This window comes from Myzus persicae, unplaced genomic scaffold, assembly GCF_001856785.1.
Source record: "Myzus persicae strain clone G006 unplaced genomic scaffold, MPER_G0061.0, whole genome shotgun sequence".
Taxonomy (NCBI): Eukaryota; Metazoa; Arthropoda; class Insecta; order Hemiptera; family Aphididae; genus Myzus; species Myzus persicae.
The window spans coordinates 1-68,763 of NW_019104352.1; the positions used below are offsets into that span (position 1 = coordinate 1).

The 68,763-nt window shown below is 29.3% G+C and overlaps 4 protein-coding genes and 2 pseudogenes across 6 annotated transcripts; 2 read left to right on the forward strand and 4 right to left on the reverse strand.

The window, feature by feature from the left end:
- Positions 1-6,636: 6,636 nt before the first annotated feature.
- On the reverse strand, positions 6,637-6,990 carry LOC111041423 (small ubiquitin-related modifier-like). Its single transcript, XM_022325687.1, has one exon. The coding sequence runs from the start codon at positions 6,988-6,990 to the stop codon at positions 6,637-6,639; it is 354 nt and encodes a 117-aa protein (XP_022181379.1).
- A 956-nt stretch (positions 6,991-7,946) lies between these two features.
- Positions 7,947-8,300, reverse strand: LOC111041424 (small ubiquitin-related modifier-like). Its single transcript, XM_022325688.1, has one exon. It carries the CDS (start codon positions 8,298-8,300, stop codon positions 7,947-7,949), a length of 354 nt encoding a protein of 117 aa, XP_022181380.1.
- Positions 8,301-12,946: 4,646 nt separating this feature from the next.
- On the forward strand, positions 12,947-13,599 carry LOC111041421 (annotated as a pseudogene).
- A 2,347-nt stretch (positions 13,600-15,946) lies between these two features.
- LOC111041425 lies at positions 15,947-30,743 on the reverse strand (annotated as a pseudogene).
- A 1,308-nt stretch (positions 30,744-32,051) lies between these two features.
- LOC111041427 lies at positions 32,052-33,719 on the forward strand. Its single transcript, XM_022325693.1, has 3 exons — positions 32,052-32,880; positions 32,937-33,094; positions 33,159-33,719. Exons 1-3 carry the CDS (start codon positions 32,604-32,606, stop codon positions 33,630-33,632), a joined length of 909 nt encoding a protein of 302 aa, XP_022181385.1. The 5' UTR covers positions 32,052-32,603; the 3' UTR covers positions 33,633-33,719.
- An 8,784-nt stretch (positions 33,720-42,503) lies between these two features.
- Positions 42,504-57,278, reverse strand: LOC111041426 (G2/M phase-specific E3 ubiquitin-protein ligase-like). 3 transcript variants are annotated; one of them, XM_022325692.1, is made up of 7 exons: positions 57,180-57,278; positions 50,066-50,254; positions 46,825-46,940; positions 46,284-46,437; positions 44,078-44,193; positions 43,442-43,595; positions 42,504-42,899 (listed from the first exon to the last, which is right to left on the reverse strand). In XM_022325692.1, the coding sequence occupies exons 2-7, from the start codon at positions 50,176-50,178 to the stop codon at positions 42,779-42,781; spliced, it is 774 nt and encodes a 257-aa protein (XP_022181384.1). In that variant the 5' UTR covers positions 50,179-50,254; positions 57,180-57,278; the 3' UTR covers positions 42,504-42,778. The 3 variants fall into 3 exon arrangements, with proteins under 3 accessions (XP_022181384.1, XP_022181383.1, XP_022181382.1); XM_022325691.1 differs by lacking the exon at positions 57,180-57,278 and adding an exon at positions 50,348-50,538; XM_022325690.1 differs by lacking the exon at positions 57,180-57,278 and having other exon boundaries at positions 50,066-50,333.
- Positions 57,279-68,763: the final 11,485 nt, after the last annotated feature.

Below are 68,763 nucleotides of genomic sequence, written 5' to 3' on the forward strand. Positions count from 1 at the left end.
AAATGTTGCATACAATTATTTTAAATTATTATAGATTTGTAAAGCTAAGGTTTAAAAATGTAATACTAAGTCTTTCATACAAGTAGCTCATACAATATACCTACTTTTGGAAAAACAAATTCAACCTACCTAGGTATATGTTAAGTATTAGTTATTGGTTATGTTATTGGCTACATTTCAGTAAGATGTACATGACTTTATGTCTTCACTTACTAGTTGTAACTTGATATAAACAATTTTTTTAAGTTATAATAATACGGACATGTGGGCGTTGGGAATTTAGCCCAAAAGCCTCCCTCCTGAGTTCACTGCTGGTTTTTAACTCATATTAATATTTTGCTTTAATTACCTGACAAAAAATCATAGCTAGTCCAATAGTCACTGCTCCACAAATATTGATTAAAATATTGTATTTATCTTCTTTTTTGTTGCAGTTAACATAATATTGTCTAACATTATCCAACAATTCTTCTTCACTTTTTAATGTTAGGATGACAGACATAGGTGCAATAGCATTTGCAAACATCATGGCATCTTTTGAATATGTGGATGAAAAAAAAATCATTTTACATGTTTCTGGTAGTATATTAACAGAGACGATGACGTCATCCTTTCGCGACCATATTATTATTCATTTTTATCCACCCATGTCAATATTATCGTATGTTAAGATATTTCTTAAAAGTATCAAATAATGTTAATAATAGTAATTGTATAGGAACAATAGAAAACATTTTGAATTTACTTTTTTTTTACATTTCACAGTCGCAACGGAGTGATTTTCAACTGCTGCTTTTTCTTCTTGTTACGATAGGTGTATAAGTTGGGTCCTCTAGGGTCGAAACCAGGGTTTCATCACAGGGTTTCTATCAGTGATGAACTCGAATAGAACCACTCTTAAAGTTCCCCTGCCGAAATTCTCTTTGTTCACCGCTCTGACGTCGTTGAAGTCGTCGTTGACGGCGGCGTTGTCGCTGTCGTCGACAGCATCGCACCAGATGCATTTGGGCCCAAATAACACTGCCAGTCATCATCACCAGAATTTACATAGGTACTTGGATCTGGGGTAGGATCTATCCAACCCGTCATTTGATCGTCTGAAACAATATAATAGGAGAGACAAATATCATCATTGATGATTATCGTGACGACATTATAATTATATTGTAACACAAAATATGAAGTTTCATAATTGATCCTGTTTAATATTAAAAAGCCAGAGTTTTGTTTTCGTGTCAGATCCTCGGAGTTGAGACCCGATTAATATTTGCCATATTACTATCCGTCATACATTATTCATATATTATTGTTGTTCCTAGTTCGATAATGAAGACGGAAAACGGTCATAATACAGCCCTCCACCTACTTCAACTACCGTACTGCAAATAAATGTGCAGGCCCCTCATTGTATTTTAATTACTTATAAGTAAATATTGTAATGATCATTTTAGTATAAATTCCAAATTAGGACATTTTATTTTTAGAAAGGGTACATTATAAATTGGCTATAATATTGGTCACGCAACTTTATTTGCTGTTATACAGTCCTAATATTGTACGATCTATCACATTAATATTGAACTTTACGAAGCGTTACAACTCGGACCACCCGAACGCCAAATAGGCAAGAATGATTCTTTTTTTTTAGTATTTTATTTACTTGTGTCAAGTCCAGTACAACAGAACCTATCTATATACGACTCCGGCTATTTTTTTTTTTTTTGGGACAAAATCTCCGAACGACATTGTTAACATCATAAAGTTAATCCCTATCTGGAAAACATCTTTAATTCTTTTGAATAATCGCTGTCAGACTATTTTAAAATTATTGGCCTCTGCTGCGAAATTAAACGTAGCCATAGGTTAGGCGCGCTGGACGGCAGGTTTGGGTATTTTCATCGATGAAAATCAACAATATTAAATAATATAAAGCATTGGTAAAGTGTCACGAAAAAAAATGGCGCAGTACGAATGTATTGGTATCTGAGTAAGAGTAACTATGTTTAATCGCCGATAGCGCTCCTACAAATAGGCGGTTGGCGATACCGACTCGCGGTATATTTAGGAAAAGGTTGCCCTGCCGGTGAACAAATCTCGCAAACAAACAAATTCGAATTAGGTGTAAAGCGCTGAGCGCATAAATATAATAAATACGGATAATAATAATTAAATCGGGCGCCCTTAAATCTTACAGCTAAGAAACAAAATTGGCTCTAGCCATCTAAACTAATGACGGCAACTCGAAACATTGTGTCGTCATAATGCAATTTAAATATTAATTCATAAGATGTAACAAAAATAACATGCACAGCCAGGTAACTAGTACCAACAAATTTTAAAAGTGGCATTACAAATATTTAACCTGACGGTCTCCACAGCGTCGTCTAGATCCACACACGGCGCAAAATTCCCCGCTGGAACGGCGACAGTGGTCTTGGCGGACGGCAGGGCGTGAATAATCAATGCTCGGACGCTTGCGGTCTACGGCGGCCACAACAGCGAATCGCGGTTATAATGCTTGGCACATGTATAAAAAATTATGCACGCGGTTGCAGAAACAGTACAGTACGCCGACGCGAAAAAAAAAAGGTACGTAATCGTCGCGCTGACGCGTAGAGGCAGAGTCAAAAGCGACGACAACGGCCGATGAACCAAACGCCGAGCGCTCTATGTTCGGGAACGACAGGTGCGCCGCACCCGGCAGGCGGACTTACCGACAACTTGTGCACCGGTTGCGCCACCAACGGGCGCGTTGTCAACCCGCACCGGTGGTTCACCGATCCGCGTACGGACAAACTATTACATCGGAGATGGAAAGTACCTAAACGATTTGAACAGAAAAAGTATAAAATTATTTTATCTTTGAAATTCGATTATACACAAAAACAAAAACTCGTGACTATTATAGTATCAACAACAAAACTTAGTAGTTTTTTGTTGTTCCTCAACAATTTGATAAAAGTAACTCACGAGGTTTTGCCGTGTATCCGACGAAATGCTCAAAACTCAAAAATTAATAATTTAAATTTCGTAAAAAAATAATTTGCAGATGATTTCCTTAAATCTTACGAAACTGGCTTTTAAGTGAGATAATATAGATAGGCCAATTATTGAATAATTTTGCTATATAATATTAAAGCTAAAATATATGGTCGGTTCTGTAGAACAAACATTTTCCCATTGTGATACAGTTGTAAAACAGATACAACAACAATTATACATGTCATGGTGATACGATATCATCAATATAATACCATAAAAAGTCCGAAAATAATGACGCCGACAGTATTGAAAACGAAAATATTTCAGCAAATATTTGTTCAAAAAATAATTTAGTCAAAAATAATACAAAATATATTTACTAAATTCTATTGCATAACACTAACTTCTACTTCTACAAATATTTTATCCGAACTGTATAGTAGACGAAAAGTATGCTGTCTGCTAAAATAAACGAGAAAAATGTCATGAAATGCAATTTGGACACAATATTTTCGGATCTTTTACTCATTCAATAACCAAGTATTGTAATTGCCTCGATCCATGGAATCGGCGGCCCCTCTGTGCCACGTTTCTGGACCATATGACAGGCCGTAATTCTTCCTGTAACTGTTGATCACGCACTATTTGGTAGTCTTGGACTACAACTATCAACCTATAACAGTCAAAATCTGAACCAACGAGAAAAATGTCGACTGAACTGCGGTTCAGACACAATATTTTCTAATTGTTATGCTGCAAGCATTGTACTTACCACGATCCGCCGCCTCTTCGGGCCACGTTTCTCGACCTTGTCGGTAATTATGGCTGTGGTTGCAGCTGTAATGATTCATGATTATCCAGTTCAACACAACTGGACACTTCATCTTCACTATCAGAATCAGAGAAAGGACTTTGACTGTAGTCGCCGTCCTTCAATATTCCTGGCATTTTGTGAGTTGTGAACGACGAACGTATGTACTCTTCTGCAATTGCAACAATACTGGACTCAGTGTTGCCAGAATTATAAACTAGTCACACGCCAAACTTCTCTGATAAAAACGCCATTTATCGCCATAAAAAAAAAATGTTTATTAATGTCATCTATCGCCAAAATTTAGAATATGTAAATGTCAGTTAAGCTATAATGATCTTCTAAAAAATATATTACATTTATTTTATTCTCTTAAATCGTGAGTTAAACCCACCTATAAGTTACTTATTTATATTCATGGAAACTGTTTTTTTTTTAATTCCATATTATATATATGTACAAAAATTTATTTTCTATATACGAATGTCGAATAACGATGTACCTACAACGGTTGTAGTATAAGGTACAACACTACAACCAACCAAGTAATAACCAACAACATAATATTGACAAACTAGGTATTTATATAATTTTTTGTATTAATACATTATGACAAAAAAAGGTATGAAATTATTAAAATGTGTAATATTTATAGTTAATTAATTAAATTTTAATTAATAACAGTAGTCAGTTGTTACTTATTAGTAACTATTAAAAATTAAAAATTAAAAATAAAAATACGAGTAATACAAACATATAAAAATACAATAGTATAATAGTACAATTATTTAGATTAAGTAATATTGTTAGTCATAAAAATCTGGTAAACTTATTTCATTTACAATATCAACTAGTTCATCAGTCAACAATTCTTCATTTATCACATTATTTACAGTATTTACATTATTTACACATTTGTACATTATTTCAGAATTAAATTTATCATACATCAATTTAGATGGGGAAAATGTAGTGCAACATTTGTTCGTAGAAATGAATGTACATTTAATTCTTATAAAGAATCTAACATTTTAGTATTTATCCTATTTATAGCCTTAGTTTTAACAGTATTCATAATAGAAAAGATCCTTTCTACAACGGCATTACTTGATGGTAAGGAAAGGATTTTAAGAACAAATCCTGCTAATTCTCTAAACGCATAATTACCTCCAGCATCTTGATAATTGTACACTTAAGGCCAAAATTTGTGACTATCGTGTAACTCCTTTTCATTAAGGTACATTTTCCAGGTAACAGTTAACAATTTATCCAACTGCGTTCCCACCAAAATAAAATCAGTTTTATTTAGAAATATATCAATGAACGGCAAATCACTAAAGGGTGTATTTATTTGATTCAAGCATTGTGCAGGTGAAAATAATTTTAATTTTTTAAAAAATTCTAAATTATCAGGCAATCTTTTTTATTTCTTGCAACAACTCCTTAATAAAATTAAATGCCCTTGTTTCTATATATATTTTGTTTTCTGGAGACAAATTAATGTTGAGTATTGATTGATTATATCCAATCCCAAAATCGCAATTATTTGTATTTAAGTAACATACAGACGTATTAATGTTATCATATATACTTTGAAACCCTTTTGAAACTACTGCTCTTTGCATGATTTTTTTTGCCAAAAAAATAAATAAACTGCAAATATTGTCATATGATCTACCTAGATCTACAAAATTTTTTTGAAATGTTAAGTTTAAACAATTCAACTCTTGTAATATGGGCTTTATGATAATTGAGTATAGGTAATTATTATTATCTTGTAACATTTCATTAAGAGTTCTAGCGGTAGAGCATTTTTCTTTTCTTAATACTATATTAAAGTGTGTTTTGAGTTCTAACCAGTGTTCGAGAATTGTATTCACTACAAAATACCTTGCTAGCCACCGTGAACTAGATAATTGGCGAATCTGATGAAATTGTTTATTTTCAACACAATTTAAAACGTCAAATACTTTTTTATACTCGTCTCTTCTTGTAGTGCTTATGTGGAACCAATTATAGACTTCTCTACCGAGATAGTCAATTGTACATAGAAATTCTTCAGATGCTTTAGATACGGCATTATTTAAGGAGTGGCAAATACATCTAACAATCTGTAAGTTTGGGCTTTTTTGTTTTGAACGAGTAAAAAGAGAATGGAATTTTCCACTCAAATTATTTGCCCCATTAGCACATATACCAATTAAATTTGTTAAATCTAAATGTATTTCATCCATGAATTTACAAATATAATTATAAAGTGATTCAGCTGTACAACTAACAACTTCAATAATACCTAAAAACTGTAAATTTATAGATTCACTTTTCACACTAAAATATTTAATACATATGCATGGGTATTTGAAAACTGAAACATCAGTCGATTCGTCAACAATCAGAGAAAAATAACTGGTACCGATATCTTGGACGAGTTGCTCAATTAAGGATGGAGCAATGACATATTTGATTAACGATGAACATTTTGTTCTACATAGTTTTAAATTACCAAGAGTTGTACCTTTTCCAATTATTTAAAGTATTTCACACAAATGATCTATACTTTTAATTGCAGTGTGAGTAGCTATACAAACAGCTAACTTTAAATCGATTGTTTTTTGTTCATTAGTAATAACAATATTACTTAAAATAGATTGCTGATTTCTTACAGGATTTAATAACTTATAAATGGTGAAGTTGATTCCCCTACCCTACTATCTAAAGTTTTTTTTAATATTTCTACCTTTTGTTCCAGATACTCTTTCCCTCTTGCGCATTCCTTTTAGCCACTGTAGTTATTTATTAAATCGCCCTGATGTCCGTATGATGAAACTGGCCAATAAGAACCCTTAATTCCTTAGTAATTGGTATAACTCAACGACATCACCATCCATCATATGTAACGATTTTGGTGTATAATCATCAGCGATTCGTATACAATCATACACAAAACGCGACTCATCCTTATTAATAAAACCCAATTTTTTGCAGTATGTTGTTTTCATACAAACAAACGCTACATCAGGTTTCAAACGGAAATGTACTTGGTTGGTCCTGGCGCTAGTTGTGACACGTATACTAATGTATTCAGCACATGGAACTACAGATTCATTGCCAGCTGCTCCTCTCTGATCGGCTGCAACTGCAGCGCTGGTGCCACTTGTGGATGGCAAATTACTGGACTCTTCTTTAACGGTCGACATTTTTCTATAATAGAATTACAGTCAATAGAAATAATAATATGTGGAAGTGAGCATAGAAATATACTAAAATATTTAAGATGTTCTAGTATTCTACAAACGATTATGATGTTTATAAGATTTAAAATTGAATTAAGTTCGTTCATTTAGGTTTTTTTTTATTTATACAATAATTATACTTATAGTGAACAATTTAAAACAATTACCTTGCATAGTTCCAAATGAAATCGAATTCGATCGAATTTTATGGCGTTCCGCAGTACAATAATATTATGACTGAAACAGAAAAATTGCTAGACGTTTCGAAAACAACGGAAAACTCGGCAGTTATTAATTTAGAAATATTTACTAATGTTGTAATTGTTTTAAACTTTTTACGAGTGACTAGGTTATGATGGCGTTTTTTTATACGAGCAGCCATTATAAAGGCTATCAGGCTGTTATTGAAAATAAATTCATTGTAAATCCCAAGGTTTAAACTTAACTTTATCAAATGTTGCTGAAGTAGTTCCAATTGGAAATTCTTTTGATATTCTTCAAAAAATTCATACTTTTTTTAATTCACAGAAACGTCAATTATATCCTTCAACATCATCTTCAACATAATCTTGAAACATCAATTCATAATCAACTCATAAACTTAAAAGAGTTCAGTGTACATTTTTGAAATTTGTCACTATCCCATTAAGCGTAGGGTGCGCGCCTTATGAGTGTGAACCAGTGTTGCAACGTCTCCATTTGTCTACCCTATGTGATGTAAGGAAACAAGGCAATCAAAAGTTTTTTTTAAACTTATAAATGGTGAAGTTGATTTCCCTACCCTCCTATCTAAAGTTTTTTCCAATATTTCTACCTTTTGTTCCAGATACTCTTTCCTTCTTGCGCATTCCTTTTAGCCACTGTAATTATTTATTAAATCGCCCTGATGTCCGTATGATGAAACTGGCCAATAAAAACCCTTAATTCCTTAGTACTTGGTATATCTCAACAACATCACCATCCATCATATGTAACGATTTCGGTGTATAATCATCAGCGATTCGTATACAATCATACACAAAACGCGACTCATCCTTATTAATAAAACCCAATTTTTTGTAGTATGTTGTTTTCATACAAACAAACGCTACATCAGGTTTCAAACGGAAATGTACTTGGTTGGTCCTGGCGCTAGTTGTGACACGTATACTAATGTATTCAGCACATGGAACTACAGATTCATTGCCAGCTGCTCCTCTCTGATCGGCTGCAACTGCAACGCTGGTGCCACTTGTGGATGGCAAATTGTTGGACTCTTCTTTAACGGTCGACATTTTTCTATAATCTAATTACAGTCAATAGAAATAATAATATGTGGAAGTTAGCATAGAAATATGCTTAAATATTTAAGAAATTCTAGTATTCTACAAACGATTATGATGTTTATAAGATTTAAAATTGAATTACGAAGTTGATTCCCTATCTCCTATCAGTCCTATCTAAATTGCTTTTCAATGTTCCTAATGTTGGTCTAAATTATTATGCTAGTCATAATAAATTAATATTAACTACTACACTTCACAGATATATTGAAACTTAAAATATTCTTGAATATAACTTGGAAAGAAAATAACTGATGGGCGTCATTTTCTAAAAATGTTGGTACAGTCTTAATTAAATGTGCCATCACATCCTGTTACTTGGACTTAAAAATCCATAATAATAATTCATTAAATAACATTCATATACATTATTGATTTGATTATTGACCAACATTTCTCAAATCTGGTACAATTGCGTTTGTATTGGCTACATGACAAAAAATGACTCCACTCACGGTTCCCTCTACCAGCAATGGACCTTGATAAAACCTATTAAAATGGTTTGTTTTATTTCTTTTCTTATGTTTTGTGTTTAATAAATGAAAATAATTAATAAACTCTAACCTGTTAGGAGGATTTTGTAGTGTCATTGCAAAACATTAATTATCAGCAGGCGTCAATAAATCGTGGAAATTTGCCATGTTTCGTGGTGTCCGAGGGAAAAACGTACGTCTTTAACGCCGCACCCTCTCTACACTCTGTAGAAATGTAGTTCTTTGCAGCCTCTAGAAAACTAATTCATACATCATATCCAAAACAAGTATATATAGATATCAAAACTAACCATCACCTATGCATAGTTGCATATCATTTGTAAAAACTGTACAAAAAAAACTTACAAAATAAACAAAAAACTAGTTTATAGGTAGGTATTAACTTTACAATTGCCTGCATATAAATTCCACGTGGAGTATATGAATTTATTGTTTTCTCTAAAGCTCTCTTAGCCTTTCGAAGCAGTGGAACATTGAGGTTGGACTCTCTGACACCATGACAATGGCGCTTTGACAGTGTCAACCTAATGTTGGGAGAACAACCATTTTCCCCAACATGCATCAGATTTGATCGTCGCATATTGTCTACTAAGGTGGATTGCCTACCAGGGTGGCTTAATTCTACTTATAGCAGCGAGTTACACCCAAAAGGAGTTGAGCAATCACAGTATTTTAAAGAGTTGTCATTTTGTATGGGCAACGAAGTGCCCCGGATCTGAAACGCACAGGGGTCGGCTATTAATTATTATAAAACTAACTCTAACTGTACAACCTACGTGCTATTATTTTCGTTTGAAAATTCACGTCGTTTATTTAAGGAATGTTTTTAGGGAACGGAAAAAAGAAAGAAGGCAAATAATAAACATCTGATTTAAGAATTTCATTTAGAGAAAGCAATAACTACACACGAGCGAAGCCGGGTTCTTCAGCTTGTTAAATATAATTATTATCAAATAACATTATAATTATCATACCTGTAAAACGGACTAACCACACAAACAAAAAAATTATTGCACACATTTTTTGCCACCTTTCGACCCGGGTCCTTATCATTTTACGGACAACTGCCCCCGACCCGTCTCCCAGGCCCTCATACAGTTCTCAGGCGTATACCGTCGCCTTGGTAGCAGCGTCAAGCACTCTGTCGGAGTCGGTGGTGGTTGAGCATGGAGGGGTTTTCGGCGGCTTGTAGCCGTCTGCTTTGGTTGGGGTCTCCGTGATCTTCTTTTTGGATTTGATTTCCTAGGTGGGAGAGCTTGCTTGCTTCCTTTTGAACTGCGGGTTGTTGATCTAATCGGTTTCCATGTCCCAGCTATCAGGAACGTCTGGGTTTGACATCGTGGCTTCCTAACCTGAGAAAGGAGTGGGGTCACGAGGTGAAGGGGAAAATAAATTTTTTTTTGGGGGGGGGGGTTATTTTTTTTTGTCAGGGGTACCTCGTCCGGGTAGTGCTGTTGGGCCTTGTGCCCGAGTTCTAGGGTCGTCGGACCTTTTGCGCCGGAGTTATGGATAGCTTTGTAAACGGGGTGAGGGGAAATTTTCACGTGGTGGTAGGGTTTCAGGAGTCGTGGGATTTTATCCGCAACGCTCTCGGAGCGCTGGTTGTCGCTCACCGTCGTTTTAAAATTTTATTCGACCGACGCGATCGTGGTGGCAACTGTCGGCGGTCGCCACGGGTATCGCGGTTCTCCGACCGACGCGATCGTGGTGGCAACTGTTGGCGGTCGCCACGGGTATCGCGGTTCTCCGGGCGGCCGTGCTATTTGGCCGTATGATATGTGAAATCGCTTACCCTTGTCGTATTTGCTTGATTTTTGAGGTACAACACCCCTGATGGTATTGGTAGATGCGTGGTGATGTTGCCGATCTTACGGTGCCAAGAACGGGTCTGGTCGCGCACGATCAGGAATCTCGTGTGAGAGCGCGAAGGACGCTGCCGTTTGGGCGTCGTTGCACTCTGGGATTTGGCCCTACGTTCCCGCGCGAGGTCTTAATCTCTTGGTGTTGGCCTGCTGAAGAGTTTAAGACATCGAACGCGACAATCGGACTTTGGCGAACGAAAATTTTTTGGCCGCGGGCTGCGGTTTTCAGCGCACTTCAGTCGCGATTTCTCAGCAACGGCTACACGGATATTGGCGCTCTAAGGGAGTCGAAACGAAGCGTTGTGCTCTAGAATTATTCGGATCGGTTTGGTGTTTCCGGAGAAAAACGGCTCGGGAGAAAAAAAATGATTATGGGTACCTAACTCACTTAAAAATAATAAAATCGACAAAAGCTTAAGCGGGCTCCTAAATAATTATCTTTCCTTTAAATCTTATATAATAGGGCGATTCACTCCAATATCAAAACTAACAACACACTATTGAAACTGGTGAAGGTAAATTTGAAATTTTCTATGCCTCACTTGTACAAGACGGAGACAATACAAGTGGGGTTATTTAATATCCAGAACTTTCGAAATCGTTACTACATTTTATTGACTTTTATTAATTTTTCATCTAGATTTTCAGCAATCACAGGCCCAACTTTTAAGGTCTCGAGTCGGCCACAGCCGATTTGTGATGACCCAGCTTATAAACATGCGACGGGTAACATCCTGCACATAATTCAGAGACTTAGTCGCTATAATATAGGCAACAAAAACTCACACCATGGCTCCATCCATATAATATATTATATAGTTTATTTTATGCAAGGTTTTGTCATTAGTCTTACTTGCTATACAATTTATAAGTTCCCTTGAAACCTCGAAATACCAAAATCACGAACTTAGAATATCGTATGGTTTGGAAACGAACAGACGGGCGAGTGACGGAGAGCCAGGCCGCTTTAAAGCTTAAGACTTTAAGCTTGGGTAGGCAACTGTTTTTTTTTAACGATTGTAACTATAAATCAATTTTATCCTCTAAGACGAACATGTATCTATCATAATATAATTATATTTATTTTGAAACGTCCTTTACATCCTATATATAAAATAATATACACAAAACACACACTATATAAGGATATTGAGGATTGGCCAATACAAAATAAACACACACGACACTTTTCGGCCTGTCCAAATTATTACTTTTTATTAAAATGACACACGGCAGCTATAGTTATCATCAATACGAGCAAACTCCCAAATACATTAAATACACATAATTTGGGCACAGATCTATTTAAACACTAATTGGTTTTTGCTTGGTGAGTTTACCTCATCTCTGTGTTGACAGACACAGGAAAAGACACTTGTTAAACTATCACTTCTATATTTATGAGCCTATAATAGGAAATAGTGTATAAATTTACACTATTTATATAATCAATAATCCCGGTCGCCGGTACGGCGCGAGTTGTAGTGCGGTACAAATCGTTTAGGGTTTGATACCGTGAACCAGACATAAAATACAAAATAACTACAAATAAGATTTTGAAAACCTTGTTTGGCACACTTGCGTGTCTAATCAATGTGTATTAATGGTAAATAATAATGCGTACCATACCGGTGTTTGATTTTTTTTTAAATTGTTTTTAATATTTTGCTTTTTGTACTGTTTCATAAATGCATCATAGTGCCTACACGTTACACATACATTGGTGTAATTTATTATATAGGTTATGAATTATGATGGAGTAGACCGCCGATTGCGTCTTATACCTATCTAAGCCGATTAACGGCTGTCAACTTAAATGTACCTACATTCGAACGGACAGGCGTAAATTGCGCCCAAAGAAGGGAAAAAACTGTTAATCGCGTCTGATATTTTCCAGGTACAAATTTCTATGCAGGTAGTTAATAGAAATATGATTATTTCTATAGCCCAATATTTTACGATGGTCATTTAGAATTAGCATTGTTCGCAGAGGACACCAAGAGAGGCGACAATCACTGTCCTCCAAAAATTATTTTGTGGTTTACTTGAAATAAATAAATATAAGTTAATAAAAATGGAGAAAATTAATTTTGTTATGAAATAAAAGTTAATTATTTTTAAATTTTTTTGCCGTGAATTGTTTCAAGTCAAAAATGTTATATTTTTTCAATCACTGTATTGTGAACGAAAAAATAATTTTTAATGCAATTATTTTTTAGCATAAAAATGAATGCTACCTACTTATGATTAAACTTATAGTTTCAGTTTATCTGTACATGGCTAAATGTATGGTCTTGCTGGTATTCTGCCTGGTCGGGTTATCACGCGCCATGATTATGCGTCAACCCGACCTACACTGAGACAACATTGACAAGTATTGTGGGTCAAGGCTGGCAAACGAACTGCAAGTAATTTGCAGAGGGAAATATAATGAAGTACCAGGTGAGTCTTTAGATTTCCAATTTTTAATACATACAGTTCTTACAATTCTATAACCATGGTGAAATCTTTTACCCTTGTCACGACTCACGAGGACGCGAAGTGTGAACAGGTGACTCGTATGTTATATGATATCACATTAAAATAAGTGCACTCTGGGCACTATTTTCTAGCATCATTATTACCTGGCCTCATACCTTAGTACAGCATACATCTGTTTTAACCTTTGACATCTCCAACACTGATATGCCCAATAACTTTTTACAGCTGGCGAGGACAAGCTCTCTATCAGGAGACGTTTGGGATTGTCGATGGTCATCGATGAATGCTGTACACTGCCCTGCAATAGAAGAACGTTGAATATGTATAATGCATCAGTTCCCTAATAGGTACACAACCAATACAAATAATAAATTATCAAATTGTTTGGATCCACATAGATCTGTGTCAACTAGTTTCATTCAATTACTAACATTTATGATTTGTTTTTTTACAGTTAATTTCCAAAAATGTCGATAACATGAAGAAAAATTATAATCTGTAAAAATATTTTTTTTCTGTTAATTTTAATAATATGCAATTTAAGTACAAAAAAATAGCTGTGCGTTATCATTGTTTATTATGTTAATTTAATTCTTGTAATGGTTATACATTGGTTACACATTTGTGTGCTTTATTAAATATTGAATGACTAATATAGGCTAATAATAGAAGCTCAAATATAATAATCAGCTCAAAATTAAATATTTTTTCAGTTAGGGATTGAAGTGAAAGTTTAGAATATTGTTCAGTGGTTCAGTATGGTTTTAAAATATAATGAAAATAATGCGGTTTCTTTTGCACTTATTCATACATATATCACTAATGGCTTATAATAAATACTATTTTAATTTTAAGAACATTTGTAAAGTTGTGATTCAAATACTTGTTATAATATTATACTTTTGTAATTATATATTAGATATTTGTACCTATGATTTATTTTATTACTATATATGTGTATACATTTTTTTTTTTATTGAAACTTATCATCATTCAGCATAATATATGTAACTATAATGTATATTGTACTAAACATATTCTAGCTATGTTAGATAATATGCATATTATTATTATTTTTTTTTTTATTAAGAATAAAGGCTTCAAGAGTTAGGTCTTTATTATTGTCTGCGCTTGTGTTAACGCATAATTAAATAATATTATTTTTATTATAGCTACTATTTTTATAAGTTTTTAAGAATTGAGTGTTTTTTTAAATTATATTTTATTAGATATGTCCTCTCGATATACTTAATTATGTACTTAAATGTTTTTATATTTATAATATATGTTATAACTTATAATACATTGTAACTAATTATAATATGACATTACATTATATAATGCATCTAAATATACACAATAATTAAATCAACCTACCTTTTTTGAAGATGATTATTCAATTCTGTAGATTTTCATTTTTCATTGTGTTTTTATAAAATATAAATTTACCTTAGCAGTTTTGTTTATATTTAAAGTTAGTAACTTTAAGTTACTTTAGTAGGCACTTTACAATAAAGAAAACAGTCCATAAACAGTACCTTTACCACTTTTTTCCAAGTTAGGCACTATATACCAATAGTTTTTACTGCTATTATAATATGAATGTCGATACATGAAAAAACCAAGTGTTGGTACTTGGTTGTAGGAAACACATGTGTTCAAGCTGTGACCAGACAACTAGTTAAAATATGATTACATTATATTACAGCGGAGTGCTCCAATGGTTAAGGAGTTATTTTCGTTAGGATTAAATTAAAAAACATGTGAAGCCGTTGAAGCTCACAACTAGTTCAGCTACAGTTAATATAGCTAGAGATGGGAATTTTACAATACAATTTTTTTTAGTAAGTTTTATTACTGTATAATATTTTTGTTTATTAAATTTAATAGGAACTCAATAACATTTATATTACCATTTTTTTTTATTATGTACTAAAAAATAAAAATATTATAAAATCAATAATATCACTAAGCTAACTAATGTACCACCCGTCCACCCATTAATACAAATTATATAGGTAGTAGTATTTATATAATTACTTATAAGTATTGTGAATAAATTATGTGAACTTGAAATTATTTCAATTTCGGAAAAAATAACAAAAAACTAACCAACTTATAACTATAAATAATATAATAGTATTGATTTTTTTTTTTAATAAAATGTAATTTTACTAGCGAAAGTGTTATTCATAAAATTCATCGTCGCTTAAAATATTTCGTTCATCAGATAAGTTATCTGATTCAACTATATTATCTGTATTATAATCTTCTTCTGTTGTGTCTTCACTATCATTCGCATGATATAAATTATTTGATAAATATTATTATTAGGAATACCCAAATACTTATATTTCGTTGAATGCGGGGAATGGACGAATGGTATAATTGCGATAAGAATAGAAATCTTTGTTTTACCAATATTCTCATAATATCCACGTATCAATATCGTAAACATTGAATAGGTTGTGTAATCTGTAGCACGATAAAATATAAAACTAGTTATATTGATATCATGCGTTGTGGATAACATGGAAGTCATTATCCACTGTTGTGCACAAGAAAACAAGTCAAGTAAGTGGTTGATACATTTTAGAACGGTACAATTTATGTACATTTACATAACCCTTAAAATTTACCAGGTAAATTTACTGAGCACCTATCTCTAGGTATTAAGTATACATAATATATAATTAAATAAGAATAATATGCATTTAATTTTAATAAAATAAAATATTTTCATATTTCTAATTCTAACACATGCGGGTTGTGCTCTATATACTAAAAATGTTGGTATGTGGTGATTTCCTAGGATTCATGGACAAATCCAAAACTTCATATTTTAAATCAGAAAAATTAACTTCATCCTGAAAATGTATAATATTATATTGTTAGATGTTGGTATGATTTATGCTATTTTTCTTATTAATATAAATAATATACTAATTACAACTAAGTGTTCCTAACTAAATAATAATTCTAAAAACTCGAGTTATTTTTTTAAAAAAAGCTGTTAATTAAAAATGTATTGGAAGTATTAGAATTTTAAGATAGTACCACTCAAATTATATTGATGGTCATCGTATTTTTGAAAAAATAATTATTTGCTTATATAAAAAAAATACTAACATATTATTTGGATTAAATATTAAAAATATACTAAACAAAGTAAATAATACATACATACATACATACATACATACATACATAATTAAAATCAAACAATAAATTATTAAACTAGTGGTAATTATTTTCAATAGCTATTTTATATATTATCTCTAACTTTAAATATATTATTGAATTTAAATAGATATCTACTATTTAATAGAGATAAACACAACTATTATTTCCTTGGAAAACTATTAAGTAGATAATTAATCTATCAAGAATATGGATTCTCTTGTAATGCAAGTAATACGCAATATAGAACATCCCTCTGCTGTACAACACCAAAACACAGAAGATATCTGTATTTTTCATAATTGTTTCTGTAAATTATTTCGAACATCTGTCTACTCACAGTGTGATATCTCTTGGAATAATATTGTGTTTCCAAAGAGAATTGGATAGAAAAATTCAGCATGAATTGTTACAAAAGATTATATACAAAAGTTATTTTTGATGAGAATGTTGGTTACAGTGTTTTGGAGTTGTACAGCTGAGTCATCTCACCAGTTCTTTTCAATCTTTACGGATAAAGGAGAGTTACTTCAGCAATAATAAACCCACAGCCGAACCTATTTGAGACTTGAGTTATCGAATTGAAATTTTGAGGCTGGATTAATATTATAATGTCAAGTTCCATCAAGAAAGGATTTTTAAAATTTTGATTTTAAAGGGTTGAAATCGGCAAAAATAAATTGTTTACGAACAAATTGTATATCTATAATCTATACACATATTTTATAGCACAGAGATATGCAATCATAACTTTCTGTCAAAAATAAATAAATAAATAGAAAACACATAAAACTTATATTAGGTTAGGTTCTGGTTCCTATAATTTTAAAATTTTTTGGATTCTAGAACCGTTTTGAATTTTATTTATCTAGATTATTTAATAGGGTGAAAGTACACAAAATTTTTTACAACTATTATGTCTTATAATGATATCAAAAGCTACTGGCCAATATTCCTATTAAATTTTGACTACAGGATCTCTGAAAGACTTATATATAACCAAATTGCAGAAACTGTGAATAAATCGATCCCAGTAGAAAAGGCTATTATCGTTAACCACAAACATTGAAGATAGTTATAAAAAAGGGTTGTACTCCGTAGTCCTTATAGACCTTATGGCAGCATATGATACAGTGTATGGCTCAATTGGCTAATCACTAATCGCCTATGGGTGACCATGCAAAAAAATAAGTGGAATCATAAACAGTATGCCGAGTAACAGATTTTTCAATGTAGTTAAAGGTAATAAAAGGATTATGCAAAGAAAGCTAAATAATGTCTAGCCACAAGGCTTTGTATAAGCCCTCATACTTTTTAATTTATATATCAGTGACCTACCCAAAACAAAGTCGAATAAATAATTTAAGCAGCCTATATAGCTCTTCTATGTTAGGAAAAGACATACAAACTTGTGAAAAATACCTACCGGAAGACCTGAATGAATTCAATAGTTACTGTAACAAATGGAGGCTCTCGTCAAATCCAACTAAACTGAGGTACACTATTCCATCTCAACAACAAAATGCCAAGACAGGATATAAAGGTGGTCTTTAACGAGCAACGAATAGGGTTAAGTACTAAACATATCGAGGAATACAATTGAACCGAACGTTTTCATACAGAGAACTTAACCAAGGTGGAAGCAAAGCATAAGAATCGAAACAATATAGTACATAAATTGGCTCAAACAACCTGAGGTCAGATCGAACTCTGTTAGGATATCTGCACTAGTCCTCACCTACTCAGAAACCAAGTTCTGTGCACCAGTGTGGATTGAGAGCTCACCCACAAGTAAAATAGATACCCAACTAAACACAACAATGAGACCAATCTCTGTAATAATCAAGTCAACACCAGCTTCTTGGCTACCTCATGGCTTAAACAGAAGCTTACCCAAACACAAGTACACGAATAACAAGCTTAGCTTAAGATTAATATCTCGTAAGCCTCCCTGGGAGCTGGCACAAAAATTAAATAACAAAAACCATAACCTTAACTTTTAAAGGTATTGATGAATGGAATCTAGAAAACTCTGACAAAAAAAAACATCATTTAACAAAAAAAAAGTTTTACAGTTTCAACCACCCCAGAAGGAAAGGGTGACTTTAAACAGACTTAAGAACGGTTACAGGAAAAAAAGGAAAAATGCTGTGTAAATGGAGACTTGGAGATCACCACAATTTGTTTGCGGACATGATACTCAGACAGCCAACCACATCGTGGAAGAATGTCCAGTATGCAATATACAATGCGGAGTGAAACACCTCCATAAGACTACAACAGTGGCAAAAAACTGATTAACCAACAAGGACATTAGAATTTAAAGCAATGTAAATACAACCCAGACTTCAACACCTAATCATTAAATATACTTAACTAATTCTAACTATTTAGGTTTCTATATTTTATCAACTTACATCTTTTATTGAAGTATTTTATTGTTGTTCAATAATTTATTGTTATCTTATGCTGTTTAGTGTTGAATTAAATCATTCGATAAATAAATTAAGAACTATTATACATACTTCAATACTACTTTTTGAAGAATCTGCATCAATATCTTCTTCAGGTTCTTGTTCCTTTTTTTTATAAGCAATACGCATATCATCTATCCATTCATCATAACGTACATTCCATCCTTCATAATGCACGTAATATTTCATTACTCTTTCAATATCACACACATTAATGACCTAAAAATGTATAATACTTAACTCTTTTGATTATTTTAAGCAATACTAATTTTAACATATTTCATAATATCAAAGTATTTTGGATATGGGATGATGATTAAACTCAAATTTAACCTAAGATCAAAAAAATCATTCAAGATTAAAGCTGGCAAAGCGAAAGTGTGAGAAACATGATGAATTTGATACAAATATAGTTTTAGATAGTTTTAGAGATGACTAAAATAAAGAAATTAACTTTTGAATAAGAATTGTAAACAATAAAAACAAAGTAAATCCCAAAAAATAAGCGGGTTAGTGGGTATTGCTCTGCTGAACATTAGGTGTCTAGAGAGTCACTGCAATGGATATGTAAATTTGATTCAATGTTATAAAATCATTGTATACAATAAATGATTTCAAGCTTAAAATAACTATAAAAAAAAACTAGGTATGTCATAAATTAATAAAACCTTGCACACAATTTGTTGATTTACGTGTGAATATTCAATATATTGTAACTTCAAACAATCGGAAAAATGTATCTGTCTTTCCGGTAAATTTTTTTGTTAGCTGTACAAAGAACCCTGAGGGGAGTCTTGCATTAAATGTTCAAAGTTAAAAATAAATAAATAATATCTTCACAGACAATTCGCCAATTTTCATGATTTTGATGAGTTTTGTCAAAGTTAAAACTTTAGAACCTCATTAAAAATTATTTTTTTTTTAATTTCCACTAACAACTTATAAAGGAATGTTGTATTACATTTTTGATTTTTTACAGGACAAAAATTTTTTTACTGACAATAATTTAAAAAAAACTAATAAGACTGAGTGTTCTTATGCAGTTATGCCTATAAAAAGCTCAAAAAGGGAAACACAATAAATTGCTCACATTAAGATTTTCTAAAAATTGCATGTGTCTAGTCATTTTCTTTAAAGTTAAGCTAAAAAATCTAGATTTTTCATTAATTGTTGATTTGTTTATCTTTTTTTATTATCCCAAAAGGTGATGACGGACATAAATAAAAACCAACACATCATGGTAAAAACAAAACATTCATCGCTCCACTCAGAATCTAAAATAAACTATCACTATTAAGTAAAAGTTACATCAAACTCTAACATTGTAAAAGAAACACTGATTTATTTATTCATAATATTTATAAGTTATAGGTTAACCTAATAAATAGTAACAAATGATCAATAAATAATTAATTTTTTTTACGCATATAGTTTGTTTAAAATGATTAAAAATAAAAATTTTTTATTTAGCTAAAGTTGAATAAATTCATAATATTTTTGTAAAACAATAAATACATTTTTTTAAGTATTTAAATAACTTACTTTTGCATCATAAGTTATGTCACCATAGTAAACAACTAAATTATCTCCAACGACCACGGATGAATCTTTATCAAATGGTACATTTTCTATGTTACTAAATTAACAAAAACATTATACCAATATTAAATAATATAAAATATGTAGAACTGATTTATATTATATTATAGTTTATAAACATACATAGATGTAGAAATTGTACCATTTGAAGACACTTTCTCCTCTTTATCGTCCTTTTTCTTTCTAAGGGTTTTCTTCTTTTCAGTTACGTCCTTCTTTTTAATTTTACCTAGATTTTCTATAAGGAGTCCAGGCAGTGTCGGCTGTAGAACAGAAGCACTGTCAGCAAGATCACTTAATATCGATGCTCTCCTTGATTCAGAGCGTAAATGTATATTAGTAAGCTAAAATAATAAAACAAAAAATAGTTTTTAAAAACTTATCTTAATCAATATTAAAAATCATAAGTTAAGATTTTATTTTCAAAACCAAACTACATTTAGGAACTATACAAAAAATATCTAGCGCCTATTAAAATGAAATGGAATATAATAGTTATAAAATGAAGTACATTATCATTAATCTTCTTTCATAAATTTAAGTTAAATATAATCGCGATTTCAGAAAAATAACAAATTTGGTATAGTTTTTGTTTTGTATGATTAAAAAAATACAGAAAATGCGTACATTGAATTTAAAGTAAGTCAATCAATAAGTCATCATTGTTAAAATCCAAATTAAAAAATTAAAGAATATCACTTATTATTTTTACTGTATTACCCAGTACAAATTTAAATTCTTAACTAAATTAATTAATAAAAAGCATAATATATAACAATGTTATATTTTACTTTTGGTACTTCTTCGTATAGTTTTTCTTTATTTGAAACATGGGTATAAGAAATTCCTCTATTCAATTTTTTGAATGACATATCTTCAAAATAAGTTTTAACTTGTTCTTTGATTAATCTTTTTTTTTTCATATTAGTTTTTAGTATAGATTTTCCATGTACATTTATTTTATACATTTTATTTTCTACTTTTTTATCTCCAAAGATTTGATTATCGTCTACTGCATCAGAATCCATCTCTTTTTTGGGGATTTTTTTTATTTCTTTTTTAGTTTTAGAATTTCTAACTGGAGCTTTTAAATCTCTTATTTTTGGATCCATTTCAATAATTGTTTATTAAGCGACATACTTTTAGCAATATCATCTTTTTTTTATCACCTTTGAAATTCCTTCATTGTTCTTCAAAAGTTTTTCTACAGTTTTTAAAGATTTGGCTTTTTTTTTAGTTACAGTAGAATTCTTATTTTTTTTATCTTGTAATTCATTATTTACATTTTTATTTTTATCAGTTGCTGATGAGGTGCTAGGAAACACCTTATTAACATCCCTAATAATGCTGCGACTAAATTTGCTGCTCGACCTTACTCCCCTTGAATGACTCCACATAGTAGATCCGAGTTTTTGATAAAAATCCTCAAAACTATGTAAATATCTGTAATACAACACAAGAAAATTATTAATATTGTATAAATTGCCTACATTTGTATTGTTAAAAGACTAGGTAAATTTATAAAATACATTTTAATTTTTATATTTTTTTTTATTATTTATTAATGCAATATATTTGAACTATTTGAAGTTTTAAGAGCATTAGTCTATATTATGAGTTAAAATAAAATCTAGTTTTGTGACTCATTTTGTAATTTATACAATATTTAATTATTGGATGATAATTAAATTTATATGAAAAACCAACATCAATTTGTAATTAGGTAACACATTGCCTTCGCATTTTTAGAATCCAATATTTCAAATATAAAACGTAAGTTTTAAAATTGTATACAACAATCTTTCTTTACCATGTAAGTACTTGAAAAAATATATACAGTCAACTCACTAAAAAATAAATGAGTGATAATTAATAACATTTTTTTTTCATGTGGCTTTGAAAGAATATAAATTGAATATTAAAAATGTTGAATGCCAATCATAAAATACTTTCATAATATTTATTTAAGTTTTTACAGAAATGTTAAAAGAATTTGTCAAACAAACCTAATTTTGCACAACAGTTGATTAAGAACAGAAAATGATTTTATTTTAAATTGCGATTTAGAAGCTTAAACAATTACTCAAAACATTAAAAAACTCTGTTTTCCCAAGTTATAAATTAATTTGGATAAGATACTAGATACAATAAAATGAAGAAATATAAACATAAGAAAATATAAAATTTAATAAATTCTAATTTATTAACTGAGATATCCAATATAATATTAATAAATAATCAATATGAGCTTTGTGCATAACTCTATGTATTGCAACTTCAAAAAAAAACACCAAATTTCGAAATTATCCATAAACTTTGTAATAAGGTGTATTATGGATGTATTGATTTTTTTTTAAATTTTAGTTTATTTTTCATTTAAAGAATAAAAATAATAATGAATGTGAAAAACAAAATAATACATCTGGTATTTAAATACATAAAACAATTTTTATATTAAATTTGTATTTTAATGACATAATAAAATGTATGTTTAAAATAATTCATATAATCAAGATAATATTATTTACGGAAACGTTTTTATGGAAATTATCAAGAATTACACTATATTGATATTTAATTAAATTAAAATTGATAATTGAAGTATTTTTTTAATATTTAAAATTAATATATTGGAAAATCAAAGAAAGCTTATAAAACATTTTTCTATGAATTGAATGCTTTTGATTTAAAATTATAAATTTTTTTTATTATTTTAGTCTCTATCAGGGGTGGGCAACTCAGTTACTAGAGCACCAGAGCATAGAAAGCAAAGTAATAAAGAGTCATTCAAAATATACATTTTAATCGGTTTTAAATAAATTATAGAGTATAGACGATAGAATTTAAAACTGTATGATGTAATTTGAAAATGTAGTTTGGGCTAGATTAAGAAATGCTCAGGTACCAGGTGCAGCCAGTGGGCCCTCAGTTGCCAACCCCTGGTCAGATGAATATAACTAGCTCTTAATAATTAATATATTTACTGTGTATAACAATGTTGAATACGAAGATATGATTATGGTTTATATCCAGCTTTATTTGCAACCAACTTCCATAGTTTACCTGTATTTACTTTATTACACCCACCGTAATTATTGACAACCTAAAAATAATTAAATAATTATTAATTATTTTTAGTCATTTAAGTGGTTATTATTTGTAAATAATCTAGCAAATTTGAATGAAACATATTAAGAGGATTAATTTTATTGACTTGTTTGTTTGTTTTACAGAAGTGTAAAATAGAAAAATTATGTAATTTCTTTTAAGTTATATTTTTACACTAAACAATTATTTTATAAAACACGATTATCTACTAAAGTCTGAAGACAAGTTAAGAATTTTGGCCCCCAAAACTGTTTTTATGAACTAAAAATTAGATTAAATAGATTTAAATTAAAAATGTAATAATTATACAAATTGTTATTAGGTTAGTGCCGTTTAAATTAATAATAAATGAATAAATAAACCACTAGTAGTCACGAGACCAGAATAATGACTATATTATATTATTGTGGACAAGAATTCACAAAATGTAATACTATTTTGTTATATAAAAATTGTAATATTAATTGTAGACAAGGTTATGGCGTAATACAATTGTGAAAAAGCCAGTGGGACACCTCCCCTTAGAAATTTTGTTCTGTAATATTTTTCTTTTTATTATAACGGACCGTAATATAATATAGTAGTAGTATTTAGTATTTACTATTTATTACTTTTTGCTTCTATAATTTTTTTTTTATCTATGACGGCTTTTAAAATAAGGATTGAGGATCATAATATAAACAAAATACATTAAATTAGTTCATAAGAAAATTGTAGTACCTTTAATTTAGTTTGTCTATAAATTAATGAATTAATGATAATGAGTTCTCAGAAATAAAATATATAAATTAAACTTAATGTGAGTCAAACTCACTATAGAGAAGTTAACGCCGAATCTTAACCTGAGTTGATACCTTGATCAAGAGTATTTTTTGAGGGATTATTTATTTATTTAAATAATAACTAGTTGTGTAAAATAGTTAGATTTAAATTGGTATAAGACCTTAAATAAATAACAGTGATGAAAATGTATAAAAAAATTATAATTTTTTGAATTTAAAAATAAAAGATTTCAACACCTAATTAATATGTTAAAGAAGCACAACTTGCTATTTACTCTCCCAATAATATCCCATGAAAAACATTCATTATTGTACAACATGAATTAATCAAATACCTTAAACAGTTTGTATAAATCAACATCTATCCCATTAATCACAGGAGCTTGATTAAGAGGAGTTCCTCGGTCATCCATAAATTTAAATAACTGTGCGACAAAATGGTCCTTTTCTTCAATAGACTCTTTGTCAGAATTCTAATAAAAAATAATGTATTAGATAAAACATATCAATAGTAAAATGTAGTATTGATCGAGTACTCGACTATGGAAAAATGTTCGAATTGAGTTCAATCACTAAACTCTTTTTTCAAATAATTGGTTGAGTATTAAACTACTTTGGAGTACTCGAATTTGAACTCAACTCTTATTGAAAAAATTGAAACTCGACTCGAAATTAAAAAACAATACTTATCCAAAACTGGTAAAATACTAAAATACTTTTTTAATAAATAATAATTTTAACAATACTTCAAAACTATAGTGGGGATTAAATTAACATAGTACTCCCACTAGTTATTTTTTACATAAACATACTTACATCACTATCAACAGCTTTATTATCTGTAGGAATACAAATTTTACCAACACCAAATAGCAAATTTCTATCCCAGTGTGGTGGGAGTTCGTCTTTGTCAAGAAATAATAGTGCTTTTTCAACGGCTAAATAATAATAATAATAATAATAATGATGCATTTAAATAGAAAACACATATGATCAAAATTTAATATTTACCAGTTTTTAGTGTAGGATTCTCCACTCTAGCTCCAATTTCTTTAGTAAATTCGGTAATATCTTTTTTTGGTACAGCATAGCTATATTTATAAAGTATGAAAGTTAATACTGTAAGTTAAACTAAGAAACTTTAGAAGTGTTTACTATTTTCCATCCTTAAATGAACGAACTAGGTAGTCTTCTACAACATTAGCTCTGACTGAGGATTGTAAAGTGGGTGCCACTACCAAACAAGGTAACCAATTGTCTCTTACTTTCTTTTTATCATGAGTTTCTACACAAACTACTTTTCCAATATCTTTTCCCTCCATTACTGAAGCTTCTTTTGCTCCACTTTCCCGTTACTATTTATAACAAATAGTTTAACTTGAAACTGAAATATGCAAGTAACTACTTTTTAAAATATTTATATGTATGTAAGCAATTACCCAAAACTTTTCTAAATTTTCTGCTTTGACAAACTTGTGTTACAGTGGTTTTTACAGGAGTAACACCAATATGTTCAGTGTGATAGAGGAAGTTGATCAAGAGAAGCACGAGCAGCAAAGTGTCTTCCACTTTTAAAACATAATGCTCTTCTTTTTAAACATGTTATATCTCCATCATCAATTACTGAAAAATAACAAAATTAAATAGACACATATTTGAATATAATTTTAAAAAAGTTATTCATACCAATAGTATAAACACTACAGGCATTAAATTGTTTAATTTTTGTTTGAACCAATTCTTTTTTGAGGATATACTATAAGAATATTTAACCTTAACAGAAAAATATACATTTTATAGCTTGAATGTATTAAATTAATTTTTTTTATGATAGATAAATTGTTACACTTTGCATTGTACAGTTTTTTATATTAATTTAATTTTTGCTTTGTAAAATGCCCCTTTGTACTTGACACTTACTTTTGTTCCAACAGCAAGGAAAGGTGGTTCATCCAAATTATCCAATATTTTACAAAAAAATATTATTTTTTTCTATTTAATAACAGTGTAGCTTTGAAGCAGGTTAATTTATACGCATTCTAAATAGACAGGCATGAAATTCAATAATTAAGGGTATGCTTAGCATGATATTGAAGTAAGCCTAAAAAAACTCATAAATACTGAATCAATAAACAACACTAACTTAACTTTGTTGATACTTTAACTAAATGTTTTATTTACGTCAACTCTAACTACGAGATATTGTCCGAACTGTATAAAATGTAAAAAACAATTAATTTAATATTTGCATAAAACTTAATCAATAGTAAGACATAATTTAAAAAATCCAAAATATTTGAGTAAGATATAAATATTAATTAAAAATTCACAGTTGATATTTTTTATCAGACCTTTAACATGGAAGGCTCATTTTTTTGATTAATTATTTACCTTCAGTTAGTAGTGGGTTAACCTAACCAACACTAAACTACATAGACAAAAATATATTGCAGCACACTTTATTCTACAGACACACCTAATTAGTAATTTATAGAGCTCGGATTTCAATGCATTTTTGCATATTGCGTATTGAATGCAGACATTTACAAAAATCAACAGCTGCCGATCTTAGATACGGAAGTTCAACATTGAAGCAGACTGGATGACACAACTAAGTCTCTGTTTCGAGGCGCTTCGCGTTATTATAGACTACATGCATCGATGGAGTGAAAAATGTACTGTCCAGGGCTTCACCGAAATAGAATAGGTGTCTCAGTTCAAGATCGGCAAAACGGAGAACCATAAGTCCATAACCGTTCAGATTCGGACGGGTAGACGAAATTTTAAGAATAATTATAAATAATAAATAATAATAACAATAATGGATAAGCTAACTGCATTGTGCATCAGGCATCCTTACCGGCAATCTTTTTAGTTCTTCTTATAAATCCACAGGTATCCATAGATCCGTGCACAAATCATAATCCGTTTTCCTCAAAATTCTGCTGTGCCCATAGATATTAATTAATTAATTATTATCTATGTTCGCAGTCGACGATAGCCGAGGTAAATTACCTTCTTTGATAGCTTGGTCCTTAGTGACGCGTAGAGAATGTTTGTTGTTCAGGCAGTGGTCGCGTCGTCGCAGTTATATGTTATCTATGGTGGTCACCGATCAACAATCAATGTATGATTGCTGGTGGACGGTAGTCCGTATTAGTTCCCGGAGCGTTGTGTTCTGCTACGCAGTGTGACCAATATGAGTTCGTACTTTTGTATACGTCACGAAAATTGCAATAACTGTGTATAATATAATATGACACAGACATCTTCTTAATATATCAAATGGTAAACGTTTCGCTTTTTTCCCCCTGGAGTCTAAGACCCGTCGGCGTTTCTTCCACGGGTTTTCGGGGCCCGGCCAATAGGAGCGCGAAAAAATATTAATTAATGATCTAAATCAGCAGTTCCTAACTCATGGGCCACGGCCCACTTGTGGGCCTCAAGCTGCATGGTACTGGGCTGAGAACCATATAAATATATAATATTTAAAATAATATTATTATATAGGCACTTTTAGCATATATTTAATAATATTTCTGGTTTCAATAATATTTATCAATATTATCTACACTCTGTAGTATCAAATTAGTGTATAATTAACGCTAAATATAAATATAGGAATAAAATGAATGTTGAAAGTGATTTAATTCTAAAACTATCCAGTTTTCTTTCCGATATTGATTCTCTCATGAAAGACAAGTAATGTCAAAATCACATTAAATTGTTTAACTTGTGATTAAGTTTATTAAGTTGTTTTCCATGATAAACAATTGATTTTTTGATTTTTTTTTAGTTCTAACAAGTAACAACTGATGTTCGTATGAGCTATTTGTGGGCCTCAAAGGTTTTTTTTTACAAAATTGGTGGTCTGCAAAGCTAAAAAGGTTGGAAACCGCTGATCTAAATATATGGATTGATAATTTAGAGATTAGGTTTGGATACAAATTCAGGAATATTTTTCTAGTGTATATTCAAAATAACATTTTTATTTCTGTGTTTTTGAATTGCGTGTGAAAATCATTAACTAGGTCGAGTTACGTTCGTAGATTTTTCACGACGGAGCCAAGTCACATGAGTAGTTTTTTCGCTACAGAACCTAGTTGCGAGCCGGATTCATCAAACAAGGTCAGATTTCAAAACTCGGTAAAAATTTTACTTAAAGCAATCCAAAAATAGATTAATTTGTTCAAATTAAAATGAGTTATAGGTATAAGACATATATATACATAAAATGAATAAAAATGTATAGATATATAACGAAAAAACCAAAGGTATTTTTACATAATTAAAAATTTTCAGTTTTAAGTCAACAAATTGATCAAAATTCAATAAATCACAGTAAAAATTGATGTGTGCTATAAGAGGTAAGTGTTTTGATCAAAAATTACGATAAAAAAATTCATTTCACTTTTAATTTATTAAATTGGAAAATGCATTTTTATATATTTCTGAAGTTTTTTCTGTTAGTATAAAAAATACTAGTGGAGTATAATCGCCATTTTTAGTTACTTGAATAATGAAAAGTTGACAAAATTGCTTAGGACAACTCTTAAACGTACCATCAACATAATATAATGCATTAATACATCAGATTAAGTTAAATATTTAAAGTTAATTTGTGTTGAAAACGCTACAATATTTTTTTATTTTTTTTTTTAAACAATTAAAAAAACACAATTTATTTGTATTTTATGACATTTTATTAACCATTGACTTATTAAGTCAAATTTTACAAAAAAAAAAGACAGCCAAGCAACTACTACAATTAATGGTGTAATGTCAACATTACAAGACAAAAGGTCTAATGAGTTTTTAACTATCGTGGGATGATATCACTAATTTTTCAAAACAGTTTGGTATTTATTTGAATAATGAAGAGTACTCAAAAAAAGGGAAACCAGTTAAGAATCAATGTTTAAAAAATGTTCTAGTTACTTCAACAATTGGAACTCGTGAGAAAAATTGAACAATTGAAAAATATTGGAAAGCTGATATATAACACAATCATTGATAATATAACAAATATAACTAATAGAATAAAAACTACAACTTTTGATGAAAGCCAAAAATTGGTAAAATCAACTGATCATTTTTTTTTACTTGGTTTCGATGGTTCATTAGAATTCATTGAGTATTATTATAGTCATAACTTAAAAATAAAAAAGGATATTTTAAAAGCTGAAATGATGATTCTCAATAACTATTTAAATTCCCAAATTAAAAATTGGGATTCAAATTCAAGATTTGCTATCAACAGTTACAATAGAATTGTATCCTAATTTGCACAATTTGTTACAAGTGGCACTAAGTATACCTGAAGCTCAGCTTCATGCTCGCAGTCCTTCTTAGCAATGAGAAGGATTAAAAATTGGCTAAGAACTACCTACTATGATTCAAAATCGATTCAGTAATTTTTCAATAATACATATAGAAAATGAATTAGGTAATCAGACATAAATTGAATCAAAACGAAATCCAGAAGGATTTGTCAAATGTGGTTCAAGTAGAATTCAGTTAACACTTTAACGGTTTAACACTAACATAATTTATTGTTCCTAGGTGACTTAATATTTTTTTTTTCAAATTTATTATTTTATTATTTCAGTACAAGAAGTTAAAGACACTTAAATTATAGTTTAAGAAAACATTACATTTATGTTAACATGTCATTTTCAGTTTTTACTACAGTCCAAACATCAAAAACATAATTTCTAATATTATTTAAGACAACAGTTGAAGTTGTTGAATTTCTTCTGTATTAATTTTTTATTTAATTTTTGAATTTTTATTGATATTGTGATAGTAATAAAGTATACAATACGTTAATATATTTTAGTATGTTTGACATTTGCTCATTTTAGTATTAAGATATATTAAGATTATTTCAAACTACATTGATAGTTATTCCTGAATTTTTTCAGAAAATAATCTGGGGCTTGATGCTTGAGCACCCCCCCCCCCAACTAAATGTATCAAGCTCCGCCTATGAATTTAAATATACAATAATTGAAGGGCGACAATCCAAAATTGAGTTGAAACTTCAAATGTTGACTAAACGTACTATTTCTTTTGTTAATATCAATCTGAAGTTTGTCAATGACTCCAAAACGCACTATTTCCAATAGCAATAATGAAACAAAAGTGAACTATTTCCAAATTATGTCAAAACGTAGTATTTGACGTGTTAAATTATGTTTGCATTAGCTAAAATGACTCAAATGTACCAATTCCTTAAATGCTTACAAAAAGGGGGGTAAACCACTAGTCAATTTTTTGTACACCAGACTTCCAACCATGTGTACTTCCATGTATTTCCGTATACTTCCAAGTACTTCCAAGTACTTCCAAGTACTTCCATGTATTTCCGTATACTTCCAAGTACTTCCATATAATTCCAAGTATTTCCATACATTACTTTCTAATACTTCTATGTATATTTCTAAATATTTTAATTTACCTATAATTACTTTTCTAAATACTTTCAACATGTTATACATAACATGTTAAAATATTTTGGTACAATTTAATTTATTAGAAGCTTAAGTAACTGTTTGAAGTATCTATAATTTCACATCAGATAATCCAAAAAACTCTTTAGATTTCATATATTATGTAATTAAAAATGTATTATACTTGAAAGGGCAAAAAGCCAAAGAATATTAGTATACAAGTACTACTATACTAAAAATACATTAAACCAATGTTCAAGTATAGTTAAGCAAAATGTATTTTTATCAGGTTTGAACAAATAAGTTTATTAGTGTTAAATGCAAGTTTTAAGTAAGTACAGATTTAACACTTATATTAAAATGAATAAAATGTAGTTCTTTAAATATTAACAAGTACATACTTGTGCTATAACTACAAAAAAAAAAAAATGTGGGTACCTACCTATAAAATAAATTTGAAATTAATTAAATCAGATTCATTATGTACTCGACTACTCTGTCATTCATAGTATACCTACACAATTCACTATTAAAATTTACAACACTAACTATTAAAATTAGAATACCAAGTATACTCTAGTAATTTCAAGTCCCCACGAATAATATTTTTAAAATTGTAACAATAAAACTAAAATTGTTTTTCTTGGTAATTTAATATGTAATTTCATCCAAATTTGAACTTAAATTAACTATAAAAACAACTGTTTGTTTGGTCTTCGGATTTTTTTTTTTGTCTATAAACAGCTTAAAAATTGTTAAAATATTTTGAAAATTGTATTGAATAAAATAAATATATGGTGTAAATGTCAAATTTCTAGAATTACTCGTTTTAGAAAAACAACAAAATAAGAAGTTTAGTACAAGAGAAATTGATTGAATATCCAATGTTGTAATTCAAATGCTCATAAAATATATAATTTAACTTTCCGGTACCCTTTTTTTATTTGATAAACTTAAAGAAATTCATGAAGAATCTTGTGTTGAAATTTCAAATCATAGATTTAAAATGATAAATTTTTATGAATTTCTAACTCAAAATAAATTGCAAATTTTCGTGATTTTTTACTTATTTTGTCAAAATTTGAACTTTCAATGCTTATTAAAAAAAACGCTGTGTCTAGAGCACCGGGCGCCCGGTTCGATATTGGAGCGCCGGGCGCCCGGTTCGATATTGGAGCGCCGGGCGCCCGGATAGATAATGGAGCACCGGGCGCCCGGTAACACTGTAGAGTACCGGGTCACACTGTAAATTACCCGCTGCATTTGAATATTGGCGTCTAATTTAAATATATAATAATAGTTATTTTATTAGGAAAACCTTAATCGTTTATTTGGCCTTACTAATCTTTATAGGTATCTTTCCCTTCAACCTCATGAGTGTAGTACAGTACAGTACAGTACAGCACAGCACAGTATATAATATAGTTTTCAGTTTTGTTTTTTTCGAAGTTTAAAGTTTTTTCCAAATATGAAAGTTTTTGATGTTTTTTCTTCATTCGATGAATTTGAAAGAGTTTTAAGTCACTACAAAGACAAAAATTATGTCGACTATTATATCAAAGACTGCAAGACCCTGGCATCAATCAATGCTAAATTCCCAAATGGGAAAATGGTAACAGCATCAACCAAAATTAAATATTACTATATTAAATATTGTTGTGTGCATGGAGGATGCCACAAAAAAAAAAAAAATACTTTAGACCAACGTGTCACCTCGTAAGTACACTTATAGTTTATACATATTTATACATATTTCATTTTATATTACCTAGTTACAATATATAAAATATATAAATAAATTTATATTCAAATGTTTAAGTACAATGCGCCAATGTTGTGAAGCTTTTATTTATTTAAAAGCTTCAGCAAATGGACAACAGTTAGAAATAACTAAAATGAACGAGACTCATAACCACGAGATATCAAAAATATTGTACAGCCATCTTCCCAATCAGAGAAAGATCACACCGGAAAACAAGGCCATAGTTATAGAGTTGATGGATATGAAGGCGAACAAAAAACTTATACAAGATAAAATCATGAAAGAAAGCGGTAAAATAGTTACACTTAAGGATTTATCCAACATCCGTACCACAGCTGGTAAGAAAAATAATATTTTAGTTTAGTGCTTTTGATATTTCTAGTTTTTTTTGTAGGAAATCATTGTTCAAAAAATGATTTAACCGAAGTTGTAACTAAATTAAAGAGGAAATTCAACTGTACTGTAGAGGTATCAATAGACGAAGACAATAATTTAAACGGTATTTTTATTCAAGATATGATTATGGTAGAATCATTCAGTTCATTTCCAGAGGTAAATTATATTATATAAAAGTAACAAATTATAAAAATACTTTTTTTAATTTTTTTTTGTACAGGTAGTTTTTGCAGATGCCACGTACAAATTACTTGATCTGAGGCTTCCCGTTTATGTTTTAATGACTGAGGATGGCAACGGGAACAGTGAAATTGCAGCGATTGGACTGTTGGTAAATGAGGAAGAGTCAACTTTGCGTTGGTTTTTTGAAACATTCAAAAAGAACAACCCAATATCAATTCAAACTCGCGTATATGTAACCGACAAAGATATGAAGGAGAGAAAGGTAATAAGGCAAGTATTTCCAAATTCTTCATTAACAATATGCTTATTTCACACATTACGGACCTTCAATCGGGAAATAACATGTGAAAAAAGAAATATAACTCCCAAAGAAAGGGATGATGTGAAACTGATATTTCAAGAATTAACATACTGCAAATCCGAAGAAATAAATCCAAATAAAATGAAGCCTAAAGCGCAGTTTCTCAAGGAAAATGAAAGATACAACAAAGAAGATTTTGTTTTTAAATAATGACTGTTGGTATTCGGATAAATTCTGTATTTTTGTGATTTATTATACTATTATAAAAAGAATAAATATTAAGTAACTATTAAAGTATTAAAGTATTAACTATTAAATAATAACATTAATAACTCACTATATTATTATTTATTAATTTATTATCATAGACAAGTATATAATAAAAGATTATAATATTATTATCATATTTTTATAATTACAGTGTGACCCGGTACTCTACAGTGTTACCGGGCGCCCGGTGCTCCATTATCTATCCGGGCGCCCGGCGCTCCAATATCGAACCGGGCGCCCGGTGCTCTAGACACAGCGTAAAAAAAATATGACTACAAAAAAAATGTATTTTTAAAATATTTTTTAACTACTGTTGTAACAATATATTAGGTGCTTTTCTATACAACCGATAAAATTTGATTGTAATTTATAAAAAAAAAACTAAAAAGATTGAAAATTACAAATGTCTTTAAATAACTAAAAAACTTAAATACTAAATAAATTAAACTACATTTATTTAATAAATTTCATCATTTATAATGAGTAAGTATGGTAATAAAGGGCTGATAATAGTACTCAAGCTATTAAATATAAAATTTAATGTCAGGAACGACAATTTGAAATATTTCGAGTTCAAGAGTAAAAACTAAAAATTGATTATTTGCGTAATATTTATTTCAATGTATGTCCCCATCACTAATTATTTTTATAAATATCTGGAAAATGAATACATTTGTTTGAAATAAAACCATACAGTATAGGATAGCCAGTCACCACAAATTATAATAAAGCAATGTGCATATTTATAAACAAAAACAGCCAAAAAGTGCTGAAAACAGATCTCGCAAAATTATTAAACATGTATTTTTTATTAGTTTCAAATCATAGTCTTTATTTCAATTTTTTAACTTATTTTGAATTATTCTAGATAATAATAAGGTAATAATATGTAGTGTTGATTATTGTATCATACTGTTTTAAAATTTATTTTAATTATACTAAATCGAAATTCCATTACTATATAACTTACCTATCTAAATTCTGAAATCTACCTATTACATATTTATAATATAATTATATATTCTACTGACATATTATAGTTATTATATTTTATTTAAAACCTAACATTGAGTAAATAAATCTTTACAACTTACCAATTGACATAAAATAATTTGAAAAACTGTAGAAAAATTAACTTATGTGGTGTATACCTCGGTGTAGACATCAGTGTATATACAACGGACACGACTTCAGTCGGACTAGAGACGACTAAGCAAATAATTCTAAGCCAAACCCAACCATATTTATTTATAGCCAAGTTTAACCATATTTATTTAATTAAATAATAATTGTTTAATATCAGTACTTCCGAGTACTTCCACGTACCTCCAAGTACTTCCGAGTACTTCCACGTACTTCCGAGTACTTCCGAGTACTTCCACGTACTTCCGAGTACTTCCACGTACTTCCGAGTACTTCCACGGACTTCCGTGTACTTCCTAATACTTCCAAAGTATTTCCTAATATGTGTACACCTACTTCCATTAGTGGTTTACTCCCCTTTACAAAACATACTATTTCCGAAGTAAGTCATATTGCACTATTTCCCATAGTATTAACATAGGGAATGGAATTGAATTAAATGCATAACGTACTATTTCCATTGGTCTTAAATTTTTATACAACACATTTTTAGTTATATTATTGCTAAATTAAATTATAAATAAATATTGTGCAAATTACTGATTTTCAATTGCTTGTATATTTTATCAGCTGATAATAAAATAATTAAGTTTCTACCTCCATTATGATTAATAACAAATTGTGCCAAAACTACAGTCTTGTCTATTATCCCACAAGTCACCATAAAATCCTAATGAAAAATAAAATCATTATTCAAATTCAAGTCTATTAACAAAGTATGTGAATGTTATAATTCAATGTTAGATTTTACTATTACTTTGAATAAATTGTGTAAATATAGTGATTGATTAATAAAATTAAAATGGATAAAATACATTAAAATATGTTCTAAGCAACAATTATTCCAAGATGATGTAAGTTTCAGCTTAAAATGCTTTTATTATTTTATAATCTAATATTACTATCAAAAATAAATTACATAAAACATTACTCTGTTAATTGTGTACAGGATATGTTGAGTTCAAGTGAATCAACATTAAATATATCAGACAGTGTATTTGATTTTTACGAGTATGGGTGTATCAGTAGTCATGAAGAAAAGGTACTTAATGAAACACATATTTTCTAAGCAGTAATATTAATAACTGATAGATACTCATACATATTTTGTTTTAGTCAATAATGTAGGTATTGTACATTTGTATAGGTACTTAATAGTACCTAATAATAATATTGTAGGTACTTATAGATGGCCACTATTATTTAAAAATCAATAACATTTTAAAAATATTTAAAAGCCAGACTGGTATGTTAAATATTATTATATCTATCTAAGATGTTAAAACTTGTAAAATAAAATATTTTGTACCTTAAGCAATATAATATCGTTCCAAAACCTAAATGTCATAACTTTACTTCAAATGTTTTTAATTTATGTTATTATAATTTAAAAATTAGTGTTTTTAGGTTTGGAACAGTACATTTTTTCTAATTAGTTTTTAATTTTTTCTCACTATTCAACTTAGTCTCATATCTTAAGAGAACTATCGGTTTTAATAAAATGTTGAACCTTTTCAATATTTTACTATACTCATTAAATCAAATTATTATTTAATTTTTCTTCTAAATTGTCTATATAAATTGCTACATTTTATTATCATCTACTTTCAGACTGATGTCGATATAGGATTATGTAAAATAGTTATAAATTCAGATGTTCAGCAATTAAATTTCAACAATCTGAACCAATCAAGCAGTCCTATAATAATAAACATACCTCATATATTAGAATTATTTAACACAACCTGATTACCTTCCTATGATAGAATCGTTATCTGATTCATCCGTGAACTTAAATCCTGAATACAATGATCCGATTTTAGAAATTCAAGGAGGAAGAAAAAGAAAGTTAATTAATAAAAAAAACCAAAAGAAAATTTAAAAAAATACATTGCCATTTACTTGGGAAATTAAATGCAGCCACGCTGGCAAGAGTAATTCCTCAGTTAGTAGAGTAGCTGAGCTAACAGAACCAAATATAATTTCTTTCAAAACAAATTTGTGTAAAATCTTTAGTAAAATTGATCAAGCTAAATGTTTACTTACTATGATGAGTGTGTCAGTTCCTAAAAGATTAGATGGTAAGAAAACCACTAACTCTACTCGAATAGTAACCAAATATTTTTTTCCAACTACTACTAATAGCAATATGTTGAAAGTTTGTGCTGACGTTTTTTGCTCTATTACATCAGTTTCTAGAAGAAATATATTAAACAACATTTATTAGAACATATTAAACAAAACATTTTTGTCAAATCACTCTAGTCCAGTGGAAAAAAGAGGGAGTCATCGTATTAACCCAGTGCATGATGAAATATCTGAATCAATACAAAAACACATTCAGTCATTCAAATGCAGGAAAAGTCACCATACTAGAAGAGATTCTGGAAAGAGCTATTTACACTCTGAACTGTCTAATAAATACTTGTGGACTCATTGGCAAAGAAAAAGATTAAACAATTGTAAACTAACGGCATCTTTATCCAAATATCAAAATATTTTTACCACAAAATTTAATTTAAGTTTTGAACATCCAAGGCAGTATACTTGTACTTTTTACACTGAACAAAAAATAAAAATAAGGGCTGAAACTGACCATGAAGTAAAACATAACCTTGAATAAGAGCTATTAGTTAACAAAACAAAAGCAAAGCGTTTTTTTATTGAGTTACTTAAGAAAACGGAACCTGAAACCATAAATTGTTCATTTGACATGATGCAAACGCAACCTATTCCCAAACTATCTGTAACTGATGTGTTTTATAGTCGTCAAGTTTGGATCTACAATCTAACTTTTGTTATATCTGACTATAATCAAGATAAAGAAAATTGTATTTTAAATACTTGGAAAGAATCGGATAGTAGAAGAGGACCTAATGAGGTGTGCTCAGCATTAATAGATTTTCTAGACCTATTGGTAAATCAAATAAAAGCAAATGAAATACAACAGACTACTCTTAATCTATTTTCTGACTTTTGTTCTGGCCAAAATAAAAATCAATTTAGTATGGCAACACTTTTGTATTATATAAATTGTAAAGCATCAATTATTACCCAAATACATCATATATTTCTAGTCAGAGGGCATAGCTATATACCTTCTGACCGTGTTTTTGGGGGAATTGAGCAAGTGTTAAAAAAAAAAGAAAATATAGTGTCACTAAATCAGTATATAGAAATATTTGAAAAATTTTGTACAGTGAAAGAGTACAATAAAGACTATAAAGTCTATGATTTAAACAATTCAGCCAAAACTCTTCTCAAAACAAAGACAGAATTTAAATCAACTGAACAAAAAAAGTATTCTCATATAAAAGGTAAAGAAACAATCAGATTTTCATACACCCATGGTGGTTTACCAGAAACTGTAACTGTTAAAGAGAAAATGCCATATAAGATCAATGTCTGACAACCTTGAACTATTACCACAAAAAAATCATGTTAAAATCACTAAACAAGATGATATAAGAAAACTTTTATGTTCTTTTAATATTCCAGAAGATGCCAAGCATTTTTATGATGATATAAATATCATTTAATTCCATTCATTGTCTTGTCTCAAAGGTTTTAATATTTGATATGTTTTATTAAGTACATTTTTTGCCTATTTTAGAAAGAGTTTTAAATAATGGACTATTGCAATTTATTTACTATCTATAATTAATAAATTATAACTTTAAGTTTTGTCTTATAATTTATTTTAGACATAGTTTTGTTCCTAAATAAAGACTTATGTCCCATAATATTGATTACAATTTGGTAAAAATTATTACAAAACAATAATTAAATACTATTTATGTCTATTTTATATGTTATACCCAGGGCCCGTAAGTTCATGCACTAAAAAAAGCACAAATAAGCATGCATTCATGCACTAAAAAGTTCAAGAATATGCATTTAAAATTTAAATGCCCTTACATTTTTAAATTATGCACTCAAAATATGCTTTGTGTAAAATATTTATGAGCAAATTTTAAAATAATAAGAGTATATCCATTCATTTTAAAAGTATTTTATTCCTTTTTAATTTTTATATATTTAACAATCAAAATTAATAAAATGAATACTTGTGAAGTTCATATAATCATATGGATTTGTCATCTTTATTAATTTTAATTAGGTAGTAATTTTTTGTCTAATTTTTGTACACCATTATCCTGCACCTACAATGAAAATATTTGGAATGAAATATTAGTTATTTGACATTTTCACGACTCGTACAGTTAAATAACTCATCGGCGACTGGCGTGTGCAAGAAAACTATACTGTACCAGTGTACAAAATTGTAGATGCGGATTGGTAAGAAACATTGTACAGTTGTACATGCTTGTACAGGTATCGTTTTGACGAGGGACTATACACGGAAGAGGATGATAGTAGTAGCTATAAAATTGTTTCCGCGGTACTAAGTAAAACGCATAAAATCTAAATAGGGAAATACTAGAAAAGTAAGTAGTCACACAAAATTAAAAATAAATCAAAACACTATCATTCAGAAAACGGTAAAGTAAATAAAAAACAAGAAACATTTCAAATATTTTTTCAAACAATTTTTTTATGAAATAATATACGCTATAAACTCTAAAAAAACGATTTTATGTCAAATACTCGTATGCCTTTACACCCAAAACATGCAAAAACATGCATTATTAAACTTCATATTATTATTACTATTGTTATGAAACGGATTTGTATCTCAGTTAGCATATTTTTCTGTGTAGCAAAAAAAACATGCAAATGCATGAACTTACGAGCCCTGGTTATATCTATAAACACAATACATTTTATTATACTGAAGGAGTATAATATTACCTCGAATATTACATATTATAAAAATATTTATTTCTTTATGTTAAGGTAATATTAATGTATATATTTTTGCAAAAGGATTTTACCGAGGATTTTACCTAGTATACATTAGTTATATTCATATACTATAATAAAATTAAAAAAATACTATTTATTTGTGATAATTTTTAAAAAAATGTGACCAAATAGAAAAATAAATAATACAGAATAATACACTCCTAAGCAAAACGCACTAATTCTGGGAATAGTACGTTTTGAAAAAATAAACAGCAAAATGTACTATTTCCTTAAATTATTATCAACTACCTATTGGATGGAAATGGTATGTTTTGTCACAATTATGAAATTTGGATGTCAAATTTAGGACATTTAATCACAATATAACTTAGAGGACACAACAAAAAAATGTTTATTACAATTGTACACATTTTTTGGTAAGATTATTATAACTCTAAGTAATTTCAGTAGTTCATAACACAAATATATCAATACTGAGAAAAGTGAAAAATGGAAATAGTACGTTTTGGATTGTCCCCCCTCAATTATAAACCCTAAAATTGATGTACATATTGCAGTATTACCACAGTTATTACCATCAGATGTACCAGAAATTCCGAGGTACAGCCCTTCCTAATTTAAAACAATGTAAAATTGGGAGTTTTCACGTTTTCACTACTTCGGGGTTCGTCCGCCCAAAACGCAAGACCACGGGCGTTTTTCGCCGCGGCGCGTTACATCCGTCGTGAAAAGCTAATCCGATATAAATCAATGCGTTTTGAATTAGACGGAAAACATAGTGTATAGCCCCGGCCTAATAAATTTCCGATGGGCAACCATAGTGTTTATAGCCGTGAGTGGAACATAGCAAATCACTAAAATGTCGTAATGACGACAAATACATTAAACGATAATACAGAAAAAAAACACTAATGACAGCTCCGTGTAAGACACGACAGCTATCGAATAGGAAAATATAATTGGGTGATTAAAAAAAACAAAAGAAAAACCTGACGACGGCCTCGATCACTCCGCTCACGACCGCTCGGTCTCCGTGATAGGCAAATTACATTCCACTGCTGGAATGGCGACAGCGGTCTTGAGGTGAAACACGGTCCACGGATAATCATTAATCCAGCCGCGGGTCGACAGCCGCAATCCACGTCGGCGCCGTTGGAATACACAAAATCGCAAACTGCACGCTCGACATGCCTACCGGAAACGGTGAATGACAGTCGCCGCGGCTTTAACGGCAACGAGCGCGCCGTTACAGCACGAAAGCGGTCAAACGGATACGCGTCCACCGGCACGCGGCGTCCATGACACCCAAAAGGGGGTAAATCACAAAGACACGGGACAGGAGTTGCGTACGACGATGGCGACGGCTTAGCCACGAGGTATACGGCGAAAACGGAAATGTGACGACGCGCAAGTCGCGGGACTTTCCGTCGCGACACCCGTCAAACGCTACAATCGACACGGACGGCCCAGCGACAGCCAAAGTAGGTTGACGAACGGCGAGCTGGAGAAGTCCTCTGACTCTTCGACGCCGAAAGCGCAGCCGGTGGCCTGGCTGCAAAGTTCAAAACCGGCGGAAAAACTGTACGCGTTCGAACAATTGGTTTAAAAAAGGTTAATTGGCGCGTCCCCCGCGATTTCTACGCAATGACAATCTGGCAGACATATTTTATATTAATCTGTTATGTTTTAGTTTATGACTTGTTATAATGCGAACAATATGTGAGCATATCATATCGTTACGACATTATGTTATAGTCATTGGGAAAATTTTTTTCATTTTTAATTGATGATAAATTTACTCATTAGATAATTAAGTATAGGTAATTTGTTCTTTAGACTTTTTAATTTGGATCACGCGTTTACATGGATTTTCTAACAGTCTATTTTTTATAACTTCTACTGAATGTGTACTATCAGAGTTTTTTTTTTAATTTTAAAAGGTCCATTGCATCGAAAATCAAATGAATTATTTTTTTAGATATTTTTTCTAATACTTTTTCATTTTTATTTTTGTCATAATAGTCGGTATCACTCTTAATCTGTGGTCAAACAGTTTATGTATAGTGTAGTGGTCAGGCGACTACATGTGTCTTTGAGAGGAATAGGATGAGGTGTATTTGATTTAATATTGCAACGCTTGATACATGATGTAATATTTAACTTATTCTAGACTAGTCTTAAATTAATATTTTTCCCTTCAAAAATAAATTCGCTTCAAGAATCCTTTAATTCTTTATATTTCATACAATTGCTCTTCTTTATTTAATATCTGTGCGCTCACACTTCAATTACATTCTTATATATTTTTTTCTACAATTCCCAATTATTAATCCTCAATAATTCAATGTTGCATAAAAGGTAATCATATAGAAGTTTCTCTTTTGTCGTACTACTTTAGCTATCAATACAAAATTGGTTCAGCAGTACAATAATTTGTTCATAAGTTCTATGATTGTTTAAACTGAGCATATTTATATAAATGGTAGAAGAAATTAAGAATGTTATTTTTCATACAAATGCAATTCATCATATATTACAGTGAAATACAAAATATAACAATGTTATGTTCAATGAGTAACATTTAAGTATTATATTTTTTCTTCAAGAATCACACATAATTTAAAATATAATAGTAAACACAAAACTTTAGTCACACAATATTCAATAAAAAAAAAGCAAAATTAATACATTCAAAGTATATAAACAACAGCATAACATATTATGTTAGTTGTATTTGAGTAATTATTATATTTTTTAAAATTATTATTCTATAATCATTAAACCTTAATACATAGTTACAAATTTAATACTAATAATGGGAATAAAATGTGTGTCAGAAAATATTCAATTAACATATGAAAATGAGAATTCAATCAAAATATATAAGAAACATATTATATAACTTGAATTCTCAACAAATCTAATTAACAATGTGATGGATGAACAAAAACAAATGAATTATTGTTTAAAGGTGATATAGTGAATTCACAATATGTAAATAAAAATAAAATACATATCAATAATACATGCCTGAAATTGGCTGAAAACATTTAAAATAATTACGTGTACACTGTTAAATTTACTATTATAAAAATTTAAAATAATATAATTAGTTATTACAAAATATTGGGTTGACATGCTTTACAATACCATGCTTTGAAACATTTAACAAAACTGCAAATCCTATGTGTTCCATTAATACCACATGCATCGCATAGTAGTATTTCCCATGATCCACTGTTTAAAAAACAAAATAAAATATGAATGTCACTTAATTTATAGCATAATAATAACATACTATCATTATAAAGATACATATTATATAATTATGGCATTAGGGGACGAAGTAGCCGAGTGGATAACGTGTCAGTTGCGACGTGCACCGTTGCCGGTTTGAACCTCGGTCACGGGCAGCACTTCTGTCCGGGCAGTCACAGTGTCTCCACCCGGGCATGGCAGAAATCTACGGATACCCACTAGAAATTCTGCCAAACAAATATGCACATGTTCCACAACCCTACAGTCCCAAAACCCTACAGTACCACAACCTACAGCTAATGGCCTCAGTTGCCAAGCAAAAAAAATAAAAAAATTAAGGCATTTTGTACAACATTAATGTCAATTTCACATAAGTTAGGAAAATACTGATTAAATATGTACAACTGCCCCTTAACGCAAACTCCGACATACTTATACATATATATATATATATTACACATAGTACTGTTCGACTATGAGGTGTAAAATAATTATTGTTATTACTAAAAACAAATACTTACATCTCCTCTTGATGTGTTTGTCGATCTTTATGAGGGCACAAACACTTTTCAACATTGCAACTACGACTTTCAATCTTTAAAGAGGTATCCACGTACCGTATGCTCATGTTTCTGTTTGCAGCATTCAACGTTTCTCTAAACTTGAATACCATATCTAACAAAATAAATCACCAAAAAACTATAATTATTATTAAATATTTATTAAATTCGGATATTCCCTAACTTTTTCTCGTGGATTTATTAAACATGTGTAATCAATTATTTGATTATTGATTTTAAGAGAGACAGTCATAAGGCAGTCTATATTAGGTCGTAAAATATTTTTGATGGGCCGATGTCGTAAACCAATAGCATTAAAAACTACAAACCGAATTTGAATTTAAAAATAATTTATGTATTCAACAGAATTAAGTATTTATTGCCTAATTAATATTACGTTACATAATAAAAACAAAATTAGTATTAATATTACAATCCTGTAGGTACTTTATATTTTATTTATATTTTATTTTTTTTTTTTTAGTAGAAGCTCACCTCCACAGAAAAGAAAATTGATGGATCAAAATAACAAAAAGATTGAGAAACACTGTCATAAGATATTAAATATAAAAATAAAGCAATAATAATAAATCATACCTTCAAAGGTATTGCATGTTTCACAGCGCCAATATTGGAAACATGGAAGAAAACTGCAAATCCTATGTGTTCCATTAATACCACATCCTTGACATAGTAGTATTTCCCATGATCCACTGTTTAGAAAACAAAAAAAAATATAAACGCCACTTAATTTATAGCATAATAATAACATAATATCATTATAAAGATACATATTATATAATTATGGAATTTTGTACAACATTAATGTCAATTTCACATAAGTTAGGAACATACTGATTAAATATGTACAACTGCCTTTTAACGCAAACTCCGACATACTTACACATATATATATTACATATAGTACTGTTTGACTATGAGGTGTAAAATAATAATTATTATTACTAAAAACAAATACTTACATCTCCTCTTGATGTGTTTGTTGCTCTTTATGAGGACACAAACACTTTTCAACATTGCAACTACGAGTTTCAATCTTTAAAGAGGTATCCATGCGTTGTAAGTTGATGTTTCTGGTTACAGACTTCAACATTTCTTTAAACATGACTAGCTTATCTAACAAAATAAATCACCAAAAAACTATAATTATTATGAATGTTTATTAAATTCGGATATTCCCTAACTTTTTGTCGTGGATTTATTAAACATGTGTAATCAATTATTTAATTATTGATTTTAAGAGAAACCATCATAAAGCAGTCTATATTAGGTCGCAAAATATTTTTGATAGGCCGATGTCGTAAACCAATAACATTAAAAACTACAAACCTAGTTTGAATTTAAAAATAATCTATGTATTCAACAGAATTAAGTATTTATTGCCTATTAATATTGTATTATATTATTAAAACAAAATTATTATTAATATTACTAGGTATCATATGGGTACTTTATATTCTTTTTTATTATTATTTTAGGTAAAAGCTAACTTCCACAGAAAAGAAAATTGATGGGTCAAAATAACAAATAGATTGAGAAATACTGTCATAAGAAATTGAATATAAAAGTAAAGCATTAATAACAAATCATACCTTCAAAGACATTGCATCTTACACAGCGCCAATTTTGGAAACATTCAACAAAACTGCAAATCCTATGTGTTTCATTAAAACCACATCCTTGACATAGAAGTGTTTCCAATAATCCACTGTTTAGAAAACAAAAAAAATATAAACGCCACTTAATTTAGAGCATATTAATAACATAATATTATTATAAAGATACATATTATATAATTATGGCATTTGGGGGACGAAGAGGACAAGTGGTTAACGTGTCGGTTGCAACGAACACCGTCGGCGGTTCAAACCTCGGTAACGGACAGTCACGGTGTTTGGAGAGAAAGGCCATCCCCAAGCCGGGCATGGCAGAAACCTACGGGTACCTATTAGAAATTCTGCCAAACAAATACACGCGTGTTCCATAACCCTACAGTCTCAAAACCCTACAGTACCACAACCTACAGCTAATGGCCACAGTTGCCGAAGCTTAAAAATATAAAAAAATTATGGCATTTTGTACAACATTAATAAGTGCTATTAAAGTATTATTTAATGAAAGGGAAAATTTTAATATTGCAAACAACATGTCAACAAAGGTTAAATTTGACTGTAAGTTGTTTTAAAAATAGACCATCATATAAATAAAATCTCATGCCTAAGAAATAACTTTTAACTAAATTAAAACAAAACTCATGAGAACTTGTTCTTTCATTAACTGATCTCAAGTGATACATATTATTTTAGTAAAAATAAATCTCTAAACCACCTTATCAAAATAAAATATTGGTAGCACATAATAAATAAATGGTAATAAATTATTTATAAATCTATGTACATGTATTCTATAAATTTATAATAATATGCAAGTTAAAAATAAATTATTTATAGGTCGTTAAGAAAGAAGAATGGGCTGGCTGGCATTAATGTTTGCTGCAATTCAAAAATACAAATTCTTAAAACTGCAAATCATATTTTAAGGTATGGAGATGAAAAAATTTGGCACACTCTTAAACAGTATACACAAAACAAAATATTAATTTGAATTTAAAGTTACATTAATGTAAATTTCACATAAGCTAGGAACATACTGATTAAATAAGTACAACTGCCCCTTAACGCAAACTCCGACATACTTATACATATATATATATATATCACATAGTACTGTTCGACTATGAGGTGTAAAATAATAATTATTATTACTAAAAACAAATACTTACATCTCATCTTGATGTGTTTGTTGCTCTCTATGAGGACACAAACACTTTTCAACATTGCACCTACGAGTTTCAATCTGTAAAGAGGTATCCACGCGTTGTAAGTTGATGTTTCTGGTTGCAGACTTCAACATTTCTTTAAACATGACTAGCTTATCTAACAAAATAAATCACCAAAAAACTATAATTATTATGAATGTTTATTAAATTCGGATATTCCCTAACTTTTTGTCGTGGATTTATTAAACATGTGTTATTAATTATTTGATTATTGATTTTAAGTGAAACCATCATAAAGCAGTCTATATTGGGTCGCAAAATATTTTTGATGGGCCGATGTCGTAAACTAATAACATTAAAAACTACAAACCGAATTTGAATTTAAAAATAANCCATGGGTACTTTATATTCTTTTTTATTATTATTTTTGGTAAAAGCTCACTTCCACAGAAAAGAAAATTGATGGGTCAAAATAACAAAAAGATTGAGAAACAGTGTTTTATGATATCCCAATAAAAAAAAAAGCAATAATAATAAATCATACCTTCAAAGATATTGCATATTTCACAGCGCCAATTTTCGGGACATGGAGCAATAATGCAAAACCTATGTGTTCCATTAATACCACATGCGTAGCATAGTAGTATTTCCCATGATCCGCTGCTTGGAAAAAATAATATATGTATAAATGCCATATGCCATATGTAATATAGTACAATAATAATATCATAGTACCTATACATAATATTATATAATTATTTCATTTTTTATGACATTAAGTTTATACAATATAAGGGAAATATGTAATATTGTATACAACACTATAGCATAGGTTAAATTTTGACTTTGAGTTGATACGAAAACAAATAATCATGTAACTTAAAGCTTATGCATTAGTGTGAATTTTGCCTGAATACAAATAAAATAATAATATAAAGCACTTGAACTATGTAATTTATTAAATCATTAATTATATATATGTATATGTATATTATTGTAATAGACATTTGAATTAAATAAATAGTTATACACCCCCCACAAAGTATTTGGTAGAGTTGAGAAATGTTTGAGTTAAAAGTAAAATGTAATTTCCTCACTGACTCTTTGTTTTTCCAAATTTTGCTCAAGTCTATATAGTAAATCAAGACTTATTCTATACTTATGATTTTATAAATAATAAAGAAAAATTTCTCAAGTTGAACCATGTCAAACCCACAAACAAAAACATGTTCATGATAATGCCAAAGAATTTTATCATAATATATTTCAGTCAAATGAATTATCTACAAACAAAAATGAAGGAGTTTCTTTATACCTATAATGAGAATGTAATTCATTTATTTTATTTTATTATTTTTTTATGTACTAACTTATAATAACATATTTTAAGATTCCACACAATAAAGTTTATGACTTATAACAAAACTGCTATTTTAATATTAAATTTATAAATTGATTTTAATTTTAATTTGCATATTATTACTTGTAATGTTTATTATAATGTTTTTTAAATTTTAAATCCTAAAAAAATGTTGATTTCTGTTTTTATTTCTAATAAATTTCTATACTTCTAACTGTTTGAACAAAATATTAAAGACAATTAATTTTATAAAAAATATAAAATTACAAAAATAATACGTTTTCAGTAGAATTCATAAATTGCATGTCAAAACGAGTTATTTAAACTAAAAAGTAATATTATATATATTATATTTTGTATATTAATAATATATATCTATTTATATTGTTAGGAACAACTTCATTTAAAGGTTTTTATGTCATAAGAATTAAAAAAAATATTGATAATATTTATTATTTGAATTTTAAATTTGTTGAATTCAAGTTGTTTTTCATAACATGTTAACAATTTTATACACTGAAACATTAACATTTTAAGTCAAAATTTTGTATTGTTCCATTATGTACGTACTTAGATCAGTAAATTTATCAATAATTTTTATTTTAGTTTGTACAAATTCTTTAAAGTTTATGATCATGTATAATAAAATGATACCTAAATAAAAATATGAAAATTGTACAAAATACATGATTTATTGCAAACATTTCATTATTATTGTTTATTTTCCTAATAATTAGAACATAGATTTTTATTGTAAAATAATATCCTGAATATTTTAAATGCTTAATATAATATAATTCAAGTAAACATTATTATATATTGAATACATTGCAATATTAATAATTTACTGTCTTATTTTAAAATAGATAAACTTAATTGAGCAAAAGGTCACAAGTCAAAAGTAAAATAATTATTTTAGTGTCAAAAGTATCAAGTCAATTAAAATTATTAAATTTTGCTTAAATATTAAAAGTAATTGTACAAATCTTACTAAATAATAATAAGGTATTCAAGTATAAATATGTGGTAAAAATAATATCAATAAAATAGAAAAAAAAATGAGTTTATTCCTTTCCTGAAAAGTAACAATTTTTGACTCTGGCCTCATCTCACTAAACCCTTAAAAATAATAACTGGCAGACATTCAACATGTAATTTTATCTGATATTTAGCAAGTATTTTATAGAAATTAATCAAATTGAAAAACAAAAAAAAAACAGCAAAAGCACTAGTACTGTCACAATGGAAATATGTTATAGCTAATGCAAGATTAGAAAAACCATTTAGTATTATAGAAATGTTTCAAAATAGTGTTGAAGATTTGTCTGCAATAGGGCAAGATATTACAAAACTGATAACAACACAAACAAAATGGTTTAGGGCCGATTTCACCAACACAGTTAATCACGGTTAACGCTTAATCGGCTGATAATAGATATTTAACCGGCCAAATTCGGTGGTTAATTTTAATCGTGATTAACTGTGTTGGTGAAATCGGCCCTTAGATGCTCCTATGCCTGAAAGTCACAATACACTGAGACCATGGACATCACATGTATAAATACGTCAAACAACTTAAAAGATAATACTTTATCTATTGAAAATTAATCTAAAGTGGCCTTAATAAAAGAAAAGAAAAAAGATCTTTTAGACATGTGCAAGTATATGCCTAGACAATACAGTGACTTCAGTAAACTATAGTGAAATACGTAAAAATAATAATGTGATTTTTAAAAAGTAATAGAATACCAAGTTTTATTAATATTAGTATTTATGAAATAATTTTAATTTATAAATGAATATTTACACAACATAATAAAATAATGGTAGTTGTAGGAAAAAATAAAAAATAATAGAATAATAGAATAATAAGAATGTGTTAAATGTGTTCCAAATAACATTTTAAAAATGTATAGTACATTTTTTGTTTATCAGTTGTTACTGAACAATTTATGAATCACTTCATAGCACGTTTTTCCAACTGACCCTTCAATTAACGGAATAGAATATTCATGTCAGAATAGATGTTATAAAAAACTTAAATTTGATCTACTACATGACATACAATATGTGATAGATGCTTTAATTTGATATTTGGATCTGTAGAATAAGACTTTAAAAAGTGGCACATAAATACCAGGTTACAAGAAAAATATATTAATTTAACGGTTCTATACAATTAATGGAATAATCATGGGCACTAAATCATGTTTAAGGACTTTAAGTATTGGACAATATATGAATGTGCCAATATATAAGCCATAAGGTAAAAAAATAAAAAATCAATAAACTATTTTCAATTTTAATCAGAAAAAAACAAACATTGATAAATGAAATTGAAGTTAAAATCAAAATTATTCATTTTGATTTCAAACCTTGCAACTACTATTATTATTAATATGATTATTATTAATTAAGTACTTACGAGTCTAGTTGGAAGTTCCTTTTTTCTTGAAAAGGACAACAGCAATTCGACGCACTGCATGACTTGCGTTGTAGAGGAGAGTTGTTCGATTCAATTTTCGAGAAATTAGCCATATCTAACGGATCCAGTGACGACGAAAGACAATAGTACAGTGTTGCTCTTACGGTAGCTGATTTCAATTTCCAATTACTGTAATCATAGACAAGATGTGTAAGCATTATATACCTAGTACTGCAATATTACTCCGCTGCGGACGACGCGACGCAGTAATGAACGACGTACGGTGCACTGCCTTTCAAACAATCGCAGTGGAAGCTCGGCGTTGAACTTCAAGACACGCTTTAAACTGTTGACGCCGGGACACCGTCAGGGGTATAGCCTTACAGCCGAACTGGGCGCGGGACACGTGTTTCGTAACGACTCTACCGGCTTCGAGCGGCAAACGGTTGAACTAAAGAATACGGGTAATGTTACAACTACGGTCATGAGGTACAATGGTGGGGCAGAAAATTATGCGCTGGCGAGGAGCGTGTAGCGGACGAGGCGGGCGAGGTGGTAAACGGCGGTGCTAACATGGGCTGCACTGTGTTGGCGTGCAGCCGATATTGTGATCCACTATAAATTTCCCCGAATCGGCTCCAGCGCCTCCAGCGGATACGAGTAAATGAGTGATGCGCCATGCATCTCCAGCCGTCACGCGACGGTTATCGAATATGACGTTTTACTTATGAGTTATGACGCGATAGTAAAAAGCGATACCTGTTCAATATTGTGACTTGTCCTATTATCCTAGCTGTGCAAACGTCAGTTTATTTTACAGTGATTCGTAGTGGGCCCACCGAAAAACGTCTCTATTTTAAAGTTAACAAATACCTACGTCAACGTTTTTTTAGAAATTACGGAGAGCGAAAACCATCAGTATTTTTGCCTAACCTCAAGATTTTAATGGACCGCGGGTGTACGGACTGCAAGGTGCATAATGCGTATGTACATTACACATCACATAATTAATCATTATGAGCCGAGAAAGATTATTATTTTAATCCGTCGTGTCGGGAACTACCTAACTTATAGGTGAATGTAGTAATGAATAGTGACTATTCACCAATCTACGATAAGACGATCGCGGAAATGTTATGTTCTGTGGCTGACAGCTGTGCCTACAGCCACCTAATTTTCGTGTAGGTTTTAAGTTTTAACTTATATTGGAGTTATACGCATTTCCTGTATTTACGTATTTACGTACCTACTATAAATCTATCATATTGCATCTAATGGTCGTTTGAGCAGACTCTATGATGGATAAATTCATATGAGGTTCTTTTTTTGTAAGAAATGTTTGATAAAAAAATTGTTTTTATAATTGAAACAAAAAGTCTGCATTGACAATTATTACCTCAACAATGACCATCGTGATTAGACAATAATACTGATATACATATATTTATTGACATATTATAATTATTAATTCGATTTTTTGCTAGTGAATAAATTGTAAAAAATAACACAGAAAAATTAGTTTACACCAGAATAACAGTAATTGTCTTAATATTTTAATATAATTAAAATATTTGTAGAATGTTAACAATTTAAACTCATATAGAAATAGAGAAGTTAAAAATGTAATCTAAAAACTAAGTGACTAAATGTAAAATACTTTCAAAAGGGCCAACTTGGGACAAAAATATTCTTATAATTTTACCTCTATATACTGTCTCTTATTAATTAATTAATATAAAACTATTATTGTATTGTTGTTTTAACAATATTTAAAATCACTTTGGTAGTGTTGCAGCATTATATTTTTAACTTAAGTATTCATTTTTATCAATTAATTTTATGTTAAATATCTATCGTTTTGGTAATGCCGAAAAACTTATGCTAATACTATTTGAATGAGATGTTTTCTATCAAAATGTATGATAAAATATACGTTCAGATGTGTGTAAAATGTACTACTCTACATCATAAATTATTATAACTCTGCATAAATTTCTGTAAATTGTATTTTACATTTTTATTCCAACTAGGACCACTATTATTCAACCATTATTTATGATAAATTTGAACAAGTAAATTTCATTTAAACAAGACTTAGCACTTTGAGTTATATTTTTTATTTTGTACGGATTGAGTAGGAGAAAATTGTTGAAAATTATAAGAACAAAAATCTTATTTTTTTTTTTTTATATGTTAATATATACTAAGCAGTAACAAAATATATTTGTTAAACTCAAAAAATATTCTATTACTTTTTTCAACTATTCAATTACTAGTTTGATCCTATTCTAGGTTAGGTTAGGTTCCATCATTTCATTTTTAATAATATAAGTTCAAGTAGTTTTGTTTTCTGTTATATTAGACTCGACTCAAGATATATCGAAACAAGACTACGTTAGTCTTGTTCTTGTTATACCCAATTAAATTTTAAAAAGAAACAAATACAAAAATAATGAGTTATTTCTTGGTTTTTATTTTCTATCCCATCGTGGTGCAGAAAATTATGTGGAACTTTTGCAAAATATATTAATGAGATTTGCCCCCCATATGGTGACAGTTAATTACAAATATAATAACTATGTATTTCCATAATAAATATTATTAATTATTTAAAACATAGTGTGATAGAATGTATGACATTTTTAAAATTTAAAGAATGTTTTTCAACTTATCATTAAAATGAGAAGGCAATGAGAAGAATAAAAACATGGCTTAGAACTTTTATGCACCAAGAGAGATTTACAAATCTCTCTTTAATACACATAGAAAGAGATATTTCAAATAAAATTTGTATACAAAATACTGTAGACTAATTCTCTAAAAAAAAACCGTAGATTCTCTTTTCAGTTTTTAATAATAAAATTCAATAATAATATTGAATGTATTAATTTTTTTGTTTTAGTTGTTTAAAATATTTGAGTGTATTTTATTGTGTTTCTGGATGGTTGTATGGATTGACTGGATTGAGAAAACTCGCTTATTTGGAAAGGAGTAAGTAAATAAATTATTAATAATCGTAGTGTGTCAATGAAACATAATATACAAATCCAGTAAGATTTGAAAATATATGCTGAAGAGGGTGTGGGGGGGGGGGCATACAACAATGCCTACAGCTTTAAAAAAAAATGGAAAATGCTGAATTTGTAATTTTTCTATATATAAGAAAACCCATATTAAAATCTTTGCAAGTGGTGTCATATGGTATGGAATCAGTAAATTTAAGATTAAACAATTTATTAGATTAAATTATAATCACTTTGACTTGGATGTTTTTACATTAATTAAAATTGTTTAAAGACTAAAAGTTATAGCTACACTTAGAGACTTAAAATCTGTAAACACATACAAATTAGAGCAAATATGCACTATAACAAGATAACATTGGCTGAATTTATTGAAAACTTTATTTTATTATTGTTTGTATTATCAATTTTTTCTTTTTTGAATAACTGATCACACTTAAGTCACACAATATTTATACAACATTGATAGAATTCATTAAATTTGTGAAAGAAATTAAATTTTTTAACTACATTTATATAACATTTTTTTTTGCTGTAATAAGTAAAAACCAAATAATATACAAAATACATTTTTATATTATTACAAATATTATAATATAAGTTTTTAGTTTAATTATAACAACATCAAAGTCCCAGTCATGACATCAAACATAATTATCAAGTATTTTAAATATGTTAATTGCATCCGTAAACAATTATAGTAATATATGCTGAGTGGTGAATAGGGTTAGCTTTAGATTAAGATTGAAAATTTTTTTATTTCTATTTGGTCATTTTGTAACGTATTTAGAAGCATTAAATGTAAAGATATTTGAAATGTGTAAAATTTTTATACGTAAGGATCAACATAAACTGATATAAAGACAAATTTGGTGTACCATTTAGTAATTTTTGGTATATAAAATTAGCGAGTAATCAAGATATGTATGTTAAATCTAAGTTTAAAAGTAAATTCATTATTTTTGAAAGAATATTTTTTTTTTTTATAAAACAATCTATTGTACCTATATAAGATACATATTTCGTTTATACTTTATATCTATGGATTATGATAGGTATCTAAAGAAATGCAGTTTATGAAAGCTAGCAGTTTAATACACGCCTAATACTTCACAATTTTAACTAAGAGGCCATTTTTTGTACTAGAAGTTTTAAGTGATTTTAATTGAATAATGAATTATGTATTTACTAGTTCGCTATATTTATTATATTATTAAATGAGACCAATATTTAAACAAATAACTGGTACTTAAAATAAGCATTCATATACTCAAAATGTTTTTTTTTTATTTTTTCAAATTATTTTTATTATTGTTATTTTTAATAAATGGGAAATCGTTTTACAATTTTTCGTTAAAATGACTAAGTCTTTTAGGCGGCATAGTCACTACTTAAAAATATAATGAACTATATAAAATTAAAACACTATAAAGTATTTCGCACTAACATACGGACTTGTATCGGCAGCAAATTACTGTTAAATGATGTATAAACTATAAACTATCCAATCTGTTTAATACATATTACAGTAAAAACTGACTAAACGGACACCTGTCTATAACGGACAATTCTCTTAACGGACAAAATGACCAGGTCCCGGCAAAAAGATAGGCATTTTAATGTATTTCGACCTGTCTATAACGGACTCCTTCTATTACGGACACAGACACTAATATTAAATCCAACAATTTCATAACGGACAAAAATACATACATACATATTACGAAACAGCGTCGATAAAGAACGGAATAAAGTAATTCAGTGAAAACACGGAAAATTCTGAAATTAAGGCGTTTGCAAATTATTCAGAAGCTCTTGAACAACTTATTCGTCTGAAAGAATTTTATTTAAATAAAGGCGACGAAAAAAAGATTTTTATCTGTGAGCGAATTAATTATTCATTACGAGTTGGAAATTACCAAATCGAAGTTAAAGAAACAAATATCAATAGAATCATTTTTTAAAAAATAATTTTTTTTTTTATTATTTTAAATAAGCCTCGGTAACTATGGCCATTGGCAACAAAGAGTTTAAATTGTTCACGTGATATATGTTACGTATTAAATATTATTAATAAGTTTGGATTTAAAAATAACAAAAAAAATAAAATAAAATAATTTATAAATGTATACAAATATAATAGTATGCACATATAATAAATTTATAATGTGTCATATAAATGTAATATATAAATTATAATTGCAGTTGTAATAAATAATTAAAATTAAATTCATAATGTAGAATGTATGTGTTTAATACATATATGTATAATATTAATAAAGATTATACCTAATATGTATATATTTGAATTTGATATTATAAAATATAAAACAATACAAATGTACGTAAAAATTTTAATTTTTAAAACATTGAAAAACCTGTCTACAACGGACACCTGTCTATAACGGACGATTTTGGTCCCGTGACTGTCCGTTATATACAGGTTTTACTGTAATAATATTATTTTTCATAGTCATAGTACTTGAAATTCTGGACTGAAAATTAATGTGATTTAAAGTAGTAGGTTGGCTAAATTTCTGTCGTTATCGAAATAATTTAGTCTTAACTAATCTAGTCTTATAACTTAATAAGTCATTAGGATTTGTTCAAAATAAAATCGATAACAGAGGATGTATAAGAATACAATTATAAAACGATTTTAAATTTCGGGAACTAACTATGTAAAAGTCCTAAACCGGTACAAATCGGTGTACCGAGAACCTTTGTCGAGACGCCGGGACATGGATTCATAAGACTACCCGGTAGTGGCATTAAAAACAGCTCGTTTTCCGTATCATTGAAACCATAGAAAGTAAGTGCCACGTTTGTTGTCTTATACCTATTATTTTCTACCTCAGTATATGTACATTATTAACACACAAACACATAAACTAACACACACAAACACACCCAAATTCACCACTGGACTACCTATTTCGGAATTGTTACTTTGGTGGTCGTCCTATCACTATAACTTCCATCGGTCGTTCATCACTGAGAATTAGCATCAACCATTTATAATTTATTGATATGGGGTTTATGTTGATATGGTGAAAATAAAAATCATCGAATATAATAACGAAACAAAAAATGTTGTTTTCATGAGTAAATAGTGCGTCAGAATTCAAATTTCGAATTTCACTATTTTTTATATTACATGGGGCTGGTTAAATATAATATTACATTTTTATCAAGAGTCTACAGTTAAAAGTAATAATAATATTATGTAAAATTTGAGTCTATAATAATAATAATAATACAAAATAAAAACCAAATCTAGTTTCATCTTAAAATCAAAATCAACAAAAATAAAACTAATAAAGCTAAATAAAAATTCTATACTACACATCACACAATATGTATTATATTAATATTATTCCTATCACCAGTTATCTGGAAAACGATATTTAAATCTAGCCAAAAAAATTTAGATTAATTTTAACTACAAAGTAAATCGTTATCGATACGGCGAAATACTAATATTTATTACGATACTAATCGGATAGGATTCCTACAATAAATATTTATGATCTTTATAGTTAAGGTTTTCTCTGTTCTTTATATTTGAAAAGGCTTTCCGCGTGTCCGTATGTCAGTATTATAGAAGGGGCAAAATATTTATTTTATTCGGTATCTAAAATTCATATGTTTTTACTTCAATATACAATATTATTGTTGTATGTACCTAATTAGTTATTATTTTATTATTTGTAAATAATTTTGCGATAACACGTTAAAATTAAAAAAAAAATAATACTCTATTATTATTTTTAATGTCAAAAATTCGAAGAAAAACAATATTTTTTTTAAAAATACTGATTTAAAAAAAGCTAGAATTTAGCCCCCCTCTAGCATACCTAATGGCTAAAACCTTGTCCAGGGCCCCGCAATACCTAGCGCCGGCACCGAATTTATGATCAAAGATCCCTTCCCTGAGTGTTGACCCACGACAACCGTCGGCAAACGCAAATTGATAGTTCCAAATAAAAAAACAATTACCTACAAGTGACTAATAACTAGATAACTAATAAGGCAAGAAAAAAAAAATAAGTATAATAATTTATGACTAAAAAATATAATATTTAACATACCTTGGTCACGGATTGGATTTTTCACTCTACTGCGCAAAAGACTCAACGCACGAACGCATACGGAGTACAACAAACACGTCTTGCGGTCAAAAAACGAGTGCTGCCACCCAGGACTATCGGTGGGGCCCATGCCACCACACACTCGTCCGACGATACAGGTGGCGCTGTGGAGGGGAATTGCTCAAAGGTTAGGTGGTGTGTGTGTATGTGTGTGTGTGTGTGTGTGTGTGTGCGTGTGCGTGTGCGTGCACGCGCCGCGCGTATGCGAGGATGTGCGTTTGTGTGTAATTATTTCGTTCTATTTTTTGGATTGTCCTATGTCTTCGTATTTATTTTTTAAACTCTGCAGATAATCTATTTAATGTTGCCGTGCTTTACCTACGATTCAAATTTCAAGACATCTGAAAATTCACAGTGAGCCATTCCGTGCGCGTATGATGGCCGTCTATGATTTGAACATTATAATAATATAGACAAATTGGTTAGCGGCCGTTGTTTTAATACGATGCTAAACCGAGTATTTAATAATCAAATTATAATAGCGTCGATTGCGTGAATAATAGGACCGCGCGCATTGAATATTATAGAAAACGGAACTAAACATATCATATGTACACTGGTTTATTCGTATAATATAAGGCCCATTTTTGGGTCCCATTTACTAATTTTTTTTTAAAATCTATATGCAATAGGTAAATGGATTGGAGGTAATTTTTAAGTTTGTTACTGGTTGACAATTCATTTACATTTGCATTTGTTTCGGTTCACCTCATTCTATCGTATCTACCTTGATACTCGGAATATTGGTACGGTCTATACAATTAATAACAAAAAAAAAAATAAAAAAAAACGCTGAAAACTAGTACTATACAGAATTTAAATGTCAGGGGTCCTAGAATATTTACCGTGTTTAATATAATTTTGATAAATCACCATCATCAACAAGTTAAATTTACATGATACTTAAAACAAAACAATAATGTTAGCAATCTGAATGCACAAAAAATACAAATAAGTACTTACAAAGTAGCTGGCAGTTAAAATAAATATAAAATGTAGGTACAATTAATTATAATAAATTTATGTTTAATACTAATTATTTTGCTATATTGTTTAAAAATTGTCCCATTTGAATTTCTTTATTTAAGAAGCTCTCACATTTGCAAAGTATTTTTTTCATTTTATCTTCTGTTCACATATAATTATATAATTAAATCGTAGTCACTCGTGGCTTACCATATATCGTCGGTAAAATAAAATTAAAAATAATCGTTGATATTTATCGCTTTTTTTCATAAAATTTTGTACTTGATTCTTGCGGACCGTACCAATATTCTGATTTTATAAAGACCGTACCAGTTTTCCGTTTACCTACTTAATTATCATTGACGACTTGACGTGCACCTCTGAAGACTAATCGGCCCAATTTATACACCCCCATTTATCCAAACGCATGACACTCTGTTATATAGATTTTATAATATAATATAATCATATTTTATTGGTGAAACATTCATTACGCACTATTCGCTGGTACATAAAAAAACCAAAAACTGTAATAAGGCACCCAAGACCAACGTATTTTTACGGTACCGATTTCATACATAATTATAGGTCCTGATTCACTTATTTGTATAGTCGAATATTTAATTTTGGAAACGCGAACACTGTGTACGGTCAGGTAAAACTTTAGATTGTAGAACGTGGACACTTAAATACGAATTATATAAATGAAGTATAGGTATAAGTATGCTATAAAAATTCCGAAGACGCTACCAATAATACTAAAAATGTCATCAAGATACTAAATACAATTTGGAAGCATAATTAAAATGTCTAAATATATTATAGCACCAAGTAATGTTTAATTAGTATCGGTTAACCTGTCAATTAAAATAACTGATTATTTTGGCTTGTTTATATATTTCGTTTATAGCATATTTATTTTAATTACTTTTAAGTAAAATTATGTTTAAGCCACGGCAAAATTTTTAACATTATATATAATACATAAATATATACTTATATTTATATTTTTGTCATATCATGTTTATATACTTAAATACTTGGTAAGGTATTCAACAATTACTCAAGATGAATCATCTCGTAATCTGCAGTTTATTGTCGTACTCGCAGATCTTTATTTTTGAGATGTGTCGAGTCAGTAGCGTTAGGTAAGTAAACTATGAGCCATGTTTTTTAATTTTTTAGATATCTATAATAATATTGTTTTCCAATAATACAAAAGTTATATACCTTGCACATTATAGTGTGTTTTTAATATTTTGTGATAGGTACTTCCTATCGGAATTTTACAGCTTGATATATTGCATACATTGCTCACTTGATGATGAACTCACTTAAAAATTTAAGGATCGTAAAAAACCAACATTCAAACACACCTATGTTTTTACCGGCTGAATACTTCTTGCGTCTCCAAAAAAGATAAATTTGCAGGTAGTAAATTCAACAGGTAACTTGCGTCCGGTTTTGGGGACACAACTCAACTACATTATTATTCTTACCTGAGCCATAAAAGTCGTGACCGAGTTACTTGTATAAATATTATGCGTTAGAAACTAGTTCATATTATGATTTATATCTAATTGTCTGTGTTATCTGTGGGGCTAACAATAAAATATTATCAGTATATTTTACAAACTTAATGTAAATGTTAATATTATTATTGCGGGTTAGTGGAATAATATTGATGACTCACCTTGTCGCCATTACCTGATATCTCATTTGATAGGTATAAATTATAGCAAACATTTTTTGTACATTCCTCAGTACTGATTCACTCGTCCAGTGGTCCCGTTATACAGTGTTCGTGGTTAAAATAGAAAAAATGTTTAGTTCCAAATTGTGCTCGAAAAAGAATTTTTTATAATTAATGTGATAACGTTATGTGATATAATGAAATGTACTGGAATCGTATGCAATTAATCTACTCTGTTACTAATAGTTTGTTATACTTAGCGTATGCTATGCCTATGCTTTATTTATGTTGGGACGCAACTATAGGCTGCTTACAAAATTATAACGGGACGCAAATAGGCTATGACCCTTTTGAACCTTTTTTCGCGGAACACAATTTATCTACTGAAAATTATATCGGACGCAAGTAGTATGCACCGTTTTTACCATTAAGTTTTATAAAAGGTTGATTTTCTCTAATTGTTAAACCAATTAAACGTGGTATGTTAAGCGTAAATTTGCCATGTAATATTTTTGATGAAAAAACACATGCAGAATGCAGATGTATTAAATTGTAAAGAATACTTTAATATATTATTATACATATGATCGCCTCATGTAAAATACATGTCAAAACAACCACTAGTTCGAGTACTAGTTAAAATAATTTAAATTCTTCAAATTACATGTATGTGTAGGTAATATAGTTAATTGTTTTACATAAATAAAACGATGTTATTAGTAAATACTAAATGGTAATACAGCCAGTGATATGGTTTTTCTCATAAAATGAGAAACAAATGTGGGGGTCCAACGTATGTTGAGGCAGGAGTCTGGAGTGGCACAGGGTGGTAAACTACCTGAGGCCGTCCTTCGGGCACACACCTACACAGGGGTGTTTTGGCGAAAGGGGATCTTGAAAACAACTAGTTTTAACTGTAACACATTATATACATAATATAGTATATAACTTGGTTAGAAGTAAAATATAGTAAAATACAGACAACGCATTTATTTCCAATGTATAGTATGCCGGACACGAAGACTGGTTTTTCTTGTTTTTCGTGTCCTGCGAATGTACCAAGAATATTCAATAAGACACTGTCATATATATACACACTATACGTTATTCCAACGACCCTCCACGACACGAACACCATTCATATCCACGCACACACACGCACACACACATACACACGTGCGCGTATATATATTGTGTGTAATACCAATGCTATAAATTATAAAATATAAAGCAGAATTTCACTTGACATTTTAGACCCTATTTCGGCTTTTTGGATGTTTTTTTTTCTAACACAATAACAAGTGTTTTTCTCGGTAATTTTTTTTCTGTACGGACCAAACGACCCTATACCTATCACATATGTATCATGTATATATTATTATATCGCAGTAATCCGTATAGGATAGCTCTGTGTTAAGAGTGCATAAAGGCACATCATACCCACGGTCTATCACATACGTATCATATATATATATTATTATATCGCAGTAATCCGTATAGGATAGCTCTGTGCTAAGAGTGCATAAAGGCATATCATACTCACGGTCACTACATTANATCTCTGTTCTCAAGAAATATATGTTATAGTTTTCGAGTTCACAGTTTCGATGACAATACGGCACACAAAATAATACACACTACACACTCACGCTGGGAGAGAAAATTTTTCGGTACCTACCTATTAGGTACATTTATCGATTATTTTGACTGTGTCGTCGTTCAAAGTAAGAAAAATGGACAACACAAACACCTACGTTGACGCACACTTTTATTATAGTATTGTTACTTGTTTGTCGTTTTAAGCAGGAAACGGGATGCATTGTATTGGAGTATATAGTGCTGAACTCGGGTCAAACAAATTTTATAAAATACAAAATAAGCACGTTCGTATAAATAACGTTCAAAAACATCCAAGATAATTACCAAGGGTAGCCAAACAGCTACTCGCTTTTGGAGAGTATGCTATACACGAGTATTTGTTGTCTCCTTATTACAATTGCCAACAGTGCTTAACATAGCAAATTTTTTGAACAAGCGTCATCACTCACCACTCATGAAAAAAAACCCGGAAAAAAATACACATTTAATAATTAAAACATGAAATAATATTTCTAAATATTTCTAAAACACTATAAAAATATTAATTACATCGACTTATACACGAAGTTCTTACCAACAATAAATTTGCTTACGACGGTATGGGACCTTTTTAGCTTCGGTCACAATAGATTCCTACACACCCAGTGCCGCAAAAACCGGGTGTGCAGAGTGTGCGCCGCACACGGGCCTCAAGGCGCTTACATACATTGGGGGAGGAGGGCGGGCCCAACCTGGAGCAAACACTGAAATAGTCTTAAAACCCAAAACTTAATTATTCAAAATACATTTTTTTTTAAGTTGAAACATTAGTGTAGTAGTACAGAGGTTCCCAAACTTTTTATTGTACGACCCATTTTGAAAATTTTAAAAATATGGTGACCCACAATATCAATGAATGACCTTTTTTTATTACCATATAACAGAAAATTAAACTATTTTATTAAATTTTATGTAATTACGAAAAAAAAGTATAATATAAGTATAATATAATAATATATAGTATTTGACACGGCCGCTGGTAAACTCGTAATTGTCACACTCACAGATAAGGATTGACGATAAAACTGAATTTGAACTTTGAACATCAACGAAAAGTAATAGATGATTATATTTTTGTATTATTTAAAAAAATAGTGCGACCCACCAAAAGTATAATCGCGACCCACTTTTGGGTCGCGACCCACAGTTTGGGAACCTCTGTAGTAGTAGGTATAGTAGGTATACTAATATTAGATTAAGTAATAAGTAAGTTAAAATGGGATGGCATAGGCTTAGAAAAAGGTGGGTACCTGTCAAGTATTCAAGTGTCAATGTTTCTAACTTTTTAAGTATTATCAATTTTTCCAAAAGATCTATTTCCATCGCGTCTATGGGTCGTTGTTTGTCGAATTGTCGGAAGAACAACAGGCTGATAGCGGAAAACGACGACGGTTGATGAGTGACGACGTACACAACATTTATAGCCTTATATAGGTATTTAGTACTGGGAGGCCTCTGAAATCTGTTTAGTCTGCCTTTTTATTTTTATTATTTTTAGCTTATTCTATAAAATCAATTATTCTTATTGTCCCCTTTGAAACAGATTGAATAAAACTTTTTAAACCAAAAAAAAATGTATATATATGTAGGTATACGCAAAACCTAAAAACGTTGGCACTTATAGATTGTAATACTTACAGTAAAATTAATTTAGGAAGGGGCCCAAAAAAAATATCGCACACGGGCACCTTATTATGTAGTTGCGGCACTGTACACACCACACACCAAGTATTTCGTCTTTTAAACCGTAACATTTTAGGATGGCCAAAATGATGTCCAGAATGACACTGTAATCTTTATCCGCCAATTTATTATGCATCAACACCACTCTTTCGGTTCACAAGGCACGAATTCAATTTTAATTTAAAACGAAAAACAACGGTTTTACTTATGACTTCTAGATTTATGCAACTGCATACTATTTTAGTGCTATTATTAATTGAATATTATTATTATTTTAAGTTACTAAATCAATATAAATATATATGTTATAAATTATAAAATATTCTTAAAATACCCTTTGGCTGGTGACCTACATTGAAGTGGCTTACACACGAGTGATTTAACGGGTGCATATAAATTCAGAAACGGGACGATTAATAAAACATACGTTTAATAATACGATCAAATTATGGATATGGATTTAAATGATTGCATGTATTACCATAGTATAGTATATACCTACCTTTGTACCTACATATAAATATATTTCGAATTTAAAACCTAATAAATATTACATTTATGGTAGGTATTTATTATGTTTATTAACTTTTACAAAATTTATTTATTTATCAATTATATATTGCGGTAGTTACTGAAATAAGAAAAACAAATGATGTAACTAAAAAATATAACCTTAAGTATGGGTACTTTCCTATTTTGTATTATTTCCCGGTATTAAAACAATTTAAATAAACTATAGAACTATTAAAATAAATACCAGCATCAAACGGCCGCTTAAGATAGCTAAGCTGTTTTTTTTTACTAAATTTGATGATCCAGGGAGTCTCGCAATCCTTTTTTTACTACACTATCTGATAATACAGTTTTATCCAATACATAATAAATACAAAATAAACACAAAGACAATAGCATTGTAATTTAACCTATTTCACTTACATGGGAATCAGTTGGCTCCAAACCTTCAAACGATACGATTTACAATGAATATGGTGTTCTTGATCACTACTGATTTTAAAGGAATTCATATATATTATTATATATAAGTTTACAATACGTACCTACACACATTATAAAAACCATCTTCGACAATCATATTACCTATACATGTTCTGCCATTGTTAACACAATATTAAATAAACACATTATGAAAACCATCTTTGACCCTCATATTAGTATATTACCTATACCTGTTCTGCCATTGTTAACACAATATTAAATAAAAACCATCTTCGACCCTCATAATATTACCTATACATGTTCTGCCATTTTTGACACATTGTTATTGTTTGACTGATTAATACATTTGCATTTATATTTATTTTATTTTATTTTAAATTCAATATTTTAAAAGTAATTTATACTATAAAATAAGCGTTTTCAATGAACTGTCAAGTGAGAGAACAAAAATTAAAAATTTGCATTGTATGTTAAAATTTACGAAGGTTAATGTTGTACATTTTACTTACAAAAACATCAACGGTCATTAAATTAATTGAAGCACTTGTTGAAAATAATATAAAATACTTATAATATATTAATATAAAAGTATAAAACCAATAAATAGTTGGTAAATAGTAAATACAATCTATCAATGTGCAGGAAGTCCTTACACTTGAAAAATAACTATATTATAGTTTTATATGTGCCCATGAACAGTAGACAATACTATATAATATGTTTTAACTTCATATAATGTATTATTGTAATATATTTATATAATATATGTCACTGTCTCAGAGTCTGAAAAAGGTACTTTATAGTAATAAATAGAAACATAAACTTAAATATTTTATAAATATCTATTGAGGTTAAACTAAATATAACATACACTGGTGTACTACGATTATAAATCTCATCTATTTGTGCTTCAAAGCTATTCCAAATACAAATATTGATTATAATGTGTCATGATTACTGAGCATTATACAACAGTAAGTAGTTGATGGTTATCTACTAAAAATTGATGGATGTATTTACATTTAATTTGTGTTTTGTCGTTGGCTCAATCGTGGGTTCCTAAAGATTTTAGTGGGTTTATTGACAGATGACAAGACAACCACTTGTAGTATCTGAAAAGTGACAACAATAGTTAAATAGCTAAATAGTGAGTATTTACAGCCGTACCTATGTCCTAACAGCTGGTATCTATGTGATTGAGTTCATTACATATTTTTGAAAAAAATTATACAGAAGGGCATACAATCAAATAAAAAATAAAATTACAAACATATTCATTTAAATTGTATAGTGTATTAATATTATATTTACTCTATAATTCTTGAGGCCAATAGGCCTTATTTGATGATAAAAATGCTATGATTAAGTAACTATCCACTAAGATATTATGTACTAACTGCGAAGTCCTACGAAAAAATTAAATATCGTTATACCTATTTAAAATAATAAAAAAATAATCTTTTAAAACATTAAATTATGTTATTAGAAATATCATCACAGAATATTTGAATAACATATGTAAAGAGTAATGTGATAACATAATTCACAAGTCCATACTGAATCCATGGCTAATCCACAAAATCTCCTCTACATATTTATTTTGCTGTCCTACGATTCCGCAGGTTTCATATTTATATTTAACTCTTCAGAATTTATGCTTTAAGTAACTTATCCTTCAATTAAGTACCTAATAATTATAAATTTATAAAATTAAAATTAAAATACTATGTAATAATAATATAATCGTTTGTATTATGAGAATATCGTATTAAGGTATACTTACTGCGTGTAATTTTCGAACTATAGAACCTATAAATTACAGCATATAAACGATGTAATACATTTTCGGTTTAACTAATAAGATATTGCAGCTCCGATACTTGACTCTTAAAACCGATGTGACAATATTAAAAATGCCAAGTATTTCTAATTATAATTTATACCATTAGGTATCTACTATCACGTGCGTCTAATATATTTTATTGCCCAATTTTCAGTCTAAATTATCTCATCGTTTGTAGCTGCTAAGAAGCATCGACAGAATAACTGTCACTCATTGAAATATCACGGTGTCAGCAGTAAAAAGTTTTTAATTTCTGCCTCGCGAGAATGTAAGTGTTACTTTATTTTAGAAATGTTGGTTATACAATTTTACTAAATTTAACTATATATCAAATTTATTAAATTATGCTTGGGTAGTTATTAGAATACAATATTAATAGTCATAACATATTTTTACAATATTATCTTATGAATAAATTAATTTTCAATTTTACTCATAATTGTCATAACCTTTAAGTCAGTAATAATAGCAGTAATATTAAACGTTCATTTACGAATTGTTAATTTTTGTCCACATTACGAGTAAACCTTTTTAATAAAATAGTAATCTACTTTATTTTACAAATATTAAATAATGTTAACTAAAGGTTTTTGGTTAAACAGCAATAATGATAAAAATAATAATACATTTGCAACAATAATATACCTATTCAATATAATTAAAGTTATTTAATAAGTTTACAATATTTTAGTAATAACGAATTAGATATTTGGGCTCCAAAACTTTTCTTTTAAAATCCACAGTATGATAGTAAAAATACTACTTAAGAGGACGCCACACCCGCATGTGTTGTCTCCGTCTTACAAAGGAACAACATAGCAAAAACTGTTTTGCGCGGGACAACTTTTATCTTTCTGTGTTTGTAGTAGTGGCTCCAATATTTCTGAACATATCGAGTAGAAAATTATCTATGCAACAGCGTACCTATATTTTAGATAACATAAATACAATAAAAGTTATTTGCTTCTAAACATTTTGTTTTTTTCATTTGCTTATAAAAAATGATTGGAAAGTGTAATTTAAAAAAAAGCACTCTGTTGCACAGATAAAGTTCTTCTTTACGTGTTGTGAAACTTTGGTAATTCTACAACAATATGGTGCGAGAAAAGTTGTCCCGCGCTAAACAGTTTTTGCTATGTTGTACATTTGTAAGACGGAGACAGCGCATGCGGGTGTGGCGTTCTCTTAACAATATTACCAGTATGTTTAATTTAAAATACATTTTCCTAAAAATGATCTTACCTATAATAGATCTATAGGTTACACTTAAGGATGACTTGTTTGTATTCATTCGTTCTAACTCTGCTTCTATATACATAATGTATTGTGCCTAGAGCTAGGGACTTCATGCCCTATAATGTATAGCCTATAACAGGGATGACAAATCTATTGACACCTGCGTGCCCAAAATTACCCTTTTTTTTTTTAGAGCGTGTCGTGAAAAAAATTATATTTTGTTATATTATAATTCGATTATATAATTAATGTATAAAAAGGTTAGCTTAGGTACATAATAATGACCGATAAAGCCGTATGGTCAAAATATTTTTACCTAATACCTATATTATATAATTTATAATAGTAAAAATTTTCGCGTGCCCAAAAAATCTTTTCGTGTGCCATCCTTGGCCTATAATATGCAATTTATACAAATATAAATATTATTAAGAATTCGTATCAATAATTACTCTTCAGAATCGTTTGTAATTATTGTATTAGTTTTAAAATTTAATACGTAATTTATAAACGACGTATACGTTATGACTAAAAAAATAGATACATTTCGTTACACTTATAAATATTGTATTGTGGGATGGTTTTATATTCTGAGCATAATGCGCTAAGGCCAATGGTAGATGTTGGAAAACCCCTTCTATCTACTGCGCAATAACCGACAATGGGGCGGGGAGTTGATGTTCTGGACAAATATATTTTACAGCTTAAAATATCTATCTACTTAGTAAAGCTTTATTCCAATAACTATAGTATTGTGGCACAAAGTAATTCGGATGTTATCAACGATCATGCATATTACTCTTATTATATTATTATATTATAGTTATATAAAGCGAAATAACATACGAGTACATACATCGTAGTTTTACCTTTAAATAGGCCAGAACTTGAAATTAAACTAAAGTTTTTCGATTTAAATTTTATTATAACCTATATCTTTATACAAATTAGGTTTTCCTGTTTTAAATTTAAAATAGTTTATTGAATTTATAATTTTTATGTTTTCTTGTTATGTACAGTAATTTTAAATATTTTCTGGTTTTAATTTGATTTTAATCATTATTTTTCTTTTTTTTTCGATTTTAACTATCGCTTACACACAATTTTAAGATTTTCATTTTTATTTCTTCATACAAACCATAGAGTAAGTGCAAGATCGACTTTTGCGAGTGCCACATAGGCAACGCGTGTATGTATTAAGTAGGTCTCAGAGAGTGATGTAAACTATTTTCCATACCCTTAGGTGTTAAAGGTAACTCATACAAAATATTTTCTAATATTAAACGTGTAAATTGCATAATAATAATAATAATAATAATAATAATAATAATAATAATAATAATAATAATAATAATAATAATAATAACAATAATAATAATACGCAACGAGCGTACAACAACACTATGGTTACAGAATATTAGTATCAATATAACTTAAACTATAAAATACATGCATTTGACCTAAAAAATTAGAGCATTGCAATAGTATTACCAGTTTTGGTAAGTTTT

Bases quoted from the DNA above. Each gene is read 5' to 3' on its own strand.
- LOC111041424 (XM_022325688.1), bottom strand. From the start codon at position 8,300: ATGTCGACCGTTAAAGAAGAGTCCAACAATTTGCCATCCACAAGTGGC.
- LOC111041426 (XM_022325690.1), bottom strand. From the start codon at position 50,283: ATGCTTACACATCTTGTCTATGATTACAGTAATTGGAAATTGAAATCA. The intron at 46,941-50,065 runs GTAAGTACTTAA...TTTTCCAAGCAG, and splicing joins AGGAACTTCCAACTAGACTC to CGGATCATGGGAAATACTAC. The intron at 46,438-46,824 runs GTATGATTTATT...TTATTTTGTTAG, and splicing joins AATATGCAATATCTTTGAAG to ATAAGCTAGTCATGTTTAAA.
- LOC111041423 (XM_022325687.1), bottom strand. From the start codon at position 6,990: ATGTCGACCGTTAAAGAAGAGTCCAGTAATTTGCCATCCACAAGTGGC.
- LOC111041427 (XM_022325693.1), top strand. From the start codon at position 32,604: ATGCGCCAATGTTGTGAAGCTTTTATTTATTTAAAAGCTTCAGCAAAT. The intron at 32,881-32,936 runs GTAAGAAAAATA...TTTTTTTTGTAG, and splicing joins CAACATCCGTACCACAGCTG to GAAATCATTGTTCAAAAAAT. The intron at 33,095-33,158 runs GTAAATTATATT...TTTTTTGTACAG, and splicing joins CATTCAGTTCATTTCCAGAG to GTAGTTTTTGCAGATGCCAC.